At 41.6% G+C, this 60948-nt stretch overlaps 2 protein-coding genes across 3 annotated transcripts; one reads left to right on the top strand and one right to left on the bottom strand.

Annotated features, from left to right (window-relative positions):
* Positions 1 to 754: 754 nt before the first annotated feature.
* On the top strand, positions 755 to 33988 carry LOC139368467 (adenosine deaminase-like). The gene is made up of 11 exons (XM_071107388.1): positions 755 to 959; positions 17767 to 17828; positions 18160 to 18282; positions 22593 to 22736; positions 23016 to 23131; positions 24140 to 24264; positions 25631 to 25702; positions 31427 to 31528; positions 32436 to 32503; positions 32678 to 32807; positions 32964 to 33988. Exons 1-11 carry the CDS (start codon positions 915 to 917, stop codon positions 33072 to 33074), a joined length of 1098 nt encoding a protein of 365 aa, XP_070963489.1. The 5' UTR covers positions 755 to 914; the 3' UTR covers positions 33075 to 33988.
* Positions 33989 to 36948: 2960 nt separating this feature from the next.
* LOC139367610 (cAMP-dependent protein kinase inhibitor gamma-like) lies at positions 36949 to 59218 on the bottom strand. Of its 2 annotated transcripts, XM_071105874.1 has the most exons (4): positions 58979 to 59218; positions 39628 to 39692; positions 38042 to 38226; positions 36949 to 37601 (listed from the first exon to the last, which is right to left on the bottom strand). In XM_071105874.1, the coding sequence occupies exons 3-4, from the start codon at positions 38196 to 38198 to the stop codon at positions 37519 to 37521; spliced, it is 240 nt and encodes a 79-aa protein (XP_070961975.1). In that variant the 5' UTR covers positions 38199 to 38226; positions 39628 to 39692; positions 58979 to 59218; the 3' UTR covers positions 36949 to 37518. The 2 variants fall into 2 exon arrangements, with proteins under 2 accessions (XP_070961975.1, XP_070961976.1); XM_071105875.1 differs by lacking the exon at positions 39628 to 39692 and having other exon boundaries at positions 58979 to 59145.
* Positions 59219 to 60948: the final 1730 nt, after the last annotated feature.

Raw genomic sequence — 60948 nt, 5'->3', positions numbered from 1 at the left:
CAAAATAAAACAAACAAACAAATTAATATAAACGAGCCATGCAGGCAGAACTAATTTAACCGTGTGTATACTGCAAGGGTGTATACTGTCTGTATGGCATTAATAGCCTACTGTACCTGATGGCAATGCTGTTAGAAAGATGTCCGTTTGTAATTTTGACTGTAGGATGCACCTATTTCCTGCCCAGTGACAGGAAGTGGCCCAGCACTTGATGGACATCTCAGTCAGTTTATCAAGCACAACTCACAGTTAAGACTGACAAACATGGAACCTGTCATAATATACTCATCATGCTGATCTTTAACACAAAGAAGAGCACATTCAATAGTGGCCCCAGGGCAGGCCCCACAAGCTCCTGTAAGAGGACCTGACACATGGGTCCCATGGATGTCCCCATTTCCCTTACACCAGTGTGGCACCACCAATACAAATGTAATGGTTTTGATGTAACATTTATCATCATCATTAGGCCTTTATGTGTTTCCTTACCAGAAGTACAGTCCTGGCTATAGTAGCTCTGGACAGGATATAGGCCTAATCAGGTCATTGTTAACCCTCTAAGCATAGGATTAACCTGTACTGCTAATCTTACACACCACAACTATTCTACTGGTTACATCGTGGAAATATTGTAACCATGAAATATCCATAGGTCTTAATAGATGTATAGAGGTGGAGAAACTCGATTTACGAGCGCGTTTATGCCAAATACCGACTGGAACGTGGAATAGCTGTTGAATTCACGTCTGTGCTCAGTGTTGTGGTGGGTTGGATCAAGGCGTGTCGCGCTAGCCATGTAGGCCTGCCTATATAATGGGAATGTTAGCCCTGCCGGGAGAAGCTTGAAGTCGCGCCACTCATTCTGTGCTATCAGCAGTTTCACATTCATCGGCAGTCACAGGAGAGCTTTCACAATGGCAGAACACTTTACAGAGCAAATAGTATTTAACAAACCAAAGGTAAGTTACAAATGAAGAACATAATGTATCAGGCAAAGCGAATTTTGCAGTAAATGATTCACTCGTATTACTCAACCACGTTCTTGTATTTAGGAAATATACCAGTTCACTCAGCTACTTTGTTTATATGGTAAGGTTTCACTTCGTTAATTCATCTGTTTAATTCTAAAACCCCGGATGCACATGGTTAGAAGAAACGAAAGGTAGTCTACAGGTTAGGAGAAATCCCGCAGCAGGTTATGAGAATTAGGTTAAGGTTAGCGAAAATGCTTTCCTAACACTGCTACGAAAATCACTTCGGACAAAGTGGTATGTTTTTAAGGAGTCCCAGTCTACTACTACAGCAGAACTGCCGTCCTTGCGCAACTAACCTATTAATTTGCACAAGCCTCGCCGAGCAACACGTTAAATGGAGAATGCATAGCCTAGATCGGTGTTACTCACTATTTTTTGTAAGGGGGCACTTTGGGTTGAGACAATCATTCAGAGGCCGGCACAGAACTTACATTTGTTGTACGTTCTCTTCCAATATTATCAATTGAGAGCAAATTCGGAGCAATAGAGCACATGCAATTGATTTGATTTACAGCACATCGCAAATATATAAACTCAGTAAAAAAAAACACGTCCCCACTGTCAACTGCGTTATTTTCAGCAGTCCTAACATGTGTAAATATTTGTATGAACAACAAGATTCAACAACTGAGACATAAACTGAACAAGTTAAACAGATGTGTGACTAACAGAAATGGAATGTGACCCTGAACAGGGGGGGGGGGGGGGTCCATATCAAAAGTAACAGTCAGTATCTGGTGTGTCCACCAGCTGCATTAAGAACTGCTATGCGTCTTCTCCTCATGGACTGTACCAGATTTGCCAGTTCTTGCTGTGAGATGTTACCCCACTTTTCACCAAGACACCTCCAAGTTCCCGGACATTTCTGGGGGGAATGGCCTTAGCCCTCAACCTCCGATCCAACAGGTCCCAGACATGCTCAATGGGATTGAGATCTGGGCTCTTTGCTGGCCATGGCAGAACACTGACATTCTCTTCTTACAGGAAATCATGCACAGAATGAGCAGTATGGCTAGTGGCATTGTCATGCTGGAGGGTCATGTCAGGATAAGCCTGCAGGAAGGGTACCACATGAGGGAGGAGGATGTCTTCCCTGTAATGCAGAGCGTTCAGATTGCCTGCAATGACAACAAGCTCAGTCTGATGATGCTGTGACACACCGCCCCAGACCAAATCAATCCCGCTCCAGAGTACAGGCCTCAGTGTAACGCTCATTCCTTCGACGATAAACGCAAATCTGGAACCGTGACTCATCAGTGAAGAGCACTTTTGCCAGTCCTGTCTGGTCCAGTGATGGTGGGTTTGTGCCCATAGGCGACGTTGTTGCCGGTGATGTCTGGTGAGGACCTGCCTTACAACAGGCCTACAAGCCCTCAGCCCAGCCTCACTCAGCCTATTGCGGACTGTCTGAGCACTGATGGAGGGATTGTGCGTTCCTGGTGTAACTCGGGCAGTTGTTGCCATCCTGTACCTGTCCTGCAGGTGTGATTTTTGGATGTACCGATCCTGTGCAGGTGTTGTTTACACATGGTCTGCCACTGCGAGGACGATCAGCTGTCCGTCCTGTCTACCTGTCTTAGGTGTCTCACAGTACATTGCAATGTATTGCCATGGCCACATCTGCAGTCCTCATGCCTCCTTGCAGCATAACTAAGGCACGTTCATGCAGATGAGCAGGGACACTGTGCATCTTTCTTTTGGTGTTTTTCAGTCAGTAGAAAGGCCTCTTTAGTGTCCTAAGTTTTATTAACTGTAACCTTAATTGCCTACCGTCTGTACGCTGTTATTGTCTTAACGACCGTTCCACAGGTGCATGTTCATTAATTGTTTATGGTTCATTGAACAAGCATGGGAAACAGTGTTTAAACACTTTACAATGAAGATCTGTGAAGTTACGGATCATCTTTGAAAGACAGGGTCCTGATAAAGGGACTTTACACACACACACACACACACACACACACACACACACACACACACATATATATATATATAATAGGCTACATCACATGTATAAGACCCATATTAAGGGTTACCTCAGTAGTTGGATGAGTGAAAATGTCCCTTCTGCTCCTTGACTGAATTAATTCTAAATGTATAGTCTGTTGCTGCTATTCTTGTGAGGCAATCCAGGTGTGCATTGGTGAGTCTGTTTCTCTGTTTTTGTTTCACAATGTACATTGTTGAACATTTTGCTTCACATAAATAAGTGCTGACAAAAAATGGTACCTTTTGCACACACTGCTTCAGAAGTGGATACTCTGTGTCTTACACAAGGCTCCAGAAATGGGTAACACCTGATCTTAGTTCACTTTGAAATGTGTCATTTGCCTGCAGCTCCACTATCTCACTCTCTATGCCAGCACGGTCAGGACAGAGGGCTGTGATGACTGGGGTCAGAGATGCCACTGGCGCATGGAAGGGGTTCTCAATGAAGTTGAAAAACTCCTTGTACTCCATCATATCCTTGAATCTTGACGCAAACTCCAACTTCAACTCTTCCGACACACGCACAAATGCATCATAGCTAAAATGTTGCGGTATGTCTGGGTTTTGTTGGATGTGGTGACTGCTCTGAGTTTTGGGAAATTAACAAACTGTCTGTCAGGTATGAACAGTGTGGTGATTTTTATTTTGAAATGCTGTGACCACACGCAGCATTTTGTCCAGAGTTTTATCTTTCCCTTGGAGCTGGAGATTCACCATGTTCAGGTGGCAGGTGATGTCAGTTAAAAAAGCCAGCTTTAATATCAACTGTGGATCATCCACTTTAGTTCCTCTCCTCTTTCTGGCAACAAATTCACAGATTTGAGGGAGGAGAGAGAAATCTATCCAAAATTCTGCCAGGAGACAGCCATTTCACCTCATTGTGAAATATCAAGTCGCCGTATTCTGTCTGGTATTCCTCCAGCAACTCACAGAATTTCCGGTAAACATGTTTTGTCAAAGTGGGCATGATGTGACTGGAAATGTCACTCTCTAAATGTGCTTGTTTAAAACAATTGACTGCCTTCTGGCAAATAAGACAGTGAGCTAGTCCCATCATGCAGTACAAAACAATACTTGTCTGTCCATTTCTCTTGGAACTTTCTGTGTTCTTCTTGAATCGACCGCATACTTCTCTTAGCTACGTTAGCTGCATTAGCTAGCTTCATTTCCCCACCACCATCTTCCTGGTTTTCCTGGTTCTCCGGCGGTTGTTCGTTCATAGCTTCCCCCTCATTTTCATTGTCAATAGATTTACGTTTCTTTTTTACAATAAATCGATCCACGTCGACCAGACTGCAAAATTAGCTAGTAGCAAACTGATATGTGTCAGTCGCTGTAGCTGAGCAGTTGTGTTCTATTTCGGCCTTTATGTTCAACAGCTGTTCTATACTGCTATCTATCGGCCGTCTAAGGAACAATAGATTCTACAAAAGTGATTCAGGCCTGCATTAAACACATTTTAATTGAAATTGCATCATTGTTATATATTATGAATGGAAAATAGGTAAATCGGAGCGAGCCACAAATGAATTGCTCGGCCTGCGGGCCATGCAATGACTACCACTGGCCTAGATGGTCTACATTTTCTATTGATATATTTTGTGAGTCACTTACTGAGGTTTTACATGGTTCCAATCGTTTTTCCACTATTCATTTCTCCCATCAGGGATTTTAGAAACACTTACAATAAGGGCTGTTTTGTGTATGCTCGAATAAATAACACACGAGCACAATGATTAACACACGGGACGAGACCCGTAATCATCTGCGCAATCCTCAATGGCACAAAAACAGGTACTCGCACTCACCAACGAACATTGTAACAATAATCGACCACCCAATGGAAACCAAATGGCACACTTATACAAGTACTAATCAGTGTGAATAGGGGACAGGTGTGCGTAATGAAAGTTCCGGAGGGATCCGTGACAGTTTGATTCCCACAGGGGACCAGGATGAAAAATTATGCACTCACTACTGTAAGTTGCTCTGGATAAGAGTGTCTACTAAAATGGAAAAACAATGAATAGACAGACCATTTCAGTTTTCACATAGAAATACGTTGCATTTTCAAAGTATTTAAAGAAACTGTAAAACATATATCAAGCAAGTATTTTTATATTCCACAAATATTATCAGATTACCAATGTAAATAGACCAGTACACTTGTTTGTCATACCCATGGTATATGGTCTGATATCAGGTCTTTCAGCCAACGAGCATTCAGGGTTCGAACCACCCAGTTTATAATGAGTATTAGGTAAAATGCCACTGTGGTGATGGATGTTTGAATTGGTATGTGCTTTACTGGTGGAATCAGACTGATTAATGTGTTAGGCAGTAGGATATGTACTGTTTATGTAGAGTATAACATAAACAAAATATAACACCAGTAAAAAATCAATAAAAAAGGCTTTCCTTTCCCCTCTACCTAACTTCCCCTCACAGGCCCTTCAGTTTCCCTTAAATCCCGTTAGGTTGGCTGCTCAGCCTACCTTAGTTATCCTAGCCCTGCTATTCCCAACCAATTAGAGCGCTTGGAAATGCTCATCTAGACACTTGCACCCGCCCATGCAGGTCAGTGTTATCGTCTACCGAAGGGAGAAGACTCATGTTTCAGAGAACTTTTTATTGTCGACAGTGACACGAATGTCTCTGAATTATGTGCTTGCATTGAAATTGAAGTTGCAGGGGGGTTTTAATGGGGGTGTTGCATGCTTTCTAATAATAATAATTACCACTAATTACTTAATGTTACTTTCAACCATATGTTCTACTGGATGGCTGTAACATTTATTTGAATGTTAGAGTTGCCAATACTGGTTTGTGTATTGTTTATTGTATATAGTATTATTTTGTATTGCCATAAGTGTCTTTATTGCATTGATTGCACAAGTACTTTTGTAGAAGTGGTTTAATTGTTGTATTAGTAAAAACATTAGGGGTAAAACGTTTCTCAAAATTCAAGGTTCGGTACGATACGGTACAGTGGTGTCAAGGTTCGGTACGATACGGTAATGTGGTGTCAAGGTTCGGTACGGTTTCGATACATCGCCAAAATAAATGCCTGAGAAATATGTCATTTGTATTTAGATTTTCCATTGATTATAATAGTAAACATGGGTAGCTTGAATTCCCAGGAGCATGTGGAAACAAAGGGACAACAAAAACTAGCAGTGCCTGCCTTATATGAAATTAAATAGTCATTTAAAACAGAACTTCAACAAGAGTGCATAGTCCAGCAGCATATATCAAAATGAAGTCCCATAGCAGTGTCTTAAACAAAATAGGACCACTTGAGACTGGTTACTTGGAAAAAATAACAACATTTCTATCAGATTTTCAAGATTTTCTTTAAGAAGATTAGTCTATCCACATTATCTGCAGTGAGCACAGATCAGCTTGCTGTGACAATGTCAGAGGGGCTGTGGAGAATACCCTCTCGCTAGGGACAGAGGTCCCAGGCACAGCCAGGTAGTGCCTTGCTAACATGGCAACATGTTAACCCTTTGGTCTTCCACCATGTAAGTGGATCAGCATCCAGGGGAATACAGTACACTTCCCTGTATGAGGTCACCTCCTCCTCTATGACCTTGACCTTTGACTTGGTTCCCTGCTCCTGGGTTGTGAACAACTCCCCAAAAAGCTCCGCCATGGTAGACTTATTTTCTGGAGGAGAACATCTGCCGTCTCTGGAGAGGGGTTGGCTCGTGTGGTATCTGTATCTTGACCCTGCAGAATTAAATTAGATGAAAATTACTATCTTTGAAGTGGCTTTAAAAATATGATTTTGTTGTTAGAAATATATATCAGACACTATTATGACAATTACAATTATTACTTTGTAATTAATTGTTACTTTGTAATTAATTGTTAAATCACTAATTAATCAAATAATAAATGTCACGTGAACAAAATAAATACAATACCTGTTGTATATTGGTCACAATCTCTGTTGTGAGTTCATTGTCGACTCTCAGACGAGCAGCAGCATCCAGGTGCAGCAGGGACTTGAACCGGGGGTCCAAAGCGGTGCTCTTGTGTAAGAAGTCTTGGACACCAGGGTCAGCATATCTAGGCTCCAGGTTAACTCTGATCGCAGTCTTGACATCCCTTACTGCAGGTTCATCTTCATCGGATGCCACCATTGAGTTCAGGATCATTGTTTTTCATAGGCAGGACCATGGAAACCGATGAAATGCTCTTGGTGCATATCAGTGTTGTGACTGTTTTGAGACGTTTGCACACTTTGATAACTTCCTCTGCTAGTCTTATGTCATTTTCAGACAAAGTCACAATATCTTTGACATTCTTCCTCACAGCTTGATCAGTCAGTGTAAGAACACACTGCAACTTTCTGCTCAAGGTATCTCTCAACCATGTCATGGCTTGAAATCCATCTAGTAGGGACATCTTGAATTAGTTTGTAGTTTGGCAGCTCCAGCATCTCCTGTTGTGTCTTGAAAACATGTGCAGCAGTTGTGCTGTTATGAAAGAAGGATACCACCCTCCTGATCTTCGCTAGAAGGCAAGATAATGGATTCAATGACATTGCTTTTTGAGATGCTAGATTAATACACTTTAAACATGTTTCTGAACCCTGCATTCTCTACCACAGAGAAGGGTCTCATATCTGCCGCTATGCATTTTGCTATCGCTGTGTTTCGCCAAACCCCACAGATTGGCACTTTTGGGTGATGCCGGCGCAAATGAGTAGTCATGTTACTCGTATTGTCACTTAAATAGGCTATCGGCAATGAACAGAGCCTACATGTTGTAGAGGTTTAATCCACCACTCGTTGGCCATCCTTGTTACAGTTTACAGGGAAACCGAAATGTTCCCAGATGGCAGACCTGAATGATACTGGGCTGTCTTCTAGTTCTGGCTCGTCAATGCTTGCCATGTTGCTCCTTTGCATGTAGCTTACTGCTAATTCCTTCGTAAGCTAATTGCTGCTACAACGGTCTCTCAGCTCTGTTCCCGCTGGAGTGAAATAACTAATGAGCAGAGCTGCATACAAGTCAAAACTTTTTATTTTTTTAAGACAACTTTATTACTATGTGGATATTTTTCCCACGTTAATTTATACGCCATTGGTTTATGCAATAATATATATTTTTTTACAATTGAATATGTATATATTTTCCTAGCTATATGATTAATGTATTGTTCGGTTCGCAGTGTTTACCGTGCACCCTGGACCCTGTTCCGAACGGTTCGATAAGAATACACGAACCGTTTCACCCCTAATAAACAGTCTTTGGCATGCACAAGCTATCTCAGCTTTTTCCATAGTTGCTTTTTATTATCCAGGCTGTAACACATCTGGCCATGATTGGGAGTCGTCCCATAAAGCGGCGCACAATTGGCCCAGCATCGTCCGGGTTTGGCCGCCGTAGGCTGTCATTGTAAATAACAATTTGTTCTTATCTGACTTGCCTAGTTAATTTTAAAAAATGAGGAGGTTTATTGCCTTGGATGAGCTTCTAAATTCATCACAGACTGTTCTTGGCGCTTGCTCATGCTCTGAGTAATTTATGACCCTGTGGCACCTTGCCAGATCTGATAAAATTGCAGATTCTCGCACCAGGCTGGAGAGAGGTTGTCAATCCAAGTAATTTGTTTTTCTCTCTCTCCAAGAGTGAATGTTTATGTTGATGCTGTCTTTATAGCCCTTTATAGACATGTTGTAAGCTTAATGCTGTTTGTCAATTATTCATCTACATGTACAGTACCAGTCAAAAGTTTGGATGCACCTACTCATTCAAGGGTTCTTCTTAATTTTTACTATTTTCTACATTGTATTTTATATTTGAGATTCTTCAAAGTAGACACCCTTTGCCTTGATGACAGCTTTGCACACTCTTGGCATTCTCTCAACCAGCTTCATGAGGTAGTCACCTGGAATCCATTGGAAATGAATAGGTGTGCCTTGTTAAAAGTTAATTTGCAGAATTTATTTCCTTAATGTGTTTGAGCCAATCAGTTGTGATGTGTCATGGTAGGGGTGGTATACAGAAGATAGCCCTGTTTGGTAAAATACAAAGACCATATTATGTCAAGAACACCTCAAATAAGCAAAGAGAAACGACAGTCCATCGTTACTTTAAGACATGAAGGTCAGTCAATCTGGAACATTTCAAGAACTTTGAAAGTTGAAACTGGCTCTCATGAGGACCACCACAGGAAAGAAAGACCCAGATTTACCTCTGCAGAGGATAAATTCATTAGAGTTACCAGCCTCAGAAATTGCAGCCCAATAAATGCTTCACAGAGTTCAAGTAACAGATACATCTCAACATCAATTGTTCAGAGGAGACTGCGTGAGTCAGGCCTTCATGGTCAAATTGCTGCAAAAAAACACTACTAAAGGACAAGAAGAAGAAGAAGAGACTTGCTTGGCTAAGAAATACGAGCAATGGACATTAGACCGTTCGAAATCTGTCCTTTGGTCTGATGAGTCCAAATTTGAGATTTTTGGTTCCAACCGCTGTGTCTTCGTGAGACGCATAGTAGGTTTACAGATGATCTCCGCATGTGTGGTTCCCACCGTGAAGCATGGAGGTGTTATGGTGTGTGGGTGCTTTGATGGTGACACTGTCAGTGATTTATTTCGAATTCATGGCACATTCTGCAGCGATATGCCATCCCACCTGGTTTGCGCTTAGTGGGACTATCATTTGTTTTTCAACAGGACAATGACCCAACACACCTCCAGGCTGTGTAAGTGCTAATTGACCAAGAATGAGAGCGATAGAGTGCCTCATCAGATCTGGCCTCCACAATCACCGAACCTTAACCCAATTGAGATGGTTTGGGATGAGTTGGACCGCAGAGTGAAGGAAAAGCGGCCAACAAGTGCTCAGCATATGTGGGAACTCCTTCAAGACGGTTGGAAAAGCATTCCAGGTGAAGTTGGTTGAGAGAATGCCAAGAGTATGCAAAGTTGTCAAAGGATGGCTACTTCGAAAAAATCTCAAATATAAAATACTTTTGCTTACCACTGTACATTATTCCAGATGTGTTATTTCGTAGTTCGTCTTCAGTATTATTCTACAATGTAGAAAATAGTACAAATAAAGAAAAGCCCATGAATGAGTAGGTGTGTCCAAACATTTGACTGGTACTGTATGTATATTGCATAGTTATAACCCTTAACTAATACTGTTTACATGTGTGCAGATATTTGTCTTCTAGAACCACAACAATAATATTCCAAGTCATTCGATTTACCACAATCATACATATACCAAAGTATGTGGACAACCCTTCAAATTGATGGATTCGGCTATGTCAGCCACACCCGTTGCTGATAGGTGTATCAAAATCCAGCACACAGCCATATAATCGCCATAGACAAACATTGGCAGTAGAATGACCTTACTGAAGAGCTCAGTGACTCAACCTGGGACCGTCATAGGATGCTACCTACGAGCAACAACGGTTTAGCCGCGAAGTGGTAGGCCACACAAGCTCACAGAATGGGACCACCGAGTGCTGAAGCGTGTAAAAAATAGTCTGTCCTCAGGTTGCAACGCTCATTACCAAGTTCCAAACTGCCTCTGGAAGCAACATCCGCAGTACAACCATTTCTAGGGAGCTTCATGAAATGGGTTTCCATGGCCTAGCAGCCACACAAGCCTAAGATCACCATGCTCAATGCCAAGCGTCAGCTGGAGTCGTGTAAAGCTCACCGCCATTGGACTATGGAGCAGTGGAAACACGTTCTCTGGAGTGATGAATCACGCTTCACCATCTGGCAGTTTGACGGACGAATCTTGGTCTGGCGGATGCCAGGAGAATGCTACCTGCCCTCATGCATACTGCCAACTGTAAAGTTAGGTGGAGAAGTAATCATGGTCTGGGACTGTCTTTCATGGTTTGGGCTAGGCCCCATAATTCCAGTGGAGGAAAATTTTAACGCTACAGCATACAATGACATTCTAGACGATTCTGTGCTTCCAACTTTGTGGCAACAGTTTAGGGAATGCCCTTTCCTGTTTCAGCATGACAATTCCCACAAACACAAAACGAGGTCCATGCAGAAATGGTTTGTCGAAGATCTTTGTGGAAGAACTACACTGGCCTGCACAGAGCCCTGACCTCACTAATGTACTTGTGGTGTTATAGCAGCAAAGGGGGCAGCATATTAATGCCCATGACTTTGGAATGAGCTGATCAATGAGCAGGTGTCCACATACCTTTGGTGATTGTAGTGTATAAACATATTCAAATGGTCCCCAACACACATAGCTGTTTCCAAGTTCAGTATGGGCCTCAAAATCATGTTCTGACCAGACCGTACTATAGTGGGCAGAACCAAACCAATATGGGGGCATTCATAGCCGACTGCTCAGAAGGTGAGGGCATACCAGCCAACCGTTTCAACATGGTCCTTCTAGACGGATTTAGCTACCAACAGTTTTTTACATGGTCCTTCATTCCGCCAGATTTAGCCACCCAATAGTTTTTTTACACCGGTATACCATTATTAGATATAGGCACATTGACACATTCACTCTTTCTCTTATCGACCACAGGTCAACTATCCATGTGACATAAGCATATACTGTGCATTACAGAACATGTTGCGTCGTTTGATAAGTCTTGATTATGTATTCTGTTACTGCCATGCCTGCCTGTTACACACGCTAACAAAATAAAGTTGAAATAGACATTTTCTTTCAGTTCCTGTATCTATGTAAGCGGCAAGAGCACAGATTATAAATAACTATCTTTTCCACTGCATGTACAATTGCCGCCAAATAAATTGTCACCCTTGCACTTTTCCTAAAACATTCCTGAACATTGCACTCCAAAACATCTTGATAATCTGCCGAGTTCATGATATCCTGCACACGTTCAAGGCCTCCAGTGACAGAGGCAGCCATGTGACCCAACAGCCACAGAGTTTCTAAAAGCCAGGTGCAAGATTTCCAGAAATGCTTGCGAAGCAGACTAAGCAGATGTGGCCGGGGTTTGGGGTTTGAGAAGTGAAACATTCTTCCTTAAGTTGTTCATGTTCTCTAAATCTAAAGGCAGAACCTAGATTGGAGCCAATGTCTTAAGTAGTTGAACATGTTATTACTTCAACCTTGTGGAAGTGTTTTAGGCAAAACAACTTTTATATTGAAGGAGTGCCTTTTGATTTGACGGCCTGCAAACTGTGCAGTTTGGCGCGAGACGACCATTTGACCGATGACATGTTCCTGTGCGTGAGCTTAGCTAGCTAACGTCGCCAGGATATCACCTAGCGTGATCGGGGATAACTAGAGGCAGAAACTGCTTCTCCAATCTTCATAATGTACTCCCTTTTGAAACAGCATTATCAAACCTCCCCATGTTTGATTGTAGGGAGAATGTGTGAATGGCTCATTTGGTCATTGGAAAAACATAGGAAGACCCCACTGCTGAAGAAGACAAAAGATAGCCTGATTTGTACTTCTCAAAAACCCAATCAAACAAGACTAAATCCTGGGGGAAATGTTCTGTGGACAAATGAAACAAAATGTGAGCTTTTTGGCAATACAGATCAGTGCTGTGTTTACTGACAACCAAATGTAGCATTCAATGAAAATAATACCCTCCCTACAATCAAATGGGGGAGGTTTGCTAATGCTGTGCTGGTTGATTTTTCTGCCTCTGGTACTGGGAACCTTAAATGTGCAAGGCATCATGAAATCAGCAGATTATCAGGTGTTTTGGAGACCAATGTTCAACCCAGTGTCCAAAAACTGGGTCTCCGTTGAAGGTTGTGGGTCTTCCAGCAGGACAACGACCCCAAACACACATTAAAAAAAACACCCATGAATGATTCAAGAATAGGTTCTGGAGTGGCCAGATCTGAATCACATCCATAACCTATGGCGAGTTCTGAAAACAGCAGTTGGTGGAGGTCACCCTTCAAACATTGAAGAATTAGAGACGTTTGCTCATGGTTAGTAAAGTAGGAAAGCACAGACGAATAGCCCATGAGGAAATAAGTTGTTACTACAATGCCAGAAGATGACCTCACCTCTAAATGACTTAGATCAGGTTTAAGACAGCTGTTTGTCTATGTAGCCTACAGTGGATTGATGCTCTGACATCATTGCCCATGTTGTTGTTGAGGTAGAGAAGCTCTCTGCTTGAAAGTCTCTGTGAGATTGTTTGTCTCCCAGCCTTGATAGACCTGTAATGGGCCTAAACAACAGAGACCGGAGAATATCTGTACTCCTTAAAACTCACTAATGTTATTGAAACACTGTCTTCTTCAAAACCGCAATGTATAACTCATTGTTCAAATTATACACATGACACATTATCTAAGCACACATTCCCTCATCCTTTTGTCTGTTTCTTTCTCGCATAGGCATGTACACATACGCAGGCACATGCTCGCACGCATGGATTTCATGAAGGCCTTTTGGTGTACTCTGACGTAGTTTTACTAGGGTGTGTAGTACACTGAAGTCTACCGAGTCATAGCGTGTTCAGACAGGCTCCACATTCTTTCTAAGCATGTAAATCAGGGGTGTCAAACTCATTCCACGGATGGCCTAGTGTCTGTGGGTTTTTGTTTTTTTTCCTTTTTAATTAAGACCTAGACAACCAGGTGAGGGAAGTTCTTAATAATTAGTGACCTTAATTCATCAATCAAGTACAAGGGAGGAGCGAAGATCCGCAGACACTCGGCCCTCCGTGGAAAGAGTTTGTCACATGATTGAAATGTTTCTCAGGAACTGATTTATTTCCCTATATTCCATAAGGTGACATCTAGAGAAAAATGGCTGTTGTGTTCAACTAGTTAGGATTTAGCCTTCATACAGTAGGCCAATGCTGTGCCAAAGATAACCCTGTTGGAGACATATTTGTATTTACAGTGCAGTCTAAAAATATTCAAACTCCTTGACAGTTTCCACATTTTGTTACGTTACAGCCTTATTCTGAAATGGTTTAAATATTGTTTCCCCCTCATCAATCTACAAACAATAACCCATAATGACAAAGCAAAAACAGTTTATTTGAATTTTTTTTTGTAAATGCATAAAAAACAGAAATATCACATTTACATAAGTACTCAGACCCTTTACTCAGTACTTTGTTGAAGCACCTTTGGCAGCGACTACAGCGTAGAGTCTTCTTGGGTATGACACTACAGGCTTGCCACACCTGTATTTGGGGTATTTCTCCCATTCTTCTCTGCAGATCCTCTCAAGCTCTGTCAGGTTGGCTGGGGAGCGTCACTTGTCAGCTATTTTATTAATCATTACCTCTTATCATTTCATCATTCTGAACAGTCGTAACCTGCTTGCATTTGCAAAACCCCCAGCCTTACTAATGATTCAGTACTACACAAATTGGTGTAATTATTTATTTACTAGCTAACTAAATAATAGCACAGGATAACATACACACTTACTTAATACATTATAAAGTGTCCCTAGCGGACTGACACAACAACATATGGCGGCTTGTTACACAACGACATGGAGAGGGAGGAAAAAGAGACACATCGTTGAAACTATTCGCACAGTAATCATATACTTTGCACACAAATTGCCGCCCGTTTGGAGTAAGATAAATGTATTTATGTGTGAATGCCTTCGTTCGTTTTTTTTATCTCTGTCCGAACCAGCCCTCCTTAGGAAGGGTGTTGGGTTGGCCTTTCAGCGGCACGCTTGTAAGGCTCTGATTGTCCGAAAGGGGACCCCCTTTCCCGTCTTCTAATGTTGTTCACTCTGGAAGATGCTCCTTGGAAGATAGGCTAGCCAGCCGTGTCGATGGTGATGAAAGTAGATTTGTACAGTGATTTGAGAAGAGTAGTACGGTGGAATGGTTTGAAGAGTAGTAGGATGGTCCCACTTCAATTCGCTTTTCTAGATATTTGTTTTAGGACAGATAATCAGCTGTACCAGTGATTGTCTGAGAGGGTTTTCTTCTCCAAATCATGTTGGTATTCAGGGTTCAAACCACTCTGGCGTGAGCTGCAGCTCGACGCTTTTCTGGTCTGGGAGTTGAGTTTATTTTCTTCACCTCGTGTTGAGGTTCAAAGTTCCAATCATTTCAAATGTGTAGCTACCACTTCATGTTTTTCTGGTCTAATGTTAACTTCTTTACCAATCCTTCTATGCACTCTGGTAGAAGGGGGCGGTTCCATCAGGCTGACACACTCTCTGACCTCACTCGGGGCGTGGCTACTTACCTTGTGTAAAGTTTATAGGAGACACATTCTCATGGCTCCTAAAATTACATTCAAAACGTATGACAAATGATGAAAGTATTTTTGTTATTTCATATACAACGTTAAGGATGGAGACTTCATAGATGTAGTGTATATACTTTTCAAGTTACCTTATTTCCTTTATAACCTTTTTAATGACATCACAAAATATCAACCCATATGACATGATTATTCTTTAGTTCACCACTGACCATTCCCCACATTCGTCTGTTAGAAATATTGTTCTAGTATTCGCTTTAGGACGTGTTAGGGTTTCGGCGGGAAGACTGTTTGTATAGATAAAGCACATCCCTCTCTTAACCAAAACACTTTCGTGATTTTTCATATTTCATATTGCCCTGTTCACCGACGAACACAAGAATTTCACGTATATACATTAATGATTTCTTACTCAAAGCGGGCGACGGTTTGTGTGCAACGTATATGGTTACTTTAGGTGAGAGGAGTTTCTGAATGTACCAATGTTAAGTGTCTCTGTCCCTCTTCCTCTCCATCTTAACAAGCATCAATGTTGTTGTCATTCCGCTATGGACCTGTTATCAGCGTATTACGTCTCCAGTCAATAACCAGTGCGGAGTGTGTATGTTTATCCTGTGTTCCCATTTAATTAGCTAGTAAATAAATAATTAAACCAATTTGTGTCATACTGAATCATAAGTAAGCCTCAGGTTTTTGCAGATGCAAGGAGGCTACAACTGTTCAGAATGATGATATGATACAAGGTTATGATTAACAAGTTGACTGTTTATAGATGTGATGGGTAAAGACCTTTTTAGAGTTTAATTCGGGAGATGGTAACTCTTTAAAGAACCACTCTCGTGGTGCCCCAGATCCTAATGAGTTAATTGTTACATGATTAATAAAAAATTGGGTAACAATTAAACATAGTTAGTTAATTAGATAAATAACAGTCTTCAGATTGATGTTAAAGTCAAGTCACGACACAGTGATTTTCCCACTGTTAATTACATAACATTAAATTATACTAAAGTAGACTACCTTCACATTACCTATAGAAAACATATTAGTATTTCAAAGCGTTGGTTTCCTGTCATACCATTGTTAGTGGCCGGGATCATGTCAGACCATAATTATCACACTCATACTAAACTCAATATGTAATAACCGTAACGGTATTCCCTTCAAGAGCCAACCTGTCAGACACGTAGGTTCTTAATTTAAAAAATAAATAATTTATTGTTGAATTTTACCCGTTTTTCATGGTATCCAATTGTTTAGTAGCTACTATCTTGTCTCATCGCTACAACTCCCGTACGGGCTCGGGAGAGACGAAGGTTGAAAGTCATGCGTCCTCCGATACACAACCCAACCAAGCCATACTGCTTCTTAACACAGCGCACATCCAACCCAGAAGCCAGCCGCACCAATGTGTCGGAGGAAACACTGTGCACCTGGCAACCTTGGTTAGCGCGCACTGCGCCCGGCCCGCCAAAGGAGTCGCTGGTGCGTGATGAGACAAGGATATCCCTACCGGCCAAGCCCTCCCTAACCCGGACGACACTAGGCCAATTGTGCGTCGCCCCACGGACCTCCCGGTCGCGGCCGGTTACGACAGAGCCTGGGCGCAAACCCAGAGTCTGGTGGCACAGCTGGCGCTGCAGTACAGCGCCCTTAACCACTGCACCACCCGGGAGGTCGTAGGATCTTAATTTGACCAGTATTGTCATAACAAAATAGTACTGCAGCAACAGGATTTTAACGTTTAGTCCATACGTACTTTCCGCCAACGCAATGTTGCTTGATCAGTGGTTAGGCTATTAGCTAGCCAAAATTTAAGCTACATGAACAGTGCAATACTGTAAAAATAACCAATTGTTAGTGCAGGTTTTCAGTAAATCCTATGGTGAAGAGAAAATTCCCAGCAATAACAGAGTGATCAAATTAAGATCCTACACCTGTAAATTGTAAGATGATAAAGATGGCTTAGAACTTTTCAAGGTTCTTTCCTGTTGCTCGTCTTGGAAGATTTGTTATTTCTTAGGAATACATGACCTATATTCTCAATCTCATCCAGTATGTGCCTCAGACGGTCAGAAGATAACAAAAACGATACATTATATACCTTCCCTTTACAATCGAATCCTCTGGTCATGTTTTATTAGTTGTAACTGAGGCTTGGGGGTGACCACAATCTGCCCTGTAGTCAGCTGGTGTAGAGTAGCTGGGCAAGATTTAGCACTTTCCTCTGTCAGCTCTGATGGAATAAGGGCTGAGCACTCAGTTGCTCTTCTTTGAACCTTCTCTGGCATCCCTGGCCTTTTCACCGACTGCAACAACTACGGTGCCCAGTCATGCACACTGCATTCGTTATAGATGTGGTCCAGCCAACACATTGCATTGAACCACATCACACAACAACACATGCTCTCATTTGCCAATGTTTAGTTTATTGATTTGTTTGAGTTCATCCTGATTGTCTGTACTTCAATTCAGGCTAAATTACTCTATAGGTAATTAGGTTAAAGTACATTACATTTTGAATTTGGTCTCATCTTCAGATTGAGCTGCATGTGCATCTTGATGGCGCTCTCCGAGTGGAGACCATCCTAGACGTTGCCAAGTAAGTCTATAAACCTGTTGAATTCTTAGTATTTTGATTAAATAGTGTGTTTTATAACAGGTTTTGCAAGTTCTCTTTAAACATTAACTGTCAATTACCTTTGGTAAAAGGGCTATTAGACTCAAGTGACATGGTTTATTAGGTTCATGTGACACATTGTTCTTTCAGTATCTTTCGTTTGGAACATGTAGGCCTATTTATGGGGCTATTTTTAAACTAGCAATTTCCTTTAAGTCATTAATATAATTCATTGAAATGAACATTGAGCAGCTGTGGCTACCTATTGCTGGTTGTACTTTTAAAGTCCTCTGTTTCTGTATGTCTGTACCAGGCGACGTGGGATCCCCCTACCTGCATACACAGCGGAGGACATGAGACGAATCTGTGTGATACACCAGCCTGCCACCCTCACAGAGTTCCTCGGCAAGTTCGCAGAGTACATGCACGTTATTGCGTAAGTACCCTGAACATGAAGATGGCTGAGATAATGAGATGCTGACTACTGCACGAATCCCCTGAGCTTTTGGTTTCATACTGTAGTTATCACCGGGAGAAGTTGTCTCACGATGTCAAACTCAATAGCAGTGGTGGAAAAAGTACCCAATTGTCATACTTGAGAAAAAGTAAAGATACCATAATGGAAAATGACTCAAGTAAAAGTGAAAGTTACCCAGTAAAATACTTATTGAGTTCAAGTCTAAAAGTATTTGGTTTTAAATATACTTAAGTATCAAAAGTAAATGTAATTGCCAAAATATACTTAAGTATCAAAATAATTTTGAATCCTTTATATTTATCAAATATAAAGGCACGGTTTTCTTGTTTTAAAATGTATGGATAGCCAGAGGCCCAATCCAACACTGAGACATAATTTACAAACAAATGATTTGTGTTTAGTGAGTTCGCCAGATCAGAGGCAGTAGGGATGACCAGGAATGTTCTCTTGATAATTGCATGAATTGGACCATTTTCCTGTCCTACTAAGCATTCAAAATGTAACTAGTACTTTAATAGTTTTTTTTAGGAATGTAGTAAAAGTAATCAAAAAATAGTAAAGCAAAGTACAGATAACAAAAAAAACGACTTAAGTAGTACTTTAAAGTGTTTTTACTTAAGTACTTTACGTGTTACAGCACAAGATGGTGTCAAGGGGCTAAACTACCAATCATAACTGCTGTACAGTGTGTTAGGAGTTAAGAGTTTAAATATGTTTGCATGACACGCAATGCAATCAACACGCTTTTAAAGACTGTCATTTGGGACTGTCATTTGGGACTGTCATTTGGGACTGTCATTTGTAATGATTGTGAATTGTGTGAGTTAAATAGCAGGTACCTTCACTTTTAAGACCAGCGCTTGATAGGTCTTCTTCCTGGTTAGTATTATGCAATGTTTCCTCTGGTGGCCAGACTAGGGGGTCAGTTAGTTGAAATGCAGATCATGCAGCACAGAGGGGCACGTCATGATGCCAGCAGGTGTTTCTTTGGCAACCAACTGAACTCAGACAGAGTCAAGGTTGTTATGTATTCCACTCCCATTACAACACTACCTTATATTTAACCCAAAATCTACAGTACCAACATATTTCACATTTTGGGCCCCAGATGGTACTTTTGAAAAAAAGCAACAATCCTAGTAAAAATCTAACCTCAAACCAGTACATCACTGGGGCCAAACTTCCTGCCATCCAGGACCTCTATATCAGGCGGTGTCAGAGGAAGGCCCTAAAAATTGTCATAGAATCCAGCCACCCTAGTCATAGACTGTTCTTTCTGCTACCTCACGGCAGGTGGTACCGGAGCGCCAAGTCGAGGTTCCAAAAGGCTTCTTAAGAGCTTCTACTCCTGAACAGCTAATCAAAGGGCTACCCAGACCCCTCTTTTACGCTGCTGCTAATCTTTGTTTATAATCTATGCATAGTCACTTTAACTCGACCTACATGTACATATTACCTCAACTAACCGGTGCCCCCGCACATTGACTCTGAACCGGTACCCCCTGTATATAGCCTTGCTTGTTATTTTGCTGCTGCTGTTTAATTATTTCTACTTTTATTTTCAACTTTTTCCTGAACACTTATTTTTTTTTAAAACATCTTAACGTCTTAAAATATAGTTGGTTAAGGGCTTGTGGGTAAACATTTCACTGTAAGGTTGTTGTATTCGGCGCATGTGACAAATAACATTTGATTTGATTTTAACACGTGATGTTTCTATTCTCTGCCAGACTAACCAGGAACCTCCCACAACTATGAAAACAAACAATAATGGTTTGTAGTCGTAGCCTCTAGCCAGGACAGAGCAGCTGCTAGCTAGCGGTTATGCTGAATAAAGCATTCTTTATCAAGTCCTTCGCTTGAAAACTTTGTTGTTGTGTCTGGTGCGACCCCCCCCCCCCCCACACACACACACACACACACACACACACACACACACACACACACACACAACAAAATGGGGAACTTGATAGCTGCGTTTGGCTCATGCAGGAGTTTTGTGTGTTTAGATGGATAAGCATGGGGGTGGGGGAACAAAAAGCATTCAGACCAGGCCAGTTAGCAACAAGCGTTCGCGTTTTCACTTCCAGTGTAAAAGCCGGAAGCAGTCTTTTTTTTTTTTTTCCAATCATGTGATGTGAAACAGAATCTGTGTTGTGAAGTCAAAAAGCAACAGAGAGGAAAACGACGCTAGGAACATCTGAGTGAGTTGGCAGACATTTCCCACCACTCCAACATACCCATTACTCCACAGGGACTGTTGCAGAAATATAAATAGTAAATCAAAGTACAGATACCCCCCCCAAAAAAATCTACTTAAGTACTACTTTAAAGTCATTTTACTTACGTACTTTAGACCACTGCTCAAAAGTGAGCGTTCGATTAATCTCTTGATCAGTGAGTGTTGGGGTGAGTTTGTTTTATGCTGGTAGTGTTACAGCACAAGATGGCGTCAAGGTGCTGCACGACTCATTTGTGTTCGTGTCAAGTTCAGTTTACAGGAGGCTGAGCTCCACCGAGCTCTTTAATCAGCTTTATTATTGCAGATGGCTCTTAGATGGAGATGAAAGTTCAATCTGTAGAGAGCCATGGCCGGGAGATGACATGTACTGTATGTACTGTTTACTTCCCTGTTTTATTTCAACAGGAATCATAACTGCTGTACGGTGTGTTAGGAGTCAAGAGTTTAAATGTATTTGCATGACACGCAATGCAATCAACAAGCTTTTAAAGAACACGTGATCACCTAATTTGTTAAATTACGGCTAAAATATGAAAGTGGGGGGGGAGCTTTGTATTGGGACTGTCATTTGTAATGATTGTGAATTGTGTGAGTTAAATAGCAGCCCAATTGGGGTACCTTCACTTTAAGACCAGTGCTTGATAGGTCTTCTTCCTGGTTAGTGAGTGAATGTAACGCAGACAGAGACAGTATTATACAATGTTTCCTCTGGTGGCCAGACTAGGGAGTCAGTTAGTTGAAATGCAGATCATGCAGCACAGAGGAGCACGTCATGATGCCAGCAGGTGTTTCTTTGGCAACCAACTGAACTCAGAGTCAAGGTTGTTATGCGTTCCATTCCCATTACAACACTACCTTATATTTAACCCAAAATCTACAGTACCAACATATTTCACATTTTGGCCCCCCAGATGGTACTTTTGAAAAAAGCAACAATCCTAATAAAAATCTAAACTCAAACCTCACCCACTGCTCAGACTAACGTGATGTTTTAATTCTCTGCCAGGCTAACCAACAACCTCCCACAACTATGAAAATAAACAATAATGGTTTGTAGTCGTAGCCTCTAGCCAGGACAGAGCAGCTGCTAGCTAGCGGTTATGCTGAATAAAGCATTCCCCCCCCCCCCCCTACACGACAACAACAAAATGGGGGAACTTGCTAGCTGCGTTTGGCTCATGCAGGAGTTTTGTGTGTGTAGGTGGATGGATAAGCATGGGGGTGGGGGAACAACACGCATTCAGACCAATCATGTGATGTGAAACAGAATCTGTTGTGAAGTCAAAAAGCAACAGAGAGGGAAACGACACTAGGAACATCTGAGTGAGTTTGCAGACATTTCCCCCCCACTCAAAAATACCCATTACTCCACAGGGACTTTTGCAGAAATGTGCACAATATAACGGAATGATATGCACTCAAAATCCAATGAAACTACTATTACAAATAACTATAATATTCTATTATCCCCTATGTCATTCTTCAAATACTGTACACAGGCTGATCTTATGTCCTTTATCGTCATTGCAGGGATAGTGATAATTACAGGGATAATGATAAGTCATTTTCTCCTCCAGACAGTCAGTCCTATTAGCAATAGCAGCTAATTGCTCAGTGTAAGTTCAAGTGCAGTTCAGAGGTCACGTGGAGTGTTGGTTCAGCGGCTCGCTATGCTCTGACTCTGTGACAGTAATAGTCCTCCTGCTGTGGTGTGCTGAGGATGTACGATCAGATTACCCTTCTGCCATTCAGACACACAACTACCCTTTACTAACCCTGCAGGCAAAGAGGGAAAAGACTGAAAGAATAGTTGGCCGTTCCTAGAACATTTCCTTTGTTTTATGTGTGTCCTAAATCAAGTTGTTTTAAAAATGTATTTGTATCTGGATGAGCATAATTTGAGGAAATCCCCCAACAATGTAGGGCCTTTGTTGCTGACTAACAATTAGCATTTTCCCTGCCATCGTTGAGTAAATATTTGTGTTGTTTCTCTTGGCCTTCCACTGATTTTGTATTACCTTTCCAGTGGCGACAGAGAGGCGATCAAGAGGATAGCTTACGAGTTTGTGGAGGACAAAGCCAAAGAAGGGGTCATCTACGTTGAAGTTAGATACAGCCCACACTTGCTGGCTAACACTGACGTGGAACCCATTCCATGGAACCAAGAAGAGTAAGTGGATATGATATGTTTCTGAGTTGGTAAGGTAGCTGGCGGAAAAGTGTGAATTTGAAACATACCGCATTAGCGATTGTCACACTTGAATATATGGACATGTGCAATACAGTACTTCTTTGAGTTCCTTGTGCTCTCCAATGGCAAAGTTTTGTATTGTTCACGTCATTTGTAGGTATCTGTTCTTGTCCTCAGAGCTCAAAACGTATAACATTCAACATAGAAATGCATTCAAGGATTCTCGCGGTCTTGATTTCACTCGCTCTCTTCTCCCAGAGGTGACCTGAGCCCGGATGAGGTGGTTCACTTGGTGAACCAGGGTCTGGCCGAGGGAGAGAAGGCGTACAAGATCAAAGCCAGGTCCATTCTGTGCTGCATGCGCCACATGCCAAGTAATGCCCTCACTGTCCTGTTCATGCTCCTGTCCTGTCTGTCTGGCACGACTCATCCCCTCCTCGTTGTCTGTAGTTAATGTGTGTGATCCTTATCACACTGTAGGAGGTTGCAAGCCAAAACATCTCACATTTAAAAACACCTCCCACACTTCCTGTTGTGGTTATTTTCCGACTGTCTCTCGTTTCATTCCATCCCCACTCAACTGTGTTGATCTATACTTGACGATGGTTGTGATGCTGTGCACATTTATTTATTTTTCTCCTTAGCTGATATTACCATTTGCTGACCCAATGCAGACAGTAAAAAAGGGGCTCTTGTTTGTGTATTGTATCACTGAATGAACAATTGCAAGTCTCATCTACTATGTTACAGTACAGAATGGAGCTAGCATTGTCTCCCATACAAAAGATCCCCTTTCAGGGCTTCCCAAACTCGGTCCTCAGGACCCCAAGGGGTGCCCGTTTTGGTTTTGGCCCTAACACTACACAGCTGATTCAAAAGACCAAAGCTTGCTGGTTAGTTTATTACTTGAATTAGCTGTGTAGTGTTAGGGCTAAAACCAAAACGGGCACCCGTTGAGTTTGGGAAACGCTGCAGGTATTAGTTAAGTCATTTGGATTGATGTAACTTTCTGACTTACCAGAGCATAGTATCTGTATTTGTAATTACATGTAACAAAATGTCAGTGGCTATTTTAGGCAGACATTCCAGTGAACAGTGCTCTGTAGTCAGTTTTGGGGATTTTGATTCTGCTTTTAAATTTTTTAACTGGACAATTTGACCTTTTCAACTATTACTTTTAGCTTTTACTGAGATGCTTGGCATATTACACATTCGTGGACTGCAGCAGACCATTTAGATAACCATTAGGTCATAAATCTAGCATGAAAACATTTCAGAAACATCCCCAGAAATCAAACATTATACGTTTAAAAAAAAAAATCTCATCTGTTTGACCTTACTGGGTTGCTACTGCTAATAAACGTGTGTGTTGCGTTGCACAGGCTGGTCCATGGACGTGGTGGAGTTGTGTAAGAAGTATAAGAAGAACGGAGTGGTGGCTATTGATCTGGCAGGAGACGAGTCACTCAACTGTGAGGCCTTCCCAGGACACAGGATGGCCTATGAGGTAACTGCCTAACTTTGAACCCCTCCTATCCAATGCACACTGTATGTGCTCTAGTCAACTGTTTTATCATTGTCGTGCAAGCATGCATGGTTAACGGAAATGCTAAAGGACTAGAGTTGTCTTTAGCACATCGTATGCACATCGTATGCAGGATATGAGGTTAACCACGGTCCTACTATCATGCAGCATACCATGCTAGGTTTTATGGTTTAAAGGTGAGAGCTCAAACTCCAACTTGCTCAAAACTTAAAGGAGTGGGAGCATAGAGCGAAGGTGTACTGAAAACACTAAGAATGATTCACATTTGATTGTTGCAGAACAGATGTTGCAGAACCGCAGACATTTAAGTCCTGCAATTGGTTGATGTATTTCCTAACGGGCCAATTACTTGCACCTTTCTTGTCATTATAATGAATGGAGTTGCTCTGTAGCAGAACCCATTCAGTACATAGAGGCATGACGGTCACTTTAGAGACCCATTTGATGGCGAGATCATTCTTGTGAGCCATTTCTTGAAACCAAAAAACTTTCTTAAGAATAACAAAGGACTTTCAGCAATAAAAATATTCGCGCTGTGGTAAAGTTGGGCCAACTTTAGAAATACCATAAGTCGGTAATAAATGTGGTAATAACAAGCCGACCAAAAGTCGACACACGTCGTTTCAACACGCATTTCGTTCGTACTGCTTTGCATAGATCTATTTTCCATGTTTGTGGTGTAAATGAATACGAGACCGTTAAATCATTCCCTCAGGACAATATCTGGGAACACTGTGGTAAGTTTGACCAGAGGCTGGAGTGATACATTTGGACATGCCAGTGCAAAATACTAGGGGCTGGTATCTCAGAGCCAAATTAAGCCTAGTCCTGGACTAAATGGCACTTTCAATGGAGAATCTCCATTGAATATAAGGATGCCTTTTAGGCCAGGACTAAGCTCCATCTGCATCTGGGCAACTGGCCTTAAGAGAATATTAAAAGAGAGCACTGCACTAATACAGACTGTTAACATAACTGAACAAGCTCTAGATGTTTTTGTTTTTTTTAGAAGCGATGCTGGGGTTTGTCAAAATCTGATGTTTCTCAAATGTTGTTGGTGAGATATAGTCCTTTTCAGTCTAGCCCTTGGCAAAAAAAGAAATAAAAAATATCTCCCTACTCGTGACAGCAGCACAAGCTCTTGGAATCTCTGAGGTCTTGGAACAATCTTGTGACTGTAGGTCATCCATGTATAATTACATAGTTTCAAGACAATGAAAAGTATTTAGGTCGGGAACTAACTGCATTGCTAATGTAAAACCCAGATAGTTCTCTGGTTAACTTGGTGTTGATGCTTTTCATTGACCTTGATTGACCTTGTTGACAGGAAGCAGCGAGATGTGGGATCCATAGAACAGTCCATGCAGGAGAGGTGGGCCCTGCCTCGGTGGTGAAAGAGGTGAGCTTTCCTTTCCTCTATAGTCTTTGGGGAACACTAAATATGTCAATTTTAAATAACATGTCCAATGGCTGTTCAGCTTGACCCAAGACTTCCTCTACTGCTCAGCACACAGCAGCGTTATTATGTTACAAGTGATTGCGTTGTGAAAACATATCCCCTCCCCTTTTATAACAACTTAAATATGTATTTCAGATGGAAACAACTCAGTACTGTTAAGGTTTTCTTGTGTCGAAAGAGAGGAGGACCAAACTGCAGCGTGGTTATTAGTAAACATCTTTAATAAAGATGAAAAACAAACAATAAAAAACAATAAACGTGAAAAACCTAAACAGCCCTATCTGGTGCAAACAGAGACAGGAACAATCACCTAAGAAACACTCAAAGAATATGGCTGCCTAAATATGGTTTCCAATCAGAGACAACGATAAACACCTGCCTCTGATTGAGAACCACTCCAGGCAACCATAGACTTTTCTAGACAACCCCACTAACCACAATCCCATAACCTATGAAAAAAAACCTAGACAAAACACACCACATAAATAACCCATGTCACACCCTGGCCTGACCAAAATAATAAAGAAAACACAAAATACTAAGACCAGGACGTGACAAGTACACACAGCACACTATCCAATTTCATGTCTCCCGGAAAGTCTTCGCTAGCCTATGTGACTTCCATTCTATGGAAGCCATCTTTTAAAATGTTGCAACCAAAGACCGCATATTACCAGGCATAGGGTGAACTCATTTGAATTCAATCCCTTTTTGACAGCACCCCTTTTGATTAGAACGAAGCCTTCCATACATATTTGCCCATCGTAGAAGTGCTCAGAAAGTTACTTTTTTTTTCTTAAAGGGTTACTTCGGAATTTTGGCAATGAGGCCCTTTATCTACTTCCCCAGAGTCAGATGATTTTGTGGATACCATTTGTATGTCTCTGTGTCCAGAATGAAGGGAGTTGGAGGTAGTTTTGCGAGGCAATGCTAACTAACATTAGCGCAAGGATTGGAAGTCTATGGGTATTTAAAAGCTTAGAAACAGGGTGGTAAAACTGTTTTTACAAAAATGTGACCCGTTTCAATAAGCTAGGCTTTACGTTGCACGTCACTACTGCACAGGAGAGACATTTCAAGTTTATTTATTTATTTGAGGAAAATGTGTTTTTTGGGGGCAGAAATGCCTTGTGGAACATGTTAACTTTCATGTGCCTTAATAACAATCTTGTATGCAATCTGTAAATAAAAATAAAATTGTAAAATTATGAGCCTAGTTGGTTTAGCCACAGAAAAAGCCAGGAACCTTCCCTCTAGCCATGATTGTCTGAAATAATGGATGGGCTGGACTTGCCGAGAGAAGTTCGGATTGGTCTGCCCTGTAGCATGCTTCTGTCTATAACATGAGCTGCTCAGTAAACAGTTAATGAACATGCACCTGTGGAACGGTCGTTAAGACACTAACAGCGTACAGACGGTAGGCAATTAAGGTCACAGTTATGAAAACTTAGGACACTAAAGAGGCCTTTCTACTGACTCTGAAAAACACCAAAAGAAATATGCTCAGGGTCCCTGCTCATCTGCGTGAACGTGCCTTAGGCATGCTGCAAGGAAAGATGAGGACTGCAAATGTGGCCAGGGCAATAAATTGCAATGTCCGTATTGTGAGACGCCTAAGACAGCGCTACAGGGAGACAGGACGGACAGCTGATCGTCCTCGCAGTGGCAGACCACGTGTAACAACACCTGCACAGGATCGGTACACCCGAACATCACACCTGTGGGACAGGTACTTGATGGCAACAACAACTGCTCGAGTTACACCAGGGATGCACAATCCCTCCATCAGTGCTCAGACTGTCCGCAATAGGCTGAGAGAAGCTGGACTGAGGGCTTGTAGGCCTGTTGTAAGGCAGGTCCTCCCTCACCAGACATCACCGGCAACAACGTTGCCTATGGGCACAAGCCCACCGTTGCTGGACCAGACAGGACTGGCAAAAAGTGCTCTTCACTGACGAGTCGCGGTTTTGTCTCACCAGGGGTGATGTCGGATTCGCGTTTATTGTTGAAGGATTAAGCGTTACACGAAGGCCTGTACTCTGGAGAGGGATCGATTTGGAGGTGGAGGGTCCGTCATGGTCTGGGGCGGTGTGTCACAGCATCATCGGACTGAGCTTGTTGTCATTGCAGGCAATCTCAACGCTGTCCGTTACAGGGAAGACATCCTCCTCCCTCATGTGGTACCCTTCCTGCAGGCTCATCCTGACATGACCCTCCAGCATGACAATGCCACCAGCCATACTGCTTGTTCTGTGTGTGATTTCCTGTAAGACAGGAATGTCAGTGTTCTGCCATGGCCAGCGAAGAGCCCGGACGTATGGGACCTGTTGGATCGGCGGGTGAGGGCTAGGGCCATTCCCCCCCAGAAATGTCCGGGAACTGGCAGGTGCCTTGGTGAAAAGTGGGGTAACATTTCACAGCAAGAACTGGCAAATCTGGTACAGTCCATGAGGAGAAGACGCACAGCAGTACTTAATGCAGCTGGTGGCCACACCAGATACTGACTGTTACTTTTGATTTTGACCCCCCTTTGTTCAGGGACACATTATTCCATTTATGTTAGTCACATGTCTGTGGAACTTGTTCAGTTTATGCCTCAGTTGTTGAATCTTGTTATGTTCATACAAATATTTACACATGTTAAGTTTGCTGAAAATAAGCGCAGTTGATAGTGAGAGGACATTTATTTTTTTGCTGAGTTTATATTGCCAATTTTAATATGGTACGTAATATCCACTTTCCTTGATTCTAACAAAGATTATTCAACCCCAAAATCTGCTAAGGAGCAGGTTTGATCCAAACTTTCTCATCTCACAAAATATAATACTTTTCTTGCCTCACACCCAAGCTAACTGGCTAATGTTGGCTAGCTTGCTAGCTAACGCTACTTCCAGACACGAACAAGAGAATACATCTTCCCTCTCCATTCTACTCACCTAGCAGAGCTGGTTAGGCTTTTTTCATGTTTATTTGAAACGTTGGTGACTAACTGTGCTGCTGGCAATAATTTAAATTACGTTATTTCCCTAACGTTTACTGATGCCGGCTATATTCAACCAGCAATAGCCAGAGCGAATTTACCAAGTACCCCATTTAACAATGTCCATACTCAAATTACTTCACAAATAGTACAGCTAATGCGATTATGCTGATAGAACTCTAACATCAATACACTGGTGTATTGAGCTAATGATTCTTCTTCTGCCAACTCACAATTACATCCCTGAATTCTCTAATTACATCCCTGAATTCTCTAAGATTGGAATTTTCTTTCAGCAGGGCTGAATTGGTAGAATGCTTATGCGCTTCTATTAGTGTTTTTATGGCTTTGTTCGTGTCCCTCTCTTCTATGAATTTATTTCCGCTCCTCTCCTCTCTCCTCAGGGTTTTAATATATGCCAGTCTTTTTCTGAGACTATCTCCCAGATCCTGTAGACAGTCATATAATGCTTTAACCTGATCTCTAACAAATGATCCATAAAGAGACCACTCTTGAAACTACAGTACGTACTTCTACATATGGGTTGTTTAAGTTGCATCTCAATGTACTCCCAGTATTACTAATCGATTAATCACACTTTTTTTTCTCATTCATGTTTTTTTTTCATATCTTCACAGAATCAATATATTATCACATAGGAAATCTAGTTTGGAAGTCTAGTTTCCATCCGGCGTCATTCGACCCCCCAAGGTTCTAGCTATACATCCGGTACACACAGATTTGGATCATAACCAGCTCCCACAGGTTTGGATGCCATTGTTAATTGGTCATACTGATCCTAGTCATCATCCGATACACACAGATTTGGATGTTAACGTCAGTTGGCAGTCCCCTCTGAACTCGGTTTTCTCTCTCTCTCTCTCAAAAAAAAATGTTTCTAAGAAATATCAGTCTCAGCCTATTTATCTGTCTCTGTTCGGAACACCGTAACCACCCGCCTGACACCCTCCTTCAGATCCTAGGCAGGCCCCGTGCACGGTTAAAACCCGGTCCTCAGGAACAGTCAGCAGATGGAGTTAGATGTCCCATCTGGGTCGCCAAATATTCTGGTGGAATTTTCTAATCAAGTGAGAGAGACTTTGTCATTTCTTCAATCATCTTTATTCAATATTGATTTAATTATTGCAATAATGAAACCGTCGACTCAACAGCCTTGACTGTTGAGTCGAGAGCCTACCCTTTACAGACAATGCTGTTCCTTATATACCTCATACCAAGATTTCTCAGTCATATCTGGTTCAACCCCCCCCGTATAGATTGGGGGCACCTTAAGCCACTTTGGGTTCATCCTGTTGTCATCTGCCTTTGGTGCTGTCTCCCAGATGCCAGGATAATTAGGAATACCTTGTTGCAAACAGGATGCATGTTTTGGAATATTTATTACTCTGTACAGGCTTCCTTCTTTTCACTCTGTCAATTATGTTAGTATTGTGGAGTAACTGTAATGTTGTTGATCCATCGTCATTGTTCGCCTATCACAGCCATTAAACTCTGTTTTAAAGTCACCATTGGCCTCATGGTGAAATTCCTGAGTGGTTTACTTCCTCTCCGACAACGGCGTTAGGAAGGACGTCTGTATCTTCGTAGTGACTGGGTGTATTGATAAACCATTCAAAGTGTAATTAATAACTTCACCATGCTCAAAGGAATATTCATTGTCTGCTTTTTTTTCCTCCCATCTACCAATAGGTGTCCTTTTTTGTAAGGCATTGGAAAACCTCCCTGGTCTTTGTGGTTGAATCTATGTTTTAAATGCAATGCTAGTCTGAGGGACCTTACAGATAATTGTGTGTGTGGGGTACAGAGATGAGATTGTCATTCAAAAATCATGTTAAACACTATTATTGCACACAGTGCGTCCATGCACATTTTCTCTCCTGAACTTATTTACTGTAGGCTTGCCATAACAAAGGGGTTGAATACTTATTGACTCAAGACATTTCAGCTTTTCATTTTAAATACATTTGTAAAAATTTTGAAAAACATAATTTCACTTGGACATTATTGGGTTTTGTGTGTAGGTCAATGACATCAAAAACAACAAATAAAAAATCGCGATGTAATCCATTTTAATTTTAGGCTGTAACACAACGAAATGTGGAACAAGTCAAGGGGTTTGAATCCTTTCTGAAGGCACTGTATCAAACTCAACCATTGATCTTTTCCAGTGATGAAGACATGGATGTCTCCTAGTAGGGTGGGGTATGCAAAACTGGGTCAACTTTAGGCACTTCTATGTTTTGAAATTCAGGTCCAAAAAGTCCCTTTCTCACCACTTCTTCCATGGGCAAACATGTCTGGAAGGAAGGTTTCGTTTAAATCATATGGATTTACCCAACAGCCAGTAGTTCTGTTAACGTGTAAATGAAAACATTTTTACCTTTTTGTGCATAGCCGCGGAAAGTAGGGGTGCTGAGGGTTCTGCAGCACCCATTGATATATCACAATGAAAAAAATAAATATAGAAAAATAATGATAGAAAAAATATATAATAATCACAATTTGGGCACTAGGTCTTTATTACTCCCGTATGAGCGGATAGAAATGTCCTTGAGAGCAGAGCGGGGAGAGAAATACCCCTCCCCAGCCCAAAACATCTTTAACGTGATTTCTCTGCCATGCCTTTGAACTGCTTGGTGACCCATATCTGATGTCTTCTTCAGGCTGTGGAGGTCCTGAAAGCAGAGCGAGTAGGACATGGATACAACACACTGAAGGATCAAGTGTTGTACAAACAGCTCCTGGAGCAGAACATGCATTTTGAGGTAAGAATGTGCACGTTACTTTTCACCTGTAATGAAAGTCACATTGAGCTTTGTAGACACAGTATATTACATGATGTATCACTCACTTTATCTCATAAAACAAGCCATACACACTGTGTACAAAACATTAGAAACACCTTCCTTAATATTGAGTTGCACCCCCTTTTGCCTCAATTCGTCGGGGCGTGGACTCTACAAGGTGTTGAAAGTGTTCCGTAGGTATGCTGGCCCATGTTGACTCTGATGCTTCCCACAGTTGTCAAGGTGTCCTTTGGGTGGTGGGCCATTGTTGATACACACAGGAAACTGTTGAGCGTGACAAACCCAGCAGGGTTGCAGTTCTTGACACTCAAACCGGTGCGCCTGACACTTACTACCATACCCTGTTCAAAGGCACTTAAATATTTTGTCTTGCCCATTCACCCTCTGAATGGCACACACACACACACAATTCATGTCTCAATTTTCTCATGGCTTAAACATCCTTCTTTAAACTGTCTCATCTACACTGATTGAAGTGGATTAACAAGTGACATCAATAAGGGATCATAGCTTTCACCTGGATTCACTTGCTCAGTCTGTCATGGAAAGAGCAGTCATGTTCCTAATTGTGTATATCCTGCCATGGAGGCCTGTATGGCAAGCTAGTGCACAGGGACCTCTGGTGGTCACGGAGAGACATCACACATCTCATCCGCTAGCCGTACATCTGACTACGTCCTGATTCACCACTCCTTATTTTGAAGTGTGCACTTCTACACTTTCTGGCATGGATTTAACAATGGTGGAAACTTACACCAATCATATGTTGTTTTTTTTTTTAACCAATGAGTGGGAGTGTGCAAGGGCACACTTCTGGAAAAGGTTGGCGACTATAGGTACATGAAGGAATGCTGTGTGATTTCAGGTGTGTCCCATATCCAGCAGACTGACTGGAGCCTGTCATCCAGACTTCACCGAGCATCCTGTCATCACGTAAACTGTCTTTCACTCCCTATATTATTTGAATGATACGTCTTTGGATCAAGTTTTCACCAATTCATGAAGATTGCAGTTACAGGCTCAGCTTGTTTCATTTTCGTTAAGGTTTACTTCATCACCTCGGAATGACGTGTGTGTGTGTGTGTGTGTGTGTGTGTGTGTGTGTAGATTCAGGAAGGATAAGGCCAACTACTCCCTGAACACAGATGACCCTTTGATTTTCAACTCCACCCTGCACTTAGACTACAGCACTGCCCAGGAGTACATGGGTTTCACTGAGGAGGAATTCAAGAGACTGGTACTAAGCAAATTTGAACTCTTATTCCAATTTGGCATTGTGGTTTAATACCGTGAAATACTATCTACCACTGTTGATAATACCATGTGTGTCAAATACTACAGTACTCACCTTTGGATGGTTGAATGTTTCTCTCTCGCTCACCTTGTTTTCCAGAACATAAACTCGGCTAACTCCAGCTTCTTGCCTGAGAAGGAGAAGAAGGATCTTGTTAACGAGTTGTATGAAGCCTATGGGATGGTGAAGAACACTTGTCTTTTGAAATGAAGCGCTGATCAGATCCGCTTAAATGGCAACACAACAAACCAGGAACCAACCACTTTAAACTCTTACTTCCACTCTGGAATGTCTATGCTCCTATGTGTACATACATTGAACTAGCAATGTGTAATTGTACTGCTGTACATAGCTTAAACGCTCTCATTGCAATGGAGAAAAAAAAACGGTTAATTAGTATTCCATCTAACTGTGGATCCCACTGATAAAGCAGTTGTTTAGCCTACTGTGGAATTGGTGCAGAGATATAAAGATGGTCTTAAATGATTTATTTCAACCTGATGGTAAACAGTACAACAATCTGTTTGGTCTTTCTCAAAGTGAAACTAACAACTTACCTTGCCTCATCAAACAACAAGCACTTTATATGCCTCAGTCAATTCTCAAAGTACTTTTTGCATCCGGTATATATCATATATCATTAATTGAATGTAATAGATATGTACTATCCATTTATGCTTAAAGGTAAGTACTTTTCATCTACTGGTGGTAAAGGAAAGCTATTGTGTACTATATATGAGTTGTGCCTAGATCAAGTGAGATAGGCCAATAGACCGTTTGAATCACCATGCCCACAACTTACTTTTTTTTTTAAATGTGGGGATGCACCCAGCTCTATACCAAATATTTTCTAAACATTTAATGTTGTTGTAGTTATAGTTGACCACTAGGTGGCGAACTATCTACTAGCCATCTCATTGTAAGACGGCCTACTAAAGTGGTTTTATAATTTTAAGAATAACTTGTGTAATATGTTTTTCTCTGATTTTATAGCGTAACACATTTGATATATTTTTGCATTTTTACTAATTTGAAAGTAATTCAATGTATTATACATCTCTTCTGTGGAGGACAATGACGTTAAAATACGAGCAATGTCTACAATTAAACACTTTTGCATCAAATGGTATTTTCATTCTTGAAACGTATCAGAATAAAACTACAAGATGGACATCACCGCACTATACACAATGTAGTTCAAATGTAAAACCACATTTCAAGGCAACCTCCGTATTGAATCTCTTACTGGAAATGCACACATGGAGAATCAGCAGGACCCAGGCACTTAGAGAGCTTCCTGGTGAGTAACACTTCACTAAAACGTGCTTCTTCTCCTTTATCGAATAAAGACTTACTGTAAATGGAAGTTCAGGTGCTCCTTCCTATTGGCCGAAATGTAAACATTGGCTGTAAACATTCCAATGCACACAAAGCTGTTTATGGTCATAATTATGAGTGCAAATATTAAACTTCCACCAGTCATGTGTTTCTTTGAAGGGGCTAACGCCATTGTTTAAAAAAAGAAGAGTGGAACACCCTAAATATACACTAAACAAAAATATAAACGCAACATGTAAAGTGTTGTTCCCATGCTGATTTCTGTACAGCACTTTGAGATATCAGGTGATGTACGAAGGGCTATATAAATAAATGTGATTTGATATAAAATAACCCATAAATGTTCCATAATTAAAACATCTCTCTCATTCTGTGCATAAATGTGTTTACATCCCTCTTACTGAGCCTTTTTCCTTTGCCAAGATAATCCCTCCATCTGACAGGTGTGGTATATCAAGAAGATGATTAAAGAGCATGCTCATAACACTGGTGCACCTTGTGCTGGGGACAATAAAAGGCCACTCAAATTTTGTTTTCGCATTTTGAGGGAGCGTGCAATTGGAATGCAGAGTGCAGGAATGTCCACCAGAGCGGTTGCAAGATAATTGAATTTCCATTTCCCTTCGATAAACTGCTCCGAACGTTGTTTTAGAGAACTTGGCAGTACGTCCAACCAGCCTCACAACCTCAGACAAAGCGTATGGCGTTGTGTGGGCAAGTGGTTTGCTGATGTCAACTTTGTGAACAAAGTGCCCCATGGTGGAGGTGGGGTTATGGTATGGGCAGGCATAAGCTACAGACAATGAACACCATTGCATTTTATCAAGGACAATGGGAATGCACAGAGATACCATGATGAGACACGGGGGCCCATTGTCGTACAATTCATCTACTGGCATCACCTCATGTTTCAGCATTATAATGTACTGCCCCATGGCGCAAGGATCTGTACACAATTCCTTGTGTCCCTGTTTTTTTCATGGCCTGCATACCCCCCAGACATTTCACCCATGGGGCATGTTTGGGATGCTGTGGATCGACGTGTACGACAGCGTGTTCCAGCTCCCTCCAATATCAAGCAACTTTGCACAGCCATTGAAGAGTGGGACAACATTCCACAAGTCACAACCTACAGCCTGATCAACTCTATGTGAATGAGATGTGTTGCGCTGCATGAGGAAAATGGTGGTCACACCAGATACTGACTGGTTTTCTGATCCACGCCCCTACCATTTATTTTAAAGGTATCTCAAAAACAAATGCATTTCTGTATTCCCAGTCATGTGAAATCCATAGTTTAGGGCCTAATGACAACTTAAATTGGCTGATTTCCTTATATGAACTAACTTATTAAAGTCTTCAATTGTTGTTTATATTTTTGTTCAGTATAATTAGCATAATACAAAAGTCCCCATAAAAATCTGTCAATTTAAGAGAGATGTGGAGACCCCTTCAAATGAGTGGATTCGGCTATTTCAGCCACACCAGTTGCTGAAAGATATATAAAATCGAGCACACAGCCATGTAATCTCACTGCTCAAACATTGGCAATAGAATGGCCTTACTGAAGAGCTCAGTGACTTTCAACATGGCACCGTCATAGGATGCAACCTTCCCATCAAGTCAGTTTGTCAAATTTCTGCCCTGCTAGAGCTGCCTCGGTCAGCTGTAAGTGCTGTTGTTGTGAAGAGGAAACATCTAGGAGCAACAACAGCCTGAAGTGGTACCCCACACAAGCTCACAGATCGGAACCTCCGAGTGCTGAATTGCTTAGCGTGTCAAAAATCTTCTGTCCTCAGATTGCAACACTTACTACGGAGTTCCAAACTGCCGCTGGAAGCAATGTCAACACAATAACTTTTCGTTGGGAGCTCCATGAAATGGGTTTCCATGGCCGAGCAGCCGCACCCAAGCCTAAGATCCTCATGCGCAATGCCAAACGTCGGCTGCAGTGGTGTAAAGCTTGCCGCCCAACCTCACTAATGCTCATGGCTGAGTGGAAGCAAGTCCTCGCAGCAATTTTCCAACATCTAGTGGAAAGCCTCCCCAGAAGAGTGGAGACTGTTATAGCGGCAAATGGGGGGGGGCCAGATGTTCGAGGAGTAGGTGTCCACATACTTTTGGTCATGTAGTACATCAGTTTTTTTTTTGCATTGGATGTCTCTCAATCCACCGCATCCGCCGATGTCACACTTCTGCATCTGGGGTGAAAGGTGACAGAGCTGCAAAACTATTATGACCCTTCTATGGAAAGATGAGACTCATGAACAAGATGGGGTTCTCCGTTTTGCTCTACGACCCCCACAAGCGTCTTGGGACTCGTCTGAATTCAGTACAGCTGATCTGCCAACTTCTGTCTGTAGCGTCCGAACTGTTTGGGCTACACACCAATATGACCCCTCTGTGAAAAGGTGAGACTCTCACGAACATGTCGGTTGTTTTGTTCTAGGATGCACACAAGACTTGTCTGAAGGTCCCTAAGTACCAGTTGAAAAAAATGAATGGAAGTATATATGGAGACTGTTTAGTGCCCAAAATAAGGGGTTAAATACAATGTAAAAATTATATTTTAAAATATATATTTCATCTCTCTCAGATATAGGATAGGCACTTCAGTCCCCCCCCAAAAAAATCTAAAGGAAGTTTGTTCTGTTGTTCCTTGTAGTGAATCTGTAATTCAATGAGTTTGTATGGGCTAATAGCAGTAAAGACAAATTACATTTTTTTTTGTTAAAACAATTCCATATAGCCTAGCACTTACACATTTTATTGCACAAAGAAATTCCAATTACAAAGATATCAGAGAACCATTTGAAATAAATATGACCTCCATTACAGTACATTGTAATTGCAACTTCATGTGTTCTTGTAAAAGAAAGGGTAAACTAAGAAACATGTTTAACTGGGCCACAAACGTACACATAACAAAAGGAGTAACAAATGATTATAGATTCTGTATAGCTCTTCTTCTTGATGGGAGTTAGGTCCAAAGTTCTGTGCTTTCTCATAGTGATATGAGAACATTTCCTTTACCACTGTATTCCAGCAGCAACTATAGGCCAGGATCAGATGTAGTCCTACTTGTCAACTGTCAAGTTCTGTCAACTCCATTTCCCACAATGCCAATTGATAAAGGAGAGGAAGTATCATGCAACTGGACCAGCAAAGCTCCATCAGAGCTACACAGTGAGAGATTATGTCATTGCTGTTGAGGAGTAGGATTCAGGCAGGCAGGACAACCAGTAGATTCCCCTCTCTCCGTGTCTCCTGCTGTCCCTTCCTGTCTGTGTCCCTCTCTCCTCTCCTGTGAGGTGGTTTACGATGGGCCCTTGACTCCCTGGGCCTCTTGGCTGGTTGACCCTTCACCCTCAGGGGCTGGTGATGCACCAGTCTCTCCTTCTGAAAGACAGAGGAAACATGGTCCATTAAAAAACACAGCAACCACAAAGGATATTTTTCCACATAAACTGTTTCATATGGCGCAAGTGAACAGCAAATAAGGTATCGTTTAAAAAAATTTAAAAAAATGTGCAAAAAATTCTAAAACACTTTTTGTCATTATGGGGTATTGCAATTTTAGAATAAGGCTGTAACGTAACAAAATGTGGAAAAGGGGACGAGGTCTGAATACTTTCCGAATGCACCCTATAAGTCTAATATCTATGTTCATGTTTTACAGGTATGTCAATTGTAAAGTATTTTTGTCTAATGTATTTTTCATTATATGTTGGACCCCAGGAAGACTAGCTGTCGCCATTGGCGTCGGCTAACGGGGATCCTAATAAAATCATAAACCATAAAGACACCTCCTGGTTATATAGCATATACTGGCTGCTCACCTGCAGCCTTCAGGTCCATCCCTTCCATGCCTTTGGTTAATTCACTGGTGCTGGCTGCTGCCCCCTGTCCCTGGATGTCAGGTACTGCGTTCCTGCGGCCTGTACGATCACAATTGATGAAGTCAGAGTACGACGTTGTTGTCTCCACATCCATCATCTGTCCATGACCAGAAAGCTCATTACACCTGCAGAGAGAGGGATGGAGAAAGTGGGAATGAGAGAGAGAACACAGATGATGCAAAGGACATCAATACACACTTGGGCTTTTCAAAGTCCTACTACCGTGCCAAACACGGTAGTAGCCTGGTTATGCATCCACCATAGCAGCTGGAACGGTGTAAAAACGGAAAATAAACTGTTTGGTTCTGGTTGACACACTAGTCTGAGGGGTATGACTCTGTCAATGTTGAGCCATACAGGTCTGTGCCATTCTGTAGCAACAGTGAAGGAGTTCATTATTGCCATTTGTATTTCTGCACAGGGGCTAATGGAGCTGGTGTCAGTGTTAACTCACCAACCTAATTACAAAAACCAAAAAACAGGAGCGCTGATCTGGGACTCAAACCTTCAAGCCCATCACTCACTTCGGCCGTCTAAAAACTACTCACACAAACAATGCAAGCTTGCAGGAAGTTCCTCTTTATAGGAAATAAGGAGCTTTTATTGAAGTAAAAACACAAGAAGTGATCAATATGAACCAAAGTGTCTGACTGTGCTTATAAAGCCATTCAAAAAGGGCGGAGGTCGGCCGGGGGAGAGAAAAAAAGAAGAAAATAATGAGTTCAAGTAAGGAGCGTATTGAGCTCAGCTCACATTAGCTATCGATTCCTCCCTGCTCGGTCTTTTTCTTCTTAGCCCATATTAAATTGGGTCATGGATCCTGCCAGGGACTACAACACTGTACTGGTGGTTCCTAGGAGAAAAGGAGGGTGGAGGAGAAAATAAGCTGCTCCAGAAAGAAAAGACAATCATCTACTTTTCGAAGTAAGGGCCTTTCCTCTGGAAAAGAGATGGAGACTGAATCTATGAGCTGCACTCACCATTGTTTGAAACAACTGTGACATGTAGCAAAATAAATGTGGATGCCAAGCTATGAATTTGTTGGCCCGGTGTGTCGGACAATTACAGGCAGCCGGACGAGTGGACCTTTCCTACTCCCACACTTCCCTCCTCCTCCTCCAACCACCATTAAGAATCAGCCATGGTTGGCCTATGGTCAAGAGCCTCGTAGTGGCACTCAAAACAGCATTACAAAGAGTTGATAAGAGAGCTGAATGTCAATCTCGAGCATAACAAAGTTCTACATAGTTTGATAGTCAAGGTCAGGTCGCCACAAATAAGCAACTTTGCCTGCCAAAAAACAACAACAACGTGTCAACGGATTCAACAAAACATTGAACCCTGAAGAATTCCTGGAGAAAAACTAAGTTGGCAGCAACAGCCTTCTCTCCTTCCATTTTAGCAGTGACACAGTAACCCTGGGTCGGGTGGTTGTCAAACACTCCACTCACATTCCTTTAGTATCACTCAGAGGAACTCATTCAGAACGGCTTCCTCTCTACAGATATTATAAATATTATAATTACCCAGTGTCCGTCGGTATGGGGCAAGGGCAGCTGTGTCTGTGCTGCTTGAAAAAAAGAGGAATGAGCTGCAGGGGAGAGAGAGAGAGAGAGCCGCATAGAATTAGATTACTAGAACAGACATTTGCATTCAAGTCAACACTCTGATGGGTGGACCGGTGACCTTATTAGTCAAATTGTCATGGTCTGAAAGGTTTTATCCGTCCTCCCCTCCAGGAGAGGACAGCACCCCAGGAAATGTCACTGAGTGTAGGGCTTCCCTGGGCTGATCCAGAGCACTCATCATCCACCCATCAGCTAGTACCATGACCATGCTTCTCACAAAAAACATCCAAAAATAAAACTAAATACGTCCTCTAATCTATTTTCTCTGCAGACAGAAATTGTGTTTAAAATGTACCTTAGATCAACATTAGAAAACTTGCTAATGCAGCACTTTCTCTGTGAAAGATGTTCCGTTGTTGTCTGCCTCACAACAGCATTTGGGACCTTTATCTAATTGCCATTTTTGTGGTCTCATGAGGACTTACCCACACATGCTGCTTTTCAGCCTCACACACACACGATCATTAACAAGCTGGTTTCCATGGAGGGATGTTCTGATGTTCTGCCCTTTAGCACGTTTACTCTGCTCCGTTCCAACGCTGCTGTGGAGGCTTAAGAAGGCTGCAGCATCTCATTGAAACTACTGTGTGTGTGTGTGTGTGTGTGTGTGTGTGTGTGTGCATAATCTACATAGAGTATACATAGACGTGTTATTAAAATGCATGGCACTGTCTGCTTGAGGCAAGCAGTTTGTTACTGTAACCAAGTTCTACCTCAGTTCGCCACTTCACTTTTACTGTAGTCTATGGCTTAACAGTTTGTTTTCCCAGTGCCACAGTTTAAAAGTCACAATGGTAACTCAATACATTAGCCTAAAGGGCTCGCTTTATGTCCTGAAAGGGTAGAGCAGGGGAGGAGAGGAAACTGTACCCAGCTGCAGCTTTTAACATTACCAGAGGTCAAATGTGTGCTTTCAGCCCAGACAAAACACCTTAACTCTCTACGGGAAACGACTACTGTAGAGTGCAGTACAGTCAGTGTGATCTGTTAGTTTAGCTCAGTGCTCGCTCTACTGCAAGACACTAATGTGTGTTTACAATGTTCTGTGAATCTCTGAGGAAGCTATGATTCTCGGAACAAGAGGCGGAGCTTTCATTGGCTCCATTTACAATACATCACTAGTTGAATTTGTGAGAGAGGGGGAGAGAGCAACCTGGAATCAGGGGTAGATGTAACATAGTAAACGTAAAGCCGAGAGACTAATTGGTATATGTTACATTTTGCATGGCATATATTAATTTGTGGATGTTCATTTCTAATGGTATTTGTTACGAATTGCAATTTGTACAATATGTTACAAAACTTGCTAAACGTTACGAATTCCAATTTGTTGTGGCTAAAGCTGTTAGCTAGGTGGCGAACATTAGCTGGGTTAGGGGTTAAGATTTGGAGTTAGGTAAAAGGGTTAAGGTTACGGGAAGAGTTAGCTAACACGCTAAGTAGTTGCGACATAACTAAAAAAGTAAGATGAAGTTGTTGCAAAGTTGCTAATTAGACAAAATGCTAAAGTTGTTTGTGATGAGATTTGAACACGCAATGTTTGGGTTGCTAGATGTTGGCGTTATACGGCCAACCAACCGTTTTGGGCCTTAAGTAACCTTAGTCGAATCCCCGAGCTGACAAGGCCAAAATCTGTCATTCTGCACCTGAGAAAAGCAGTTAACCCACTGTTCCCCGGGCGCCGTGGATGTCGATCAAGACAGCCCCCTGCACCTCTCTGATTCAAAGGGGTTCGGTTAAATGCAAGACACATTTCAGTTGAAGGCATTCAGTTGTACAACTGACTAGGTACTCCCCTTTCCCTTACCAAACGTAACATACAGTCTGAGTGTCCTGGGTTTACGCTTACTATGCTACGTCTTTGAAACCAGGCTGGAGCGAGAGAAGGCTCTTGATTGAATAAAGGGCTTTGTTTACAGTATATGAACATCACCGACAAGACAACATTATGTAATAGGACCACCACCACACACATGCACCAATAATCATCAACAAATTAAAATAAATTGTATTGGTCACATACACATATTTAGCAGATGTTATTGTAGCCTGTGAGATCAGCCAGGGAACCGAATGGATATGAGTCAGCAGAATGACCATAGTGCTTTCACTGGCCATTAGGGAGAGATGCTGGTCCAATCACACCGGAGCCTTTTAAGCCTGATCACTGTAATAAACTCTACATTACCTGCAATAACCTGCACAAAGAAAAGCCGCCTCGCTGTCTTCTAAACCCCATTAGGGCAGTCTCCTGCCCAATTTGAAGTCTGTCAACTATTTCACTGCATTTATTGAGTAGAGGGGAGAAGGCCTAGGCTACACATGACTTAATCCAACTCTCTCATAGCAACAAGCTAATCTTCTGTGACTATTCTTAGCTCCTGCCTGGTTGCTTTGGGGATCTGTTCATTATATTTAAAACAGGAGTAAAGGAGAAAAAAAAATTAAGGTGTAATTAATATAGGCTAAACATGTTAGCTAGACTATAACAATGATCAAAACAAGAGCCCTTCCCTTTTAAATAGCAGAACAAAGGGTATGCTTTGCTGATATTGGGATGAGAAACCATAGGAAACCATGTGCAACAGGCTGAGTAGGACACTCAACTTCCCTAATATTCCTGTTAAAACAGGAATGCCAAGTCCAGCCAAACACCAAAAAGCCTTTATAATCAAACCACATTCATTCAGAATTTTCAGACAGAAAAAGATAAAGTTCTACAATTTACCAAAAATAATCTGGAAAAAAAAAATACGGGCTCGGGACGAAGGTGTCCTCCAATACACAACCCAACCAAGCCGCACTGCTTCGTAACACAGCGCGCATCCAACCCGGAAGCCACTGTGCACCCGGCAACCTTGGTTAGCGCGCACTGCGCCCGGCCCCCACAGGAGTCGCTGGTGTGTGATGAGACAAGGATATCCCTACCTAACCCGGACGACGTTAGGCCAATTGTGCCTCGCCCCACGGACCTCCCGGTCGCGGCCGGTTACGACAGAGCCTGGGCGCGAACCCAGAGTCTCTGGTGGCACAGCTGGCGCTGCAGTACAGCGCCCTTAACCACTGCACCACAAACTCCAGTTTTAGAACTCCAAACTTAGTGTGTGTAAAGAAGACAGCAGTCCATCGAGGCTCTCTCCTTCCCCTCCTCGGAGCCAGGGCTTCACCGAGACACTGGGAGTCTGGGTGCTGGCCGTTCTCATTCTGTCAGCAGCTACTGCCTGCCTGTGTTGACTACCAGCCCATTCCACAACACTGAGAAGTTGTATTTCCTCCAGCAACAGGGTTAGCATTGTTGTTCTACACAGCGCTTCCGTTTCTTAAATAAATAAAATCAATAAAACAGTGTCTATTGAAAACTGGTGGCGAGTATTTGCTCTGTATATCCTTCCTCTTTTTATGAGACCGCCGGACTTTGGTGCGAGTACTTAATTTCCCCTGGTAGTAGTGAGAAGTATAAAAGTTCAATCAGAAAGATAGCCTGGTGTGAGTTGAGGGAGAACTTGCAGCAGTTTGCATTTGTGAAGTAACAAATTCCCTGACTGACACAGGGAGGCTTAGGCTCCAACATCTTTGCCAAGTTTAATTTAGAAGAGTAACTAAGGGCTTTTTCAGAACCTCACAACTGCAGTTGCCCTCATCGCTCCCTGTGGTGCACTATGTAAATCCCTATGTAAATCTAGCCAAATCGTTCCCATAGCTACAGATCTAGCCTATCATTAAGGGATAATACACTACTTAATGCAATCTGTTTTCTCCCTCTTTTGATGCTGAAGAAACCATGTTGATTGGCAATATCCAATTAGCATTTCTTGAACGATCATTTGGATCATTGTGTGTTGGCAATAAGTGGTGGGGTGAGCTCAGCAGTGCTCTGAGGGAGTAACAGTGACAAGGAGACCCAGAGGATGTGGAGTCCTAGTGGGCAGCCTGGTTCGTGTTCAGTAGCGCACGCTGTAGCAAAACATTTTGCAACAGTAAACAAAATCTTTGATCTTATTGGACAAGTTCAGCTGGTAATTTACTGTTTCAAAGGGACTGTTTCAAACAACACAACCATTCTGCTTTAGGACCTTCAGCTGGAGGATGACATCACTGGGGCTTCACCCGTCGTCCCTCACATGACTCACATCTCAGGAAGTCCTTCATAACTTCCACATATTCTCAAGGCGCCTAATGAACTAACACAGCTTCCCTGAAAAACTTGCTGCTCCCAGGCCCACTGAATAAAAATCAACATCATCTACTGTAACACACCAATGGCAGGCCTGACATGGAAACTCATACATTAATTAACATCTAAACAGCCTTTTGAATCTTTTAAAATCCTAGTAGGCCAAAGATGCTGAGGACGTCAAACTAACACAAAGTTTAATATTAATCTTGCTTCATAGGTTCTTCAAGGCATTTCAGAATCCTCCTTGATGCCAAAAACCAGAAGGCAAAGATAAGGTCATGAACAAGAATAAAATAGTCTCACAATACAGGTAGAATACATTCTTTACAGTAGGCCACTCTGTTCTCTATGTTGGCCTAGTTCCGTGTGTTACAGGCTACCGAAAGCTAGGTCAATATCAGTGCCTGTGGACCACGGGCTTAATGCATTATAACAATGTAGGGCCCGTGGAGATACATAATGGTTGGTCTTCTCACAATGCAACCACACCACATGATCACAATGGAATAAAGTGACTTCCATCTTGAGGGCAAAGCAGCACAAAAGCAGAAAGTGTATAGTGCCTCTGGTGAATGAATGTCATCCATGAGTGGAAATAGAGAGGAGAAAGGAGCTGTACAATTAAATAAGGTTTTCTATTCTCTTCTCCAGAATACATTAGAGGGATACGTGTGTAGATTACCCTATAACCCTTCTCCACCCTGTCAGCCAGACACGTCAGATCAGAGAGCAACAGTAATGGCGTATTTTTGTAGGCACTAACCGAGGCTAACTCCACCCTGGCTCAGTGTCCAAAGCCTATGGGGAAATTAATGGATGTTTTGGTTAAATGACTAAAATAAAGCCTGTGGTAAACACAGGCTTAGGAGATCTTATACGTTTTGTTCTATAAAATAATCTTTATCGGCTAACGTCAGCTAAACAACTAAAACGCTAACGATGTGCTAACATTTAAACAATAAAACTATAATTCTGGTTGCATGCCTTTCACGTCTAGCTAACAGGCGTCGCTTGCCTTATCAGACGGACCCAATGTCTCGTCTGGACAACATCGTTCAGGAAGCGATAAAACGAGCACCTTCCCCCTGAAGAGATATGGTTGCAGCCTGGAGTAAATCAACATACTATCCTTGCGTTTTCGTTCAAGCTGGTAAGCAGAAAGCTAACTAAACTAACTAGCTTTTTGTCAGACTAGTGTAGCGTAGACTAGTTTGTGTGGTCCGCGTTGTAACGTGAAAAATTACGCGACTAATGTTGTAGTTCCATATCTCTGGCCGTTAGCGACTAATTAGTAAATAGCTTGAGCACATAAAGGCTTCATAATTCATAAAAAGTTCATGTTAACTGACTGATATCTCATAGAACGAAACATACAAGATCTTCTAAGCCTGTGTTAACCTCAGACCTTATTTTCGGCGTATGTCCCAAAACACTATTATTTTCCCCATTAACTTCCCCCACAGGAATAGCCAACGAACCAGAGGTAGAAAATACTAATTTACTTCAGTTTTTTTAGGACTACAAGCTGGCGAGCTCTATAAGTGTACTGTAGCAACATGGCCTGCCAGACCTACACAGCAAGGGGCTTCCCCAGTCCGTGTGTGCGTGTGGAGGACAGCCACAAATCACAGCTGAGGCTGAGTCAGAAGCAGGTGTTAACAGCTTTAGAGGAAAACTGCTGATGTTAACAGTCCAAAGAACTCACTCATCTCTGGACGTCATAGAAAAGCCGCATACATATCGGAACTGGTCTCCCCCCCATGCTGCTAAATCACCATCGATTTACCATCGTAAATCAAAATGTTTAATGGGGATTCAAAAAAATGTTATGTCCTTTTGAGACAGACTGGTTGGATAAGCAAAGGCACAAACACTTACACTCTCCTCTTTTCTGGTGCAGAATGAGTTTATAGGAAAAAGCTAACGAGTCAGGATACCCATATGGTGAGGCACAGGGGTGCTTCTGAAATGGCAATCTATTCCACATACGGCTCTGGTCAAAAGTAGTGCACTATATGGGAAATAGTGTGCCATTTTGAGTGTGCCATTTTGGATGCGATCAGAAACTCACTGGAGAAGATAATGTTTCTGAAATGAAATAGAAAAAAGCTCTGAAGTTCTCCTGAAGAAATGTTCCTAAAACAACCGTGACAGAAAGTACAATTTGTGCTGCTTTTCTTTAGAGTAAATGTCATTGTGCTATCTTTCTAAGCCAGCTAAACAAACACAGATCTGTTTCCGCCAAATAAAATATGATATGGCCTACCTAACAATGCTGAACTTGTGCACGAGTAAAGTTGAGTATGACATGTTTTTTTTTTTTTTACAAACATTTACCAATAATCCCCGTTTGTTACTTTAAGCTGAATGCACATGTATAGGTGTCAAGCAGAGCCCGGGTTTCCACGACAACAATTTAGGAGTGTTTTAATGACGCATCTTCCCTTCAACAGCAGAAACCACTTTGTTACCAATTATTTTTCACTAGTCTTGTTCAACTAAAAATGTCTCATCTCAACTTTTTAAGTCACTCAAACAAAACGATTTTGAGGTACATTTATAAAATATTTTGTCATAGGTGGATATATATAATCTAATAAATTAGATCCATAAACATTTTTATATATATAAAAAAAATTCTGACCATGTGGATTATTTATCTTTATTTATATATCAGTATGGGAGCTTAAAGATAAATAATCCACATGGTCAGAGAAAAAAATGTAATCTATATATATATATATATATATATATATATATATATATATATATATATATATATATATATATATATACATACATTGTTCAGTGGGGCAAAATGCCCCCAGGGCAATCAACACAAGTCAAATGGTACCTATATTAGCATTTTCCAAATCATGTCCAAATCATCTAAGTAACATTGAGTTACACAATCAACAGATATTTTAGGATGATTTGGACAAAAACAATGTCAAACTATATTAATAGTGACATGTGCAATTTTTTTTCTGTCAGAAAACAGACATTTCCCTTAAAGGGGGACAGTTTTCCCCAAGTTACCTTACTGATAGGACAGAAAGAAAAGGGAGTGCTGCTCTCTGATCAGCTTTCTCTATTCAAAACTTACTAATGACGGATCAGCTCCTAGAGAGATATTGCCACCTTCGGCTGCAAATATTGAGGTGGCTTATTCTAATGCTTACTCAATAAAAATGCACAAAATCCCCGATTTGGCACATCATTGCGCACGTTAGGCTACACACATCATGAAAAATATAGGAGACAAATTACAGACAGTAGCCTACAAGTAGCAAAATAGTGATTGAACATGAAATATATTTCAATATGTTGAAAAAGGCCAATACCGTTTATTTTAATGCAGTCATATCGGATTTCATTTGAAGCTTCTCTTTAAATGCCGCTTGTTTGTATAAATTGCAAAGACATTGGCAACTGTGTGTTTGTAGACAACTTCGTTCTAAAGTTAGAGGTCACAGAGAGAAGGCTAAATGTGATTCTATGTTTAGCAGAGATCTTCTGTGTATGAAGTGATGCGGGGGGGGGGGGGGGGGGCAAATAAGCATCTAATGACGCACAGCTGTTCTATGAGTGGCCTGAGGCAGGCGTAAGATTACGAGTATTTTCAAGTGAAACGATAAAGGGAAATTTAAAAAATGGTCAACTTCATATTCATAATTTCCAGCACTACCTGAATATCAACATACTGCATGTGAAAATGGCACATCTATGTTTTGTAGTGCAATTAGTATGCAATTAACAGGCGATACCTACTCATAATTGGTTAAAATTACAGGATGCACACCGATGTCATTGGAAACTCTTATCGTCTATCTTTTTTACTACAAAACATAGGAACGCTCCATTTTCACATATGTTGATGTCGGGGTGATGCTGGAGATGAATTTGAAACACTTTGACATTTCCCTTTAATACCGATGATTTTGGGAAACAGCTCTGAGATTTAATGATGCTCCTACGAAAGGTTCTAACGGTCAACTTACATGCTGACCACACCACTCGCGTTGCAAAATAAAATGCACACATACATATTATTTAATCATTGCACCCACACTGCTCACGAGCGTCTGCATGGCCAGGCACTAAAATAGAATTTGCTTCCATTTGTGACGCTCAACGCGCTGGAAGTCCAGCCTCTCCCATCTCCTCATTGGTTGTTAGTAGCACATACACACGTGGGTAATTGAAAGATGAACTGAGGTTTCCGAGTGGCACAGCAGTCTAAGGCACTGCATCTTAGTGCTAGAGACTTCACTACAGACACCCTGGTTTGAATCCAGGCTGTATCATAACAGGCCGTGATTGGGAGTCCAATAGGGCGGCGCACAATTGGCCCCACGTCATTCGGGTTTGGCCGGTGTAGGCCGTCATTGTAAATAAGAAATTATTCTTAACTGACTTGCCTAGTTAAATAAAGGTTAAAAAAAACCTGAGGTCCACACTCCAGTCGGTTGTGGTAACGCACCGAAAGTTGGTGGCCAACCGCCATATAAAGTCCAAAATATGAAGAAGCCTGAAGGAAGGAGAGACGACTGGAAGCCGTTTTATCTGTGGATGAATTGTCGGAGTAGAGGACCTTGTGCATTTTAGGTAAAATAACAACCCAATGTTTATATCCCAGGACAAATGAGCTAGCGACAGCAAGCTAGCTAGCTAAATTGCCATACATGCTTAATGCTTTTCGACCCGTCCCCAAATTAATATAATTGGTTCAGAGTTTGTTTTGATATTTCAACCCGTATGTCCTGATCACGTCCGGTGTGGGTGGACAAAATCAAATTGCGCGCGATGGCGCACACGGTCTGGTCAGCATGTTAGCCTTAAGATGTTTTTTGGGGGGGAAACCGAACACAGGCGACATTGCAAAGACGAGACAAGCAGATAACTCTGAGAAAGAGTCAAGAGAGTGGGAATATTTAGACGTCTCTTTAGCTCTGTTCACTATCACGGTGGTAGAAAGGGATCATGGTGACAGACTAAGTATATTTCTGCTCCCATATTTAACATACAACTCTGCTAGAGTTGTTTATGGACTGGCTTCTCCAAACCACCCCGTCAGACTTAAAAGTAAAAAGAGGATGGGACTGAACAGGACCACCATGCTTTACTTCTTAAATAAACAAGAGGGGAGAGGAAAGAATGCATGTTTATTATTGTGGTTGTGGCCAAATAAGGCAATCTGTTATTGGATCATACTGGAAAATACCCTGTTATGCATGTATGTGTATAGCGACTGAACTGGTATCTACACAAAACAACTAGTAGGTTGCAGCTTTTTTCAACACCTGTTTCAGTAAAGGTCCTCCCCAACCACACATCTCAATCACTTACCAGGGCTAAAACATATCCACAGCTGCACCAGGTCTCGCAGCCGCAGCCGCAGCCTTGTCCTCTCCAACAAATCTACCAGGATGTGGATGTCCAGTGATTCGATTTTGCTTTGTACAGAATGAGGAGGGTGGAAGTGAAGGCACAACATTCCACGTAAGCAGCAAGCCTTGAAAAACAGCAAACTTGGGTAATCATTATGGTTTGTTAGAAGTAATCAAACCAGCTCTTCACTATAATAACTACTAATGTAGTACATGAAGATTATTGAGAAATGTAATCTTAGTTGCTAGTTATTTACTCAGGTTACCCAGTCATGTTAATGATTTTTTAAAGTCAATCATTAGCATTATTCTAAGAGGGCCTCAATCATACCCACTTAGAACTAACTAACCAACCCTTTACATGTTCTTAATGACTAAGCCTACGTAGTTATTTTGCTAAACCAATTAGCATCTAGACTTCCTGAAAAGGTTTGAAAACACAAAGCGATGAGTCATGATTTTCATATTACACAACTTAACTAAAGTAATGCCACGATTAAGTTAGAGACTTAAGAAGCAGCAAACAAGCACATTCGGACAAATCTTAAGTCTGGTCTACAGACGAGGTGTGTGTGTGTACGCGTATCTATGATGTCTTTGTGCAGTAAAATACATGTATCTTCCTGCCAGTCATTTGGTCATGAGAAAGTGAAGGAGCTAAAAACTGACACACAACCAAATGTCCTCCAGCCTGGTCTAACTACAGAGCATATACTCTACAAGTCCATCACATTTTCAGAGAGGGCTCACAAGTAATTTAAGGTCAAATAAATTATGAGCACCACCAACACAGTGAATGGGGAAAATGGATTCAAAGAGAACTCTGCTGGTGATTTGCTGAATGTACACTACTAAAAGGAGGGCTGCGATTGGTTAATGACATACACTACCAGTCAAAAGTTTTAGAACACCTACTCATTCAAGGGTTTTTCTTTATTTGTACTATTTCCTACATTGTAGAATAATAGTGAAGACATCAAAACTATGAAATAACATATGGAATCATGTAGAAACCAAAAGAAAAAAGTGTTAAATCAAAATATATTTGAGATTCTTCAAATAGCCACCCTTTGCCTTGATGACTGCTTTCCACACTCTTGGTATTCTCTCAACCAGCTTCATGAGGTAGTCTTTCTGGAATGCATTTCAATTAACAGGTCGGCCTTGTTAAAAGTTAATTTGTGGAATTTATTTCCTTCTTAATGCGTTTGAGCCAATCGGTTGTGTTGTGACTAGAGGTCGACCGATTATGATTTTTCAACGCCAATACCGATTATTAGAGGACCAAAAAAAGCTGATACCGATTAAATCGGACGATTTGTATTTATTTTATATTTGTAATAATGACAATTACAACAATACTGAATGACCACTTATTTGAACTTAACATAATACATCAATAAAATAAGTTTAGCCTCAAATAAATAATGAAACATGTTCAATTTTGTTTAAATAATGCATAAACAAAGTGTTGGAGAAGAAAGTAAAAGTGCAATATGTGCCATGTAAGAAAGCTAACGTTTCAGTTCCTTGCTCAGAACATGAGAGCATATGAAAGCTGGTGGTTCCTTTTAACATGAGTCGTCAATATTCCCAGGTAAAAACTTTTAGGTTGTAGTTATTATAGGAATAAGACTATTTCTCTCTATACCATTTGTATTTCATTAACCTTTGACTATTGGATGTTCTTATAGGCACTTTAGTATTGCCAGTGTAACAGTATAGCTTCCGTCCCTCTCCTCGCTCCTACCTGGGCTGGAACCAGGAACACATCGACAACAGCCACCCTTGAAGCAGCGTTACCCATGCAGAGCAAGGGGAACAACCACTCCAAGTCTCAGAGCAAGTGACGTTTGAAACGCTATTAGCGCGCACCCCGCTAACTAGCTAGCCATTTCACATCGGTTACACCAGCCTCATCTCGGGAGTTGATAGAATTTAAGTCATAAACAGCGCAATGCTTGAAGCACAGCAAAGAGCTGCTGGCAAAACACACAAAAGTGCTGTTTGAATGAATGCTTACGAGCCTGCTGCTGCCTACCATCGCTCAGTCAAACTGCTCTATCAAATCATAGACTTAATTATAACATAATAACACAGAAATACGAGCCTTAGGTCATTAATATGGTCAAATCCGGAAACTATCATCTCGAAAACAAGACGTTTATTCTTTCAGTGAAATACGGAACCGTTCCGTATTTTATCTAACGGGTGGCATCCATAAGTCTAAATATTCCTGTTACATTGCACAACCTTCAATGTTATGTCATAATTCCGTAATATTCTGACAAATTAGGCGGCCCAAACTGTTGCATATACCCTGACTCTGCATGAAATGAACGCAAGAGAAGTGACACAATTTCACCTTGTTAATATTGCCTGCTAACCTGGATTTCTTTTAGCTAAATATGCAGGTTTAAAAATATATACTTGTGTATTGATTTTAAGAAAGGCATTGATGTTTATGGTTAGGTACACATTGGAGCAACGACAGTCCTTTTTCAAGAATACGCACCGGATCGATTATATGCAACGCAGGATACGCTAGATAAACTAGTAATATCATCAACCATGTGTAGTTAACTAGTGATTATGATTGATTGATTGATTGTTTTTTATAAGATAAGTTTAATGCTGGCTAACAACTTACCTTGGCTTACTGCATTCGCGTAACAGGCAGGCTCCTCATGGAGTGCAACGAGAGGCAGGTGGTTGTAAGCGTTGGACTAGTTAACTAAGGTTGCAAGATTGGATCCCCGAGCTGACAAGGTAAAAATCTGTCGTTCTGCCCCTGAACAAGGCAGTTAACCCACCGCCGCCATTGAAAATAAGAATGTGTTCTTAACTGACTTGCCTAGTTAAATAAAGATTAAATAAAGGTGTAAAAAATAAATAAATAAATAATAATCTGCCAAATCGGTGTCCAAAAATACAGATTTCCAATTTGTTATGAAAGCTTGAAGTCGACCTCTAGTTGTGACAAAGGTAGGGGGGTATACAGAAGATAGCCCTATATGGTAAAAGACCAAGTACATATTATGGCAAGAACAGATCAAATAAGCAAAGAGAAACGAGAGTCCATCATTACTTTAAGACATGAAGGTCAGTCAATAAGGAACATTTTAAGAACTTCGAAAGCTTCTTCAAGTGCAGTCGCAAAAACCATCAATCGCGCTCCTGAGGATCGCCACAGGAGAGCGATTTCCGGCGCCGACAGAGATGGCCGCCTCGCTTCGCGTTCCTAGGAAACTATGCAGTTTTTTGTTTTTTTACGTGTTATTTCTTACATTAGTACCCCAGATCATCTTAGGTTTCATTACATACAGTCGAGAAGAACTACTGAATATAAGATCAGCGTCAACTCACCATCAGTACGACCAAGAATATGTTTTTCGCGACGCGGACGCGGATCCTGTGTTCTGCCTTACAAACAGGACAACGGAGTGGATCCTATGCAGCGACCCAAAAAAACGACTCCGAAAGAGAGGGAAACGAGGCGGTCTTCTGGTCAGACTCCGGAGACGGGCACACCGTACACCACTCCCTAGCATTCTTCTTGCATATGTCCAGTCTCTTGACAACAAGGTTGATGAAATCCGAGCAAGGGTAGCATTCCAGAGGGACATCAGAGACTGTAACGTCCTTTGCTTCACTGAAACATGGCTCACTGGAGAGACTCTATCCGAAGCGGTGCAGCCAACGGGTTTCTCCACGCATCGCGCTGACAGAAACAAACATCTTTCTGGTAAGAAGAGGGGCGGGGGCGTATGCCTCATGGCCAACGTGACATGGTGTGATGAAAGAAACATACAGGAACTCAAATCATTCTGTTCACCTGATTTAGAATTCCTCACAATCAAATGTAGACCGCATTATCTACCAAGAGAATTATCTTCGATTATAATCACAGCCGTATATATCCCCCCCCAAGCAGACACATCGATGGCTCTGAACGAACTTTATTTAACTCTATGCAAACTGGAAACGATTTATCCGGAGGCTGCATTCATTGTAGCTGGGGATTTTAACAAGGCTAATCTGAAAACAAGACTCCCTAAATTTTATCAGCATATCGATTGCGCAACCAGGGGTGGAAAGACCTTGGATCATTGTTACTCTAACTTCCGCGACGCATATAAGGCCCTGCCCCGCCCCGCTTTCGGAAAAGCTGCCCACGACTCCATTTTGTTGATCCCTACCTACAGACAGAAACTAAAACAAGAGGCTCCCACGCTGAGGTCTGTCCAACGCTGGTCCGACCAAGCTGACTCCACACTCCAAGACTGCTTCCATCACGTGGACTGGGAGATGTTTCGTATTGCGTCAGATAACAACATTGACGAATACGCTGATTCGGTGTGCGAGTTCATTAGAACGTGCGTTGAAGATGTCGTTCCCATAGCAACGATTAAAACATTCCCTAACCAGAAACCGTGGATTGATGGCAGCATTCGTGTGAAACTGAAAGCGCGAACCACTGCTTTTAATCAGGGCAAGGTGTCTGGTAACATGACCGAATACAAACAGTGCAGCTATTCCCTCCGCAAGGCTATCAAACAAGCTAAGCGCCAGTACAGAGACAAAGTAGAATCTCAATTCAACGGCTCAGACACAAGAGGCATGTGGCAGGGTCTACAGTCAATCACGGACTACAGGAAGAAATCCAGCCCAGTCACGGACCAGGATGTCTTGCTCCCAGGCAGACTAAATAACTTTTTTGCCCGCTTTGAGGACAATACAGTGCCACTGACACGGCCTGCAACGAAAACATGCGGTCTCTCCTTCACTGCAGCCGAGGTGAGTAAGACATTTAAACGTGTTAACCCTCGCAAGGCTGCAGGCCCAGACGGCATCCCCAGCCGCGCCCTCAGAGCATGCGCAGACCAGCTGGCCGGTGTGTTTACGGACATATTCAATCAATCCCTATACCAGTCTGCTGTTCCCACATGCTGTTCCCACCATTTGCGGACGACACAACAGTGGTAGGCTTGATTACCAACAACGACGAGACGGCCTACAGGGAGGAGGTGAGGGCCCTCGGAGTGTGGTGTCAGGAAAATAACCTCACACTCAACGTCAACAAAACTAAGGAGATGATTGTGGACTTCAGGAAACAGCAGAGGGAACACCCCCTATCCACATTGATGGAACAGTAGTGGAGAGGGTAGCAAGTTTTAAGTTCCTCGGCATACACATCACAGACAAACTGAATTGGTCCACTCACACAGACAGCATCGTGAAGAAGGCGCAGCAGCGCCTCTTCAACCTCAGGAGGCTGAAGAAATTTGGCTTGTCACCAAAAGCACTCACAAACTTCTACAGATGCACAATCGAGAGCATCCTGGCGGGCTGTATCACCGCCTGGTATGGCAACTGCACCGCCCTCAACCGTAAGGCTCTCCAGAGGGTAGTGAGGTCTGCACAACGCATCACCGGGGGCAAACTACCTGCCCTCCAGGACACCTACACCACCCGATGTCACAGGAAGGCCATAAAGATCATCAAGGACATCACCACCCGAGCCACTGCCTGTTCACCCCGCTATCATCCAGAAGGCGAGGTCAGTACAGGTGCATCAAAGCTGGGACCGAGAGACTGAAAAACAGCTTCTATCTCAAGGCCATCAGACTGTTAAACAGCCACCACTAACACTGAGTGGCTGCTGCCAACACACTGACACTGACTCAACTCCAGCCACTTTAATAATGGGAATTGATGGGAAATGATGTAAATATATCACTAGCCACTTTAAACAATGCTACCTTATATGTTACTTACCCTACATTATTCATCTCATATGCATACGTATATACTGTACTCTATATCATCGACTGTATCCTTATGTAATACATGTATCACTAGCCACTTTAAACTATGCCACTTTGTTTACATACTCATCTCATTTGTACATACTGTACTCGATACCATCTACTGTATCTTGCCTATGCTGCTCTGTACCATCACTCATTCATATATCCTTATGTACATATTCTTTATCCCCTTACACTGTGTACAAGACAGTAGTTTTGGAATTGTTAGTTAGATTACTTGTTATTACTGCATTGTCGGAACTAGAAGCACAAGCATTTCGCTACACTCACATTAACATCTGCTAACCATGTGTATGTGACAAATAAAATTTGATTTGATTTGATTTGAGGAATGGAGGACCCAGAGTTACCTCTGCTGCGTACAATAAGTTCATTAGAGTTACCAGCCTCAGGAATTGCAGCCCAAAGAAATGCTTCAGAGTTCAAGTAACAGACACATCTCAACATCAACTGTTCAGAGGAGACTGTGTGAGTCAGGCGTTCACGGTAGAATTGCTGCAAAGAAACCACTACTAAAGGACACCAATAAGAAGGAGACTTGCTTGGGCCAAGAAACAAGAACAATGGACGTTAGACCGGTTGAAATTTGTCCTTTGTTCTGGAGTCCAAATTGAAGATTTTTGGTGCCAACCATGTCTTTGTGAGACGCGGTGTGGGTGCTTTGCTGGTGACTCTGTCTGTGATTTATTTTGAATTCAAGGCACACCACAGCATTCTGCAGCAATACGCCATCCCAACTGGATTGGGCTTAGTGGGACTATCATTTGTTTTTCAACAGGACAATGACCCAACACACCTCCAGGCTATGTAAGGGCTATTTGTCCAAGAAGGAGAGTGATGGAGTACTGCATCAGATGACCTGGCCTCCACAATCCCCCGACCAACCAAATTGAGATAGTTTGGGATGAGTCGGACCGCAAAGTAGAAAGGAAAAGCAGCCAAGAAGTGCTCAGCATATGTGAGAACTCCTAGAATGTTGGAAAAGCATTCCAGGTGAAGCTAGTTGAGAGAATGCCAAGTGTGCAAAGCTGTCATCAAGGCAAAGGGTGGCTATTTGAAGAATCTCAAATATATTTAGATTTGTTTAACACTTTTTTGGTTACGACATGATTCCATATGTGTTGTTTCATAGTTTTGATGTCTTCACTAATATTCTACAATGTAGGAAATAGTGAAAATAAAGAAAAACCCTTGAATGAGTAGGTGTTCTAAAACTTTTGACCGGTGATGTATGACATATTTTATACATAGAATATCTTTAATAGTACCTGAGAGCCCACTATGGAAATGTAACACGTCTAAAGAGTATTTTGTTCCAAACAATATGTCTAAAAAAGGTACTTTTCCGATAGTAATATGAATGTTTAATGTTGAAAAAATGTATGTGAAAATTGTTATTTAAGAATCTGGACATACTCCATATTTGAGAGCACACGATAAGGAGTATAATGACACCAAGATGTTGTCTGTATCATGTACAGTTCACATATCATAGGGTCTTGCATGTATAGCTCTAAAAGGGTCTAAAATGGCCACTTTCATCATGATTTTCTCAAACAATGTGACACAAATGTAAAAAGTACGTAACACATCCTTCCTCCCAATTAGGTTCCTCTGTGAGAATTGCCAAAACAACCAGAGACACCAAAAATAAGCCTATCCTGGCGTGGGATCGCCCACGTAACCAGATTTACACCAGAGACTAAAATAATGTACTTCCTGAGGGAAGAAAGTGATGGCCACCACACCCAAAACGATAAACAACCATACACAACAACCCAACAAAACACACACACAGTACTTTACATGTGCCCAGAGTAGGCCTACTCTACAGTGGATTCAATCTGAATTTTTCCTGGCTAATAATCTTATTGTTACCTTGGCAGCTATCAACATACACACAGATATGACATCCATTAGCTGAAGTGGGAGTTGTAAAAGAAAGAAGAGAGTGGTTCTGCTGGTGCTACTGCAGATACACAGTACAGGCTTACAGTACATTAGCATTATTGTTGATCCATGAAGCCTTTACTTAATCTGAAAGATAGAAAATGACTCATGCTTTTCACCCCTGGTCTTAAAGGTGTGTGCAGGCTTTTGTCCAAGTTCATATCATCTGATTCAGCTAATGGTCTTGTTTATCAAGTGATTGTGCTGCTGGCCTTGGAACAAAAACCCTGCTAATACACATGGCATCCCTACAGGACCAAGAGGGAACATTGACCAACGCAAGAGGGCTATATTTTTCTACCAGAAACATGCAGAGGGTGTATCCACTAGAAACCAAACGAGAAGTGAACTTGTCCACTAAGAAATGATTGTTTTTGGTTAAAATTCGCACTAATTAAGACACCCCAGGTCCACTGGGGCCCCCCTTCATCTACTACTGGGTCAATAGGCAACATCTCCATTTACACCAACACACCCAAAAGAGAATCATGTGTTCATACAGATAACCAGATACAGCAGTACCTGTTCACAAGAAATCCCCCTGTCAAGGCAAATTGTAAACTGCATATGCAAATGTGATGATCATGATCTTAACAGAGGGTATTTGTTGAGAATGGTTATTTTAAAGAGGACTATGTGAAAACACCAATAGCAATCCTCTTTAAAGTGAACTCTTGGGGTAAACAAAAATAATAATAAAAACTCTGTTCTCTTTGCATCGATGCTGCCCTTGCCTTTGAAAGAGGACTCAACTCTTTTCCCAGTTTACTTCACCATTTTGTGGTCTGAGTCCCCTTTGCATTCACTATGTTTAGAAAGGAACCAATATATTTTTCCAACATTCACTCAATGCAGGACAGGCCATTCCGTCAGAACGTGTTATCGGACAGCTAGATATACCTACTTACATTTTGGAAGCTAATAGATGGCGCTTATTATTTGACCCTGCTGGCCATGTATGAAAGTTTGAACATCTTGAAGAACAATCTGGCCGTAATGCCCATGTACTAAATCTCCACCCGGCACAGCCAGAAGAGGACTGGCCACCCCTCAGAGCCTGGTTCCTCTAAGTTTCTTCCTAGGTTCCTTTACCTTAACCATTTAAACTGTCAACTTCAATGGGGTCCCAGGAATCCCAGATAGCAATTACCTTTATTTTGTACGCTATTTTGTGACTCTCACCAAATATGTTGTCGTCTTCTCACACTATTCAAACCCCACAATCGAATAAACAGTTTATGAAGCTCGCTTAACATATAGCAAACTAATAATCTGAATGTATTAATGTATCAAAACGACACATATATTTCGTAATTTCTGTGCATCCTTGACAGTCGCTAACCAATATCCCAAAACAGCACACGTTTTTTTCGAAGTTCCTTTGGAATGTTCACACTGCACACAAAACATGACTCGAACTGCACTGACTTCAAACAAATTGGCTGATAGGGGCCAAGTGTGAAAACGCCCATTCTTTTGAAACTGTCATTGTACAGGATCAGTTTATTGGTGCTGAAAGCTGCACTTATTTATGTGTTTACCTGATTATGGTGCGCAATACGCAAAACTGAATCGAATGTTGAAATATTGGACGAGTACATAAATCGCCCAGAATACTGAGAGAATAATAGGCATTGATAGGCTATCTATTTCACCAGACGACAGTACTTTCGGGTCAGATAATATAGCCGCTATAGACAGGAACTCCAATGAGCAAAGAAACAAATAAAACGTCCCTCAAATCCCCAAATGCTGGCCACTTTGACGAACACACGGCCTGCATCAACATAAGAATGGTAGGCTAATTGCTCTTAGTCTAAAAGCACATCGGCCGAGGTCGTGCCGCTACAATCATTTTCACAACAACGTGTTATACTGTAACCAAAATACACATTACTAACCTTGATTCGCAAGCCTTTCTTATCTACTTGTTACAATCGGATCAAACACCAATTAAGTTTCCGGGATCATCTGCAACACGTAGTGTAAATCTTATAAGGACGTTGGTCTGGATTAGTGATACAAAAGTATCCGAAAGCGGGATGTTTCTCTGGGAACCTCAGGGAAACAATGAGGGAAGGGTACTTCTCAAACAGCTGTTTCCAAAATGGAGTTAGCCACCCCACAGCCAATCAAACACCGCCTTGTGTTTCAGGCGTATTATTGTATTGTGTTCTGTTCTGGGCCCGGTTTCCCGATATCGGTGGAATTTAGGCTTTTAGTGATCTTTCCTACAACGACCGAAAGATGTAGGCAGAGAAAACGGTCGTTGTTGGACCATGTGTCAATACTGACAGGATCGAAATAAATGGAGTGCTGCTCTCAGATTAAAATATTTCCTTAACATATAAAACATTTAAAATTGATTTAACACACGAATCTTTAGGGGGCATTTTGCCCCATAGACAGGGGCGTTTTGCCCTTATAGTGGCGCAAATAACAACGTAAATTGTCCACTTTTTTCCCTTCAAAATGTTGTTGCCTAAGGATAGCCAGTATGCACATATCTAAATCTTACCAAAAGTAGCTTTTTTTTATAGCCTCCTTTTTTCAATTTTCACCTAAATGACATACCCAAATCTAACTGCCTGTAGCTCAGGCCCTGAAGCAAGGATATGCATATTCTTGGTACCATTTGAAACGAAACACTTTGAAGTTTGTGGAAATGTGAATGTAGGAGAATTTAACACAATAGATCTGGTAGAAGAAAATACAAAGAAAAAAACAACCAGTGTTTTTTTACCACCATCTTTGAAATGCAAGAGAAAGGTCACAGTAATAGCCATCACTCTGGTTGTAATTCAGATAGTGTCCACAAGATGGCAGCAGTGTATGTGCAACATTTCAGATGGATCACTTGAAGTGTGACTGAACCTCAAGACTTTTAGTGTGAAGTCCCCAGGTACATTTGGACAAATCGTGAAGGAGATATTCACATTAATATTATTTTTTTCTGCAAGAATATCATCAAATCAGTATACTTGGACTTTGATTTAGCTTTCCAAGTATTAGTAGCCATATCATAAGCTCAAAATTTGCAAAACAAACAGTTTTCATAACTTCATAACTCTGAAAATCCTTATAATTTTTATCCAAAATGAAAAGGCATGTGGTTGTACAATATTAGTAGCTACATTTTACAACATATACATGGTTTTCGGATACTCCCGTAAAGCCCAGCTCATTGACTATCTAGCTAGCTTTGCTTGGCCCTGATTGGTGCTTATTTGACAAAGATACAGTCATTCAAGTGATGGCCGCCCGAGTCATCGGCGTGCCTTGAAGGCGTCGCTCTCTGACCAAATATGGTATCCTATAGGATATACTACATCCCTAATGAAATAGTGAAGTCTTGGTACCTTCTAGGATCTCTGAGGAATAGATACGAATGTGATTTTACTTGTTAAAACAATGTTTAGGGTGAGATTTTCACAGATTCCTTTCATTGCAAATTGAACAAGTAGAAATACAAAATCGATTGTGCATGCTATATGGACCTTTTTAGGATAAGAAAAATGATTTTATCTAACAAAACGACACATCATGTTATCTCTGGGACCCTTTGGATGATAGATCAGAGCAAGATTTCAGAATGTAAGTACACATTTCACCTTCAGAGGTGAATTTATCAAACCTATCGCAGTGAAAAACTGTTTTGTTGTTAGGAGCTCTCTTCAAACAATAACATGGCATTTTTTTCACAGTAATAGCTACTGTAAATTGGATAGTGCAGTTATATTAACAAGAATTTAAGCTTTCAGGTTACTGAAATTTGTTGTTTCTCTAAATTCTGCGATCTTGACATAACGTGCTGCATGAGTTACAACTGTCCTGTTGACGGGACGCCAATCCTTAAGAAGTTTTAAATTAA

This window comes from Oncorhynchus clarkii, chromosome 16 (assembly GCF_045791955.1).
Source record: "Oncorhynchus clarkii lewisi isolate Uvic-CL-2024 chromosome 16, UVic_Ocla_1.0, whole genome shotgun sequence".
NCBI classification, from domain to species: Eukaryota; Metazoa; Chordata; class Actinopteri; order Salmoniformes; family Salmonidae; genus Oncorhynchus; species Oncorhynchus clarkii.
This window is presented reverse-complemented; position numbering and strand designations above follow the sequence as displayed.

What these genes read in the sequence shown, in the direction of transcription:
- LOC139368467 (XM_071107388.1), top strand. Translation starts at nt 915, where the DNA reads ATGGCAGAACACTTTACAGAGCAAATAGTATTTAACAAACCAAAG. An exon ending in CTGCATGCGCCACATGCCAA is followed by an intron (nt 23,132 to 24,139) that starts GTAATGCCCTCA and finishes TGCGTTGCACAG; the next exon opens with GCTGGTCCATGGACGTGGTG. An exon ending in AGGAGGAATTCAAGAGACTG is followed by an intron (nt 32,808 to 32,963) that starts GTACTAAGCAAA and finishes CTTGTTTTCCAG; the next exon opens with AACATAAACTCGGCTAACTC.
- LOC139367610 (XM_071105874.1), bottom strand. Translation starts at nt 38,198, where the DNA reads ATGATGGATGTGGAGACAACAACGTCGTACTCTGACTTCATCAATTGT. An exon ending in GATGGACCTGAAGGCTGCAG is followed by an intron (nt 37,602 to 38,041) that starts GTGAGCAGCCAG and finishes TCTGTCTTTCAG; the next exon opens with AAGGAGAGACTGGTGCATCA.